Source organism: Coregonus lavaretus, assembly GCF_964263955.1.
Source record: "Coregonus lavaretus genome assembly, chromosome: 4".
NCBI lineage: Eukaryota > Metazoa > Chordata > Actinopteri > Salmoniformes > Salmonidae > Coregonus > Coregonus lavaretus.
Window position 1 is genome coordinate 67484815 of NC_139991.1, and position 72089 is coordinate 67556903.

The window sequence follows — 72089 nt, forward strand, 5'->3', positions numbered from 1 at the left end:
ATGACCTACTAGGACATCCTAAGATGAGGCTGTTTGTAGCTCATGGAGGAACCAATGGAGTTCAAGAGGCCATCTACCACGGAGTCCCCGTTGTGGGCCTACCTCTGTTTTTCGACCAATACGACAACCACCTTCGTCTGCAAACGAGAGGAGGAGCAAAGATTGTGACCATAGCCACGGTAGACAATGACTTCCTCAAGGCCTTACAGGAAGTTCTTCAGGAGCCGTCCTACAGGGAGAACATGCAAAGGCTCTCCAACCTGCACAGGGATCAGCCAATGAACCCCCTGGACCTCGCCATGTTCTGGATCGAGTATGTCATGAGACACAAAGGTACTGCTCACCTACGTACAGAGTCCTAGAGAATGCCCTGGTACTCCTACCACTCTGTGGATGTCATGGCGTTCCTTCTAGCTTCTGTGCTACTGATTCTGCTGACTACTGTTGCGTTCATCAGGTGTTTATGCTTCAGAATGTGTTGTAGATGGAAAATGAAACACGAGTAACTGAAAATAAGTGAAAACGGCATTGATTATGTTTGGGGGGGGCATTTAACCCCAATTGCTCCAGAGACTGCGGTAAATGGCAGACCCTTGCTCTGACCCCAACTCTCCGCAGATGTCTCAGGGGGAGTTGGGATATGCAAAAATAAATGTTCCAGTGAAATAGCTTTTTTCTTTGTTTGATGTTGAGGGCTTGGTTAATATAATTGAATTTAGGGGTCAGTGACGATGCAGGATGTGTGTTTGTATCTGTTTATAAACAAAAGAGCAGCTGCCTTTCCTTTAAAGTTGTGTTGCATCTGATAATGTATTAATCCTGAACAATGGTACCCCCCTGTATATATAGCCTCCCTACTGTTATTTTATTTTACTTCTGCTCTTTTTTCTCAACACTTTTTTTGTTGTTTTATTTTACTTTTTTATTAAAAAATAAATGCACTGTTGGTTAAGGGCTGTAAGTAAGCATTTCACTGTAATGTCTGCACCTGTTGTATTCGGCGCATGTGGCCAATAAAATTGGATTTGATTTGGTGTGTGTATTGATGAGGGGGAAAAAACAATTTAATTCATTTTAGAATAAGGCTGTAACATAACAAAATGTGGAAAAAGTCTGAATACTTTCCGAATGCACTGTATCTAGGACATTGTCTGTTGCTGCTTTTTACACAAATTAGATTGCACAAAAAGGTATTATGTTGCAATATGCAGCGAAATAGGCGTGAGATCCTGCTGACAGGGTCAGGTTAGCTATGGCATTGCCTTTCTTCACAGGAGTCTTAGGTCGATGTGATGCAGCTGAATGGCACACAGTAAGGATATTTTTCCAGACCTATTCACAATCTTGTGTATTTTGTAGATAGACGGGGAGAAGTGTCATGCAATAAAACAAAAGGTCAGGAAGCTCTCTATTATTAATAGAAGATACAAGAGCGTCATTATACGTTTGTCTACATTGAACTGCCTTAATTTGCGTATGATAAAATACTACCTTTGGACCCACAGCTCTGTCTATGAATTTGAGAGTGGGCATTTATAGCAGCATGAGGGATAGTCTGTGTTATGACAAGTTTCTCTGGTATCGAGTACTTCAGGATGTAAGAGAGTAGTTAAACACTTTTGGTGAGCGGGTTTGCTCCTCCCTGTGTGGAGGTATTTTGTATTTGTTTCTTTACTTATCAGTAAAGTACGTTTTCATTGAGTTCTGTGTCCTGCGACTGACTTCGACCCACCGCATTACACTGACACTCGTGACAGATGGAGAGTTGGTTCAGAGTATTTAATATTACAGTACTGGATTCACAATAGCCTATTGTCATCAGTTTATATAGGGCTTTGCAAGCTAATTCCATCCAACAGTGGCCAACCATTATTGAGTGTCACTCCCAACAACAATAGTATCACCCTATTTGGTATAGTGTTGCACCCTAGTCAGTATATTCGATCATGTACTCCTTCTAAGATTAGCACCAGTGGCCCCCAAGCTATCTTGGCAAACCGCAGACCTTCTGGCATCCACCTTGACAGAAATAAATACATGGAATGTCCTCATCCTCCCAATCCTTATGCAGCTCATATGATCAAAGACATTAACAAATACTTTATAAAAAGACGTCATATCAGTCTGTCAGTGCAAGACTTTGGGGATTTTCCCAGGGCACACATGCAGGTAACGGCACTGACAGCCAAGTTGCGTAGGTGGTAGCGGAACTATAAATTCGATGTATATCATTAAGAAGAAATAAGGTTACTTTAGACTTTGTAGTCGTGGTTTGATATGGAGACGTGCGCAAGGAACTGCGAGATTCCTGAAGACACCGTGATTTCAATGGCGCAGCAAGAGACTGTTTTTCTTTTGCTCAAACACTGTCAAGAAATGAAGCGACAGGAGAGTCGCTGGCGTCTTGTCACGTTATTCTTGGTTCTGGGCTATGCAGCTGTATTTTTCTTTACGCAGCGTGTGATCAGAGACTGTATTGAGAAGGTAAGCAATGGGACATCCACATGTTTTTAACGGGGCACACAAATGCCGGAGAGCTTTGGCATTGGATTTAAATGGAACCTTAACTTCTGTGGGTCACCATTAATAGTTAACTTGTCTTTGTTTTTGTAGGATACATTCACAACTGCAGAAAACTCAAGACAGCAAGCTATAGGTATGTAACTATTTCGCTGGTATGATATGTCTTCCATGGTACATTCCTTTGATTTTATGAATGAAGCCTAGAGAGAGGCACGTCTATCAGCAGCTTACAGCAAGCATGCACTGATGGTTTTTTCCCTTTTTCCTACCAGATCGTCAAGGACAGAATCTGAAGCCAAACGCTCACCTGACAAGTAGGTCTTAGTAAAGCGTGTTTTTAATATATTCTGCTATATATATATACAGTGCTATGAAAAAGTATTTGCCCCCTTTCTAATTTTCTCTACTTTTGCATATTTGTGATACTGAATGTTATCAGATCTTCAACCAAAACCTAATATTAGATAAAGGGAACATAAGTGAACAAATAACACAACAATTACATATTTATTTCATAAACAAAGTTATGCAACATCCAATTCCCCTGTGTGAAAAAGTAATTGCCCCCTTACACTCAATAACTGGTTGTGCCACCTTTAGCTGCAATGACTCCAACCAAATGCTTCCTGTAGTTGTTGATCAGTCTCTCACGTCGCTGTAGAGGAATTTTGGCCCAATCTTCCATGCAGAACTGCTTTAACTCAGTGACGTGTGGGTTTTCAAGCATGAACTGCTCGTTTCAAGTCCTACCACAACATCTCAATTGGGATTAGGTCTGGACTTTGACTAGGCCATTCCAAAACTTCCAATTTGTTGCTTTTTAGCAATTTTCATGTAGACTTGTTTTGGATCATTGTCTTGCTGCATGACCCAGCTGCGCTTCAGCTTCAGCTCACAGACCGATGGTCTGACATGCTCCTGTAGAATTCTCTGATACAGAGCAGAATTCATGGTTCTTTCTATTAAGGCAAGTCGTCCAGGTCCTGAGGCAGCAAAGCATCCCCAAACCATTATACCACCACCACCATGCTTGACCTTTGGTATGATGTTCTTACTATGGAATGGAGAGTTTGGTTTTCGCCAGGCATTACTGGAACCATGTCGTCCAAAAAGTTATACTTTTGAATCATCTGTCCATAGAACATTCTTCCAAGAGTCTTGATGATCATCCAGGTGCTTTTTGGCAAACTTGAGTCAACTTTTTAGACGAGATGGGTCCCATTATTTTATATTTCAGATTCTTCAAATAGCCACCCTTTGCCTTGATGACAGCTTTGCACACTCTTGGCATTCTCTCAACCAGCTTCAGCTGGAATGCTTTTCCAACAGTCTAGAACAGGGGTGTCAAACGTCCGGCCCGTGGGCCGGATCAGGCCCGCAAATGGGTTTAATCCGGCCCGCGAGATGATTTTGAAAAAATAAAAATAATAATAATAATAATAATAATAATAATAATTTCGTAAAGTATAAAAATGCGCTGCAATTTTTCAATAAAATAAACTGCTGTTCCAATTGCGTCCACTGGATGGCGCAATAGCAATTGTGTTAAGCAAGCAAACTGTTTATACCGGGGCAGAGCAAGTAGGTCAAGCACGTGCAGCCAATGAGCTACTTTGTTTTGCCCGCAATATTTATTACGGCTTCTACTTTTAACATTATGTGCTTTGGCACCCTCATTGCCCCAATATGTCTCTGTCAAAAAAGAGAAAAGTGGACGCAGAGTGCAGAGTGTTCCAAGAAAAATGGTCATCCTATTTTTTCACGGAATTGAATGGGAAAGCTGTATGTTTGGTGTGTTCAGAGCATGTTGCAGTGCTGAAAGAATATAACCTTCGTCGCCACTATGTGAGTCTTCATGCCGACAAATATGTGTCATGATTTAACTGGATTGAACCCAAATGCAGACAACCACACCAAGCCAGAGAAGGTTTAACAGGTTTATTTACAATGTTCAGGTTTCCAATAATAGGGGAAGAGCAAATCCAGATTACAGGGCGGGTAACAGATCCAGGTCAGGGCAGGTGTGGTACCGTAATGTCCTAGTGTCCGTGGTGAGTCCAAAAGGGAGGTCCGGTAGTGGAAAGCAGGATGGTGGTGGCAGGAGTGAAGCGGAGGCAGGAGTCGGGTTCCAATAATATGGTCGTCTTGACTATGATCTGACGATGAGTGGTAAGTTTGACCGGGTCTTAAAGGCTGAGGTGATTATGGTGAATGAGCTGCAGCTGGAACCCTGACTCCCGCACACCAGACTTCACTCCTGCAATCAAGGACAGACAGAGAGGAGGGGGAGAGCAGAGAGAGAGCTACCTAGCAGCAGTAGGCCTAACAGTACCCCCCCCTCTACGGACGCCACCTGGCGGTCGACAGGGTTTATCGGGATGTAACCTATGAAACTCACGGACCAGAGCAGGATCCACAATGAAGCTCCTGGGCACCCAGGAACGTTCCTCAGGACCATAACCCTCCCAATCCACCAGGTACTGGAAACCACGACCCCGGCGGCGAACATCCAGAAGTCGCCGGACAGTGTAGACCGGACCCCCACCCACGATCCTGGGCGGAGGAGGGGGACGAGAGGGCGGGCACAGAGGGCTAACCGACACAGGCTTAATCTGGGAAACATGAAAGGTGGAATGAACCCGTAGGGAGGCAGGAAGCTGTAGCTTAACCGCGCAGGGGTTAACATTTACATTTACATTTTAGTCATTTAGCAGACGCTCTTATCCAGGACTTACAGTAGACAGTATCTTGAACGGTCCTATAAAACGAGGCGCCATCTTCTTAGACTCCACTTTCAATGGAAGGTCACGTGACTTAAGCCATACCTCTTGACCAGGAGAGTAACCGGGAGCCTGGGACCGGTGACGGTTGGCTTGCCTCTGCATGTACGCCGAAGCTCGGGACAGAGCTACCCTGGCCTTCCTCCAGACCTTGAAGCAGCGGCGCATGTGGGACTGCACCGAGGGTACCGCCAGTTCCCTCTCTTGAGAAGGGAACAGGGGAGGTTGATAACCCAGAGCACACAGAAAGGGAGACAAACCAGAGGAAGCGTTAGTCAAGGTGTTATGAGCATATTCCACCCAGGGGAGCATGGAGCTCCATGACCCAGGGTTAGACCCTGTGACACAGCGGAGAGCGGTCTCCATCTCCTGGTTCGCTCTCTCGGCTTGCCCGTTGGTCTGGGGGTGATATCCAGAGGACAGGCTGGATGTGATGCCCAAAGCTTTACAGAAAGCTTTCCATACCTGGGAGACAAACTGGGGACCCCTGTCAGAGGAGACAATATCCGTGGGTAGACCATGAGAGCGGAACACATGTTCAACCAAAATATCAGCCGTTTCTCTGGCAGTGGGCAGTTTAGGTAGGGCCAAAAAATAAGCGAACTTAGAAAAACGATCAATCACAGTAAGAATGACAGTCTTTCCAGACGAGGGGGGAAGTCCAGTGACAAAATCCATAGCAATGTGCGACCAGGGCCGGCTGGGTATAGGTAGAGGTCGTAGATGACCAGCGCTGGCCTGGGTGGAGTTCTTACTTCGTGCACATACCGTACAAGCAGCAATGAAGGCTCGAGTGTCCGCCTCCATCGTGGGCCACCAGAACTTCCGTCGCACAAAGTCAAGGGTCCGCGAAACTCCAGGGTGACAGGTAAGGGGGGACGAGTGAGCCCACTGAAGTACCTGGGAGCGAGCAGACTCAGGGACAAACAACCGGTTAGGAGGACCCCTCCCAGGGTCAGCTTGATGATGTTGAGCCTGTCTAACAATCCCTTCGATGTCACATGTGATGGCCGCAATACTGCAGGTAGGAGGCAAGATGGGTTCAGGGTTACTACCAGTATCAACAGCCGAATGAACACGAGACAGGGCGTCAGGCTTGACGTTGCGTGACCCAGGACGGTAAGACAGAGAAAAATTGAATCTCCCAAAAAATAGTGCCCACCTGGCTTGACGGGGGTTGAGCTGCTTCGCTGACTGGAGGTAAGCCAGATTCTTATGATCCGTCCAAACGATGAAGGGTTGTTCCGCCCCCTCCAACCAATGTCGCCACTCCTCGAGAGCCAGCTTAACGGCGAGCAGTTCACGATTGCCAACATCATAATTCCTCTCTGCCTGAGAAAGTTTCCTTGAGAGAAAAGCACAGGGATGCAGTTTATTATCTTCAGGAGAACGTTGTGACAACACCGCACCTACCCCAGTGTCGGATGCATCCACCTCCACGACAAACTGGCGGTCGGGGTCCGGCTGCATCAGAATGGGAGCCGAGGCGAAGCGATGTTTCAGTTCTTCGAACGCTGATTCGGCCCCTTCATTCCAAGCGAATGGTCGTGAGATGGAGGTGAGAGCGGTGAGTGGCGCCGCAATGCGGCTGTAGTCCTTGATGAACCTCCTATAGAAGTTCGCAAACCCCAGGAATCGTTGAAGTTGTTTGCGGGTGGAGGGGGCTGGCCAGTCCGTGACAGCAGAGATCTTAGCTGGGTCCATCCGCAACTCCCCCTGAGCTATGATGTAACCCAAAAAAGAGGTCTCAGACACATGAAATTCACATTTCTCCATCTTCACAAACAGTTTGTTCTCCAACAATCTTTGCAACACCTGGCGCACATGCAGTTCATGTTCCTGGGAGGACTCTGAGAAAATCAAGATATCATCCAGATAGACGAAAACAAACCGATTCAACATGTCCCGAAGGACATCATTGACTAGTGCCTGAAAAACAGCAGGGGCATTGGACAATCCAAAAGGCATAACTAGATACTCAAAATGTCCCAAGGGTGTGTTGAAGGCAGTCTTCCATTCATCACCTTTACGAATGCGCACCAGGTGATACGCATTTCGTAGATCCAGTTTGGTAAAGATAGTTGCACCATGAAGGAGGGGAAAAGCAGAATTAATTAATGGCAGAGAATATTTGTTCTTAATGGTGATGTTGTTAAGTCCACGGAAATCAATACAGGGTCTGAGGGTCTTATCCTTCTTAGCAACAAAAAAGAATCCCGCTCCTACAGGTGACGAGGAAGGACGAATAATACCTGCCGCCAAGGAGTCCCGAATGTAGTTCTCCATAGCCTCCGTCTCCGGGCGGGAGAGATTGTACAGGCGACTGCTGGGGAGCGGGGCTCCTGGCTGGAGGTCAATGGCGCAGTCGTAAGGCCGGTGAGGAGGAAGAGAAGTAGCTCTGTGTTTGCAGAAAACGGATGCCAGGTCATGATACACGTCAGGGACAGCAGAAAGATCCATGGACTCCAGTGGAGGTTGAGGCACAGTGCTGGCAGGGGTCTGAGCAGAACACAAACAATTCACATGACAAAATGTGCTCCATGAAACAATTCTACCTGTCACCCAATCAATGTGTGGATTGTGTCTTATGAGCCAGGGGATACCAAGGACCAGGGGGGTCTGTGGGCAGTCGATTATATGGAATTGAATGTTCTCCTGATGATTTCCCGACACTCTGAGACAAACAGGAACAGTCTGATGAGTAATACGGGTCAACAATTGTCCATTAAGACCCTTAGCCTGCAGCGGACAGTCCATAGGAACAGTCTCCAAATCCATTTGTTGAGCCCACTCTCTATCCAAAAAGCACCAGAGTCAACCAGCGCACTAACAGAGAAATTCTGGGACTGCCACTGGAGGGATGCCTGAAGCAGAATGCGGGGAGAAGAGGAAGAATCCGCTGCTCGGCTCACCAAAACTTCTCCCAATAATGGTGAGCCGGCCCTTTTCCCGGACGAACTGGGCAGGAAGGAACGAAATGACCAGCTTCTCCACAATACAGGCAGACCCGAGCCTGAATACGACGTGCACGCTCCTCTGAGGACAACCGTGCACGACCCACCTCCATGGCTTCGGGTTCAGTGCTCCTCGTATCGACTCGGGAAGACACGGCTTTCTCCGTAGGGAAGATGCGGGAAGGAGTTTGTTGACGACAGACAGGTTGCTTGGAACTAACACTCCTCTCCCGGCGGCGCTCCCGAATCCGATTATCCAACCTGATGGTGAGTGAAATAAGATTATCCAGCGTAGGCGATTCATCATATGACAACAATTCATCTTTTAAAGTCTCAGACAAAGCATTGATGAACACTCCTTGTAATGCCTCGTCATTCCAACCACTCACTTGCGCTAAAGTCCGAAACTCCACTGCCATCTCCGCCACACTGCGAGCCCCCTGCCGAAGAGAAAACAACCATTTCGCAGCCTCCTTGCCCCGTACGGGGTGGTCAAAAACCTTCCTCATCTCAGTGGTGAAGGCAACGTAAGCGTTGCAAATGTCCGACTGACTCTCCCAGACCGCGGATCCCCAGGCACGAGCGGAACCGCTAGTAGAGTTGATAAGGTAGGCAATACGGGCTCTTTCTGAGGCGTAGGTGAGGGGCTGTTGTTCAAACACTAACGAGCATTGAGTCAAAAAATCGCCACAGGTTCCCATGTTCCCGTCATAGCGCTCTGGAGCAGGTACAAAAGGCTCTCTGATCTGGGCTGAAGGGGTAGGAAAAACAGGTGGAGCAGGAGAAGGAGCAGTTTGTATGCCATGCCCGAGGGGTGCATTATTAACTTGGGTAGAAAGGGCAGACACTTGATTGGTGAGTAATTGAACCTGATTAAACAGCACCTGACGGTTCTCAGCAATAGTCTTAAACAGGGTATCATGTTGGCCAAGTAAAATGCCCTGATTGGCTATGGCAGTCCGAATTTGAGTGCACTCTGGGGTGGTATCCGAGCTACTGTCTGCTGGGTTCATGTTGGTCAGATCATACTGTCATGATTTAACTGGATTGAACCCAAATGCAGACAACCACACCAAGCCAGAGAAGGTTTAACAGGTTTATTTACAATGTTCAGGTTTCCAATAATAGGGGAAGAGCAAATCCAGATTACAGGGCGGGTAACAGATCCAGGTCAGGGCAGGTGTGGTACCGTAATGTCCTAGTGTCCGTGGTGAGTCCAAAAGGGAGGTCCGGTAGTGGAAAGCAGGATGGTGGTGGCAGGAGTGAAGCGGAGGCAGGAGTCGGGTTCCAATAATATGGTCGTCTTGACTATGATCTGACGATGAGTGGTAAGTTTGACCGGGTCTTAAAGGCTGAGGTGATTATGGTGAATGAGCTGCAGCTGGAACCCTGACTCCCGCACACCAGACTTCACTCCTGCAATCAAGGACAGACAGAGAGGAGGGGGAGAGCAGAGAGAGAGCTACCTAGCAGCAGTAGGCCTAACAATATGACAACTTTCAAGGACATGCGGAGATGAGAGAAGGTGAATGAACTGTTGGCGGGTCTGAAGAAACAGCAGTCTGTGTTTACTCACAGCCGAGACATCAGTGACGCTGCAGTGAAAGCTAGCTACCTCATTGCTAATGAAATCGCAGTGGCTTCAAAACCATTTAGTGAGGGTGAATTTGTAAAAACATGCATGATGAAGGCAGCGGAGATTGTGTGCCCTGAAAAGCGGCAGGCTTTTGCAAATATCAGCCTGACAAGAAACACAGTTGCAGACAGGATTTCCGATAATTCAGTGGATTTGGACAGCCAGTTGAAGCAAAAAGTAAAGTCATTTATTGCGTTTTCGGTTGCAATTGATGAAAGCACGGACATTACAGATGTTGCACAACTGGCCATTTTCATCCGCGGAGTTGATGACACATTGACCGTCACCGAGGAGTTCGTGGAGTTGGTGCCGATGACAGATACAACGACAGCAGCTGATATTTTTACCGCACTCGTCGGCGCGCTGGACAGGGTCGGAGTGGACTGGTCCCGCGCTGTCAGCCTGGCTACAGATGGTGCGCCCTCAATGATCTGGAAAAAAGCAGGCGTTGTGACAAAGTTCAGAGAGAAAGTGCAATCTGCAAATGGAGGACGTGATTTTTTGACTTTTCACTGTATTTTGCACCAGGAGGCTTTGTGTTGCAAGTCATTAAAGATGGATAACGTCATGAAGGTGGTCATCCAAACTGTTAATTTCATCCGATCCAGAAGCCTGAATCACCGTCAGTTTGACAGCCTTCTCAGAGAGAAAGACCACATCTATGGCCTGCCATACCACACTGAGGTAAGATGGTTAAGCCGAGGTGCTGTGCTGAGGCGTTTCTTTGATTTACGAGAAGAAATTGAACAGTTCATGGAAGAAAAGGGCAAACCAGTGTTAGAATTTCATTCCGCAGAATGGATGCAGGACCTTGCATTTATGGTGGATGTTACAGAGCACCTGAATAACTTGAACAAACAGCTGCAAGGGCGCAACAAAGTTGTCACGCAGTATTATGACAGCATACGTTCTTTCAAGTTGAAGCTGTCATTGTGGGAGACGCAACTTGCCGGTGGTGATGCAGCTCACTTCCCCTGTCTGAAAAATGTGTGTGCGACCCAACATGTGGCAGACATGAAGCGGTTCAAAGATAAAATAACGGGACTTTTACGGGAGTTTGAGCAACGCTTTCAGATTTATGTTTATATGTTTTTATGTTGATGTGCTATTGTTTTTAATTGATTTTATTTTATTTGTATATTTAACCTATTCTTGACTCTGTGGTTCTTGCACTTGTTTGGGGAACAGGATTTCATTATTTTTATCTACATTTCTGACTGAGAAATGACACCCTGATATAGTTCTGTGATGTGTGATATACTTCTGTGAATCACTGAGGCATTGTGTGTTTGTGTGTTCTTTGTCCTCAGAACTTTCAAATAACTTGAGGTGTTTTATGATTAATAGTGATGTTGTGCTTTTGGACACTGTCCTCAGGCTCCAGCTTTATGTTTATATGTTTTTATGTTGATGTGCTATTGTTTTTAATTGATTTTATTTTATTTGTATATTTAACCTATTCTTGACTCTGTGGTTCTTGCACTTGTTTGGGGAACAGGATTTCATTATTTTTATCTACATTTCTGACTGAGAAATGACACCCTGATATAGTTCTGTGATCTGTGAAACAGTTCTGTTAATCACTGAGGCATTGTGTGTTTGTGTGTTCTTTGTCCTCAGAACTTTCAAATAACTTGAGGGGTTTTATGATTAATAGTGATGTTGTGCTTTTGGACACTGTCCTCAGGCTCCAGCTTTATGTTTATATGTTTTTATGTTGATGTGCTATTGTTTTTAATTGATTTTATTTTATTTGTATATTTAACCTATTCTTGACTCTGTGGTTCTTGCACTTGTTTGGGGAACAGGATTTCATTATTTTTATCTACATTTCTGCCTGAGAAATGACACCCTGATATAGTTCTGTGATCTGTGAAACAGTTCTGTTAATCACTGAGGCATTGTGTGTTTGTATGTTCTTTGTCCTCAGAAGTTTCAAATAACTTGAGGTGTTTTATGATTAATAGTGATGTTGTGCTTGTACTATTTTGGACACACTGTCCTCAGGCTCCAGCTTTATGTTGTATGTTGATCGTATTAAAACAAAGACAACAATCTGAAGTTGTTGTTTTTAAGTTATATATACCATGATTTTTCCGGTCCGGCCCACTTGGGAATAGATTTTTCTCCATGTGGCCCCTGAGCTAAAATGAGTTTGACACCCCTGGTCTAGAAGGAGCACTTGTTGGCTGCTTTTCCTTCACTCTGCCGTCCGACTCATCCGAAACCATCTCAATTGGGTTGAAGTCGGGGGATTGTGGAGGCCAGGTCATCTGATGCAGCACTCCATCACCCTCCTTCTTGGTAAAATACCTCTTACACAGCCTGGAGGTTTGTTGGGTCATTGTCCAGTTGAAAAACAAATGATAGTCCCACTAAGCCCAAACCCGATGGGATGAGTAAATGGCATATCGCTGCAGAATGATGTGGCAAACAAACAAGTGTGCCTTGAATTCTAAATAAATCACAGACAGTGTCACCAGCAAAGCACCCCACACCATAACACCACCTCCATGATTTACGCTGGGAACTAAACATGCGGAGATCATCCGATCACCCACACCGCGTCTCACAAAGACATGGCGCTTGGAACCAAAAATCTCAAATTTGGACTCCAGACCAAAGGACACATTTCCACCGGTCTAATGTCCATTGCGCGTGTTTCTTGGCCCAAGCAGATCTCTTCTTCTTATTGGTGTCCTTTAGTAGTGGTTTCTTTGCAGCAATTCGACCATGAAGGCCTGATTCACACAGTCCCCTCTGAACAGTTGATGTTGAGATGTGTCTGTGACTTGAACTCTGTGAAGCATTTATTTGGGCTGCAATTTCTGAGGCTGGTAACTCTAATTAACTTATCCTCTGCAGCAGAGGTAACTCTGGGTCTTCCATTCCTGTGGCGGTCCTCAGGACAGCCTGTTTCATCATAGCTCTTGAGGGTTTTTGTGACTGCACTTGAAGAAACTTTCAAAGTTCTTGACATTTTCCGTATTGACTGACCTTCATGTCTAAAAGTAATGATGGACTGTCATTTCTCTTTGCTTATTTAAGCTGTTCTTGCCATAATATGGACTTGGTCTTTTACCAAATAGGGCTATCTTCTGTATACCCCCCCTACCTTGTCACAACACAACTGATTGGCTCAAACACATTAAGAAGGAAATAAATTCCACAAATTAACTTTTAAGAAGGCACACCTGTTAATTGAAATGCATTCCAGGTGACTACCTCATGAAGCTGGATGAGAGAATGCCAAGCGTGTGCAAAGCTGTCATCAAGGCAAAGGGTGGCTATTTGAAGAATCTCAAATATATTTTGATTTGTTTAACACTTATTTAGTTACTACATGATTCCATATGTGTTATTTAATCGTTTTGATGTCTTCACTAAATAATAATAATAATATGCCATTTAGCAGACGCTTTTATCCAAAGCGACTTACAGTCATGCGTGCATACATTTTTGTGTATTATTCTACAATGTAGAAAATAATAAAAATAAAGAAAAACCCTTGAATGACTAGGGTGTCCAAACGTTTGACTGGTAGTTTGTATATATACACTACCGTTCAAAAGTTTGGGGTCACTTAGAAATGTCCTTGTTTTTCGAAAGAAAAGCAATTTTTTTGTCCATTAAAATAACATCAAATTGATCAGAAATACATTGTTCATGTTGTAAATGGCTATGGTAGCTGGAAACAGCAGATTTGTTTTATGGAATAGCTACGTTGGCGTACAGAGGCCCATTATCAGCAACCATCAGTCCTGTGTTCCAATGGCACGTTGTGTTTGCTAATCCAAGTTTATCATTTTACAAGGCTAATTGATCATTAGAAAACCCTTTTGCAATTATGTTAGCACAGCTGAAAACTGTTGTGCTGATTAAAGAAGAAATAAAACTGGCCTTCTTGAGACTAGTTGAGTATCTGGAGCATATATCTCAGACTGCCCATCTTTTATTTGTATTGACCAGTCTGAGATATGGCTTTTTCTTTGCAGCTCTGCCTAGAAGGTCAGCATCCCGGAGTCGCCTGTCCACTGTTGACGTTGAGACTGGTGTTTTGCGGGTACTATTTAATTAAGCTGCCAGTTGAGGACCTGTGAAGCGTCTGTTTCTCAAACTAGACACTCTAATGTATTTGTCCTCTTGCTCAGTTGTGCACCGGGGCCTCCCACTCCTCTTTCTATTCTGGTTAGAGCCAGTTTGCGCTGTTCTGTGAAGGGAGTAGTACACAGCGTTGTACGAGATCTTCAGTTCCTTGGCAATGTCTCGCATGGAATAGCCTTTATTTCTCAGAACAAGAATAGACTGATGAGTTTCAGAAGAAAGTTATTTGTTTCTGGCCATTTTGAGCCTGTAATCGAACCTACAATTGCTAATGCTCCAGATACTCAACTTGTCTCAGGAAGGCCAGTTTAATTGCTTCTTTAATCAGCACAACAGTTTTCAGCAAAAGTGTTTTCTAATGATCAATTAGCCTTTTAAAATGATGAACTTGGATAGGCAAACACAACGTGCCTTTGGAACACAGGACTGATGGTTGCTGATAATGGGCCTCTGTACGCCTATGTAGATATTCCATAAAAAATCAGCCGTTTCCAGCTACAATAGCCATATACAACATGAACAATGTCTACACTGTATTTCTGATCAATTTGATGTTATTTTAATGGCCAACATTTTTTTGAACGGTAGTGTGTGTGTGTGTATATATACACACACTACCGTTCAAAAGTTTGGTGTTATTCACATGCCTAATCAAACTTCCTGCTTAGTTTGCTAATAGGCTATAGTGTGCACACTGTGAGTCTGTGGTAATATTGTGTGAGTGCAGCTGTCAGGAATGTTGGATTTTTGTATTTTGAATATCAAGTGGATATATTTCCAGAATCACGATCATTTATATATTACCTCTGATCCTCTCCATCTTCTCCTACCTCCAGCATCATCAAGCTGCAACTCCGTGCCTAAAGACTACATCCAATGGGAACACCAGGACACTGGCTTGGTGCACATGCAGAATTTCACCTATGACGAGAGCAAGCAAGCTCTGGTTGTCCCTCAGGGAGGCCGATACTTTGTCTATGTGGGGTCAACTTTCGAATGCCGGATAAGGACAAGGTATCTGGCGAGGTCCATTTTCTTAGCCTGAAAGTCCTGAAATACTCCATTAGCTATGAAAATAATTGGCCTATCATGGAAGTCAAGGATAGCATACCAGATGATAGGAGAGGAGAGAGAAGGACAATGTACACAGGACAGGTGGTCACTCTGGAGGAAGGGGATCTCCTGATGGTGTCCATTGATGAAGACAATTATGAACTGATTGACTGTTCAGCAGAGACCACCATGTATATTGGTGCTTTTCTCCTCTAGACAAGGAGAACGTGTCTGTACCAAAAATATGCAGTCTTTGTGGATTTTTTGTTATTCAATTCCATGCTTACTTTTAGTAAGATTAGTGCACGTTTCAAGGCACATTTTTACATCCTTGTGGATACAATACACCTGTAACATGCAGGTATTAGTTAAGGCTTTCCTTCTGACAAAAATGACCTTGTTAATTTCTTTGTAAATCTATTCATACAATGATTTCATAATATGTACTGTTCCTTTCCTGATCAAGATTAATGAAATTGTTGTTCAATAATTGTTGTTAAATTAAATAACATGATGTTAGAGTGGGGGTCAATTCCTAACTTGAGATGCATGCACAACTCAAACTTTTGCCTAATTCTTTAACGCATGAGTTTTGTGCAAGAGTCCAGGTAGGATTTGACCCTTGGGCTACAGCCATACAGAAACATATGAAAATGCATGGGCATTCATCATTGTATTTCTTTGTCCCTCAAAACTCAAGTCAATTATTTATAGACGAGTTGCTTACGCACACAGGTTGATATACTGTGCGTTTTTCACTTAACAATGGATTACTCCCATAGAAACCCATTTGCTCAATTCGCATTTTTCTAACACAAAATCTCTGTGTGGCTGTAGCCCTAGGGAGAGGTATTAAACTCCCTTTACTGTATGTTATTCTGTCTGGAGGCACCACTTCATAGGTTTTATGTTATTCTGTCTGGAGGCACCACTTCATAGGTTTTATGTTATTCTGTCTGGAGGCACCACTTCATAGGTTTTATGTTATTCTGTCTGGAGGCACCACTTCATAGGTTTTATGTTATTCTGTCTGGAGGCACCACTTCATAGGTTTTATGTTATTCTGTCTGGAGGCACCACTTCATAGATTTTATGTTATTCTGTCTGGAGGCACCACTTCATAGGTTTTATGTTATTCTGTCTGGAGGCACCACTTCATAGGTTTTATGTTATTCTGTTTGGAGGCACCATTTCATAGATGTTATGTTAAAACTGCTCCTAAAAGGGATAGTTCACCCAAATTACAAAATTGCATATTGGTTTCCTTCCCCTGTAGGCAGTCTTACCTTGTCCATAGACTGCTTACAGGGTAAGGACACCAACATGTAATTATGTCATTTGGGTTAACTATTCCTTTAAATATGTTACCAAGTAAACTTTTTATATTGACCTTTCTGTGAATAAAGTAATTCATTTCTGAAAAAACGAACAGGATATCTACTTTGGGATTCTTCCTTGAATGTAAAGAGAAACCTGAGGTAAAGCAGTGAAAGTTGGATCGATGACAACTGAACTATCCCTGTGCGTGGGATCCTAAGGGTGAATCCTGGCCTGAAAAAGTAGTGTCCTCATCCCTGGAAGTTTTCAATTTCTTAGTCATTGGATGTGGTTACAGTGTGTGTAATGGAAAGATGTTTCTACACTGCAGTTAAATGGATTACTCTTTCACCTCTGATCTTAAACATAATTAATGACTCCATATGGTTTACCTAACTACTGGTCTCCCCACACTGCTGAGGGGTATATTTCAAAGCATGATCAACGAGTTAGCCAGCTAACTTTGATAAGCAACCATAAATAATTATAGATTTTCTGGTTCATTAAAACAGCTAAACTTCGGTATGTGTTTTTGTTTGTTAAAACAATTAGACTATGCCCATTTCAATCTTATCGTTCAAAATAAATTAAAGTTATATCCGAATATTTAGGCAAGTTAGCTGGCGAACTCCTTGATTCTGCTTTGTAGTATACCCCTCTGGTCTCCTCTTCATGATAATCTCCTCATATACTTCCTGAGCTCTAAAACGGGTAATCTGCGTTTGCTACATCCATTTTTTGACATTTAAATTAGTTATATATACACCCATTGAGTCTTGTAGAATATAACGGTTGCGTGTTCGAATCTCATCACGGACAACTTTAGCATTTTAGCTAATTAGCAACTACTTACTACTTTTGGTTACTTTGCAACTACTTAGCATATTAGCTTCCCCTAACCCTAACCTTAACCCTTTAACCTAACTCCTGAGCCTAAACTTAACCCTAACCTAGCTAACATTAGCCACAACCAATTGGAATTCGTAACATATCATACGCTTTGCAAATTCGTAACATATCATACGAAATGGATGATGGACATCCACAAATTAATACATACCTTACGAAACGTAACATATCATACTAATTGGAGTGTCCCTGATTTACATTTACTATGTTATGTCTACCCCTGAGTCCAGGTTGTGGTGGTAGGTTTTTACAGTACCCAAAACCAACTGAGATTGTATTTGACCGTGGGAAAAGAGCTACTGAGTTTAACTGAATTGTATGTTATTATTTAGAATTCTTTTTTTCAGCTGGTTTGATTAAAATGAAAAGCTTGTTCTGTTTAGTAGCTTCCTTGCTGTTTAGTTTGCTGTAGGGATGCCTTTAGGGTCATTCCAAATGCAAAAAATGACAGTTTTGACTTTAAGGAGAATAACAGGAAAGTGCTAGGATTTGATCCCATGCCATTCTTGGCAATGTGTGCTTAGGGGACTGCAGCACTACCACTGAGCCACATTACCACACAACCCCTTTTCATTTTAACAACATTTAATGTGTAGAGAAATGGTTCATGTGAATGTGATTTTTGGACCTGTAGAAAGCAGACTAACAACTTTCTGCAATGACACATGCAACTCAATGCCGTGAACGACAGTTGGCTTAAGATCTCAGGGAAGGTGTGATGTCACTGATGTACTCTAGCCAACATGCTATTGTTTCACCTCCACTACATGAACCATCCTTTGACGACCTATTCCTCTGAACCCCAGTAGCCGGGCAGGGTCTGGTGATGAGTATTAAAACTGTCACCTGTGATAAAGCAAAGGGCACTATGGTAGATGGCATCCAAAAGTTTAAGAGTAGTGGTTGCTGCATTCTGGTAAATTGTGTCACCATAGTCAAGAACTGGCAGGAAATTTGACTGTACAATCTGCTTCCTGCTGTTTAGGGAGAGGCAAGATCTATAAAAAAAAAAAAAAAGCTTTTTAACTAGCTCATCAGTATGTTTTTTAAAAGTTAAATCCTTGTCAATCTAAAAGCCCAGATATTAATAGGCTGGAACCCGATCGATTGGAGAACCATTCAATGAATAAATATGTAGTCCATCAATTTTTTTTAGAGAATTCGGGAACAACATATATTCAGTCTTGCCCACATTAAGTATGCGTTTTAATTCAACCAGGGCATTTTGTAATGCGACAAAGTCAGATCGCAGCTCTAACAACGCCTGGTCTACAGTTGTGGCAATGGCATACATAACACTATTGTCTGCATACAAATTAATATAACAAGTTAACAGATAGACCAATATTATTTATATAAATAGTAAATAAAACAGGTCCTAATACCGAAGCCTGTAGTACACCTTTAGTAATATCCAGGAATCTAGACTTAACACCATCAGAAATCACACATTGTGTCCAGTCTAACAGATAATTTTCAAACCACTTGCAAGAAGCTTAATCCAGGACTATTTCAGTCAACCTTTCAATGACAGTGTAATGGTCAACAGTGTCAAAGGCCTTGGGAAGGTCTATAAATAAGGCAGCACAATGATTTTTATGATCTAAGCAATTTAACACAATCTAAAACTAGATGGTAACTTTACAATTAAAGTTGTGGGGCTTGCTAAAGCTCTTGAAAATTATTTTTGTGGTAGTGGAAGAAGTTTAAAAAGTTGTACTTTAATTATATTATTTGAATAGTGAAATCATTTCAAATTTCCATCGATAGTCAGTCGTTTTGGTCAGTAGTAGTGATCAGTAGTTATGTGGTTCAGTCGTTGTGGTCAGTAGTTGTGTGGTCAGTAGTTGTGTAGTTGTGGTCAGTAGTTGTGTAGTTGTGGTCAGTAGTTGTTTGGTTGTGGTCAGTAGGTTAGTTCAGTAGGTTAGGTCAGTTGTAGTCAGTGGTTGTGATCAGTAGTTGTGGTCAGTAGTTGTGGTTCAGTAGTTTTGTGGTCAGTAGTTGTGGTTCAGTAGTTGTGTAGTTGTGGTCAGTAGTTGTGTGGTTGTGGTCAGTAATTGTGGTCAGTAGTTGTGGCCAGGTGGTTGTGGTGGTCAGTAGTTGTGGTGATTAGATGTGTGGTCAGCAGTTGTGTTGTCAGAAGTTGTGTGGTTGTGTTTACCAGATGTGGTCAGCAGTTGTGTGGTTGTGGTCAGAAGTTGTGTGGTTGTGGTCAGTGGTTTGTGGTCAGTAGTTGAGTGGTCAGAAGTTGTGTGTTTGTGGTCAGTAGTTGTGTGGTTTTGGTCAGAAGTTGTGTGGTTGTGGTCAGTAGTTGTGTGGTCAGTAGTTGTGGTCAGTAGTTGTGTGGTTCAGTAGTTGTGTGGTCAATATTTGTGTGGTTGTGGTCAGACGTTGTGGTCAGTAGTTATGGTCAGTAGTTGTGTGGTCAGTGGTTGTGGTCAGTAGTTGAGGTCAGTAGTTGTGTGGTTGTGGTCAGTAGTTGTGTGGTCAGAAGTTGTGGCCAGTAGTTGTGTGGTTGTGGTCTGTAGTTGTGTGGTTCAGTAGTTGTGTGGTCAATATTTGTGTGATTGTGGTCAGGAGTTGTGGTCAGTAGTTGTGTGGTCAGTAGTTGTGTGGTTGTGGTCAGTAGTTGTGGTCAGGTGGTTGTGGTCAGTAGTTGTGTGGTCAATATTTGTGTGGTTGTGGTCAGTAGTTGTGTGGTCAGTGGTTGTGGTCAGTAGTTGAGGTCAGTAGTTGTGTGGTTGTGGTCAGTAGTTGTGTGGTCAGAAGTTGTGGTCAGTAGTTGTGTGGTTGTGGTCAGTAGTTGTGGTGGTCAGTAGTTATGGTGATTAGATGTGGTCAGTAGATGTTTATTTTATTTATGTAGTTCTGTCCTTGAGCTGTTCTTGTCTATTAATGTTCTATATTATGTCATGTTTTGTGTGGACCCCAGGAAGAGTAGCTGCTGCTTTTGCAACAGCTAATGGGGATCCTAATAAAATACCCCCAAAAATACCAAACACAATCGAAAACAAGTGTAGCAGCTGAAACGGTGCTTTGTCCAGGTCTAAAACCGTATTGGTACACATTAAGAATAGAGTGAGAAGTTAAAAAGTTCTTAGTTGACAGTTGGCCAGGGATTCTAAAACTGGTTCCATTGTAACAGAATGCATTATTTTCTGCCCTGAGCGGGGATCGAACTAGCAACTTTCTACACAACACACAACTCATAGTCAATCGTCTTAGTCAACAGAGAAAGTCTGCCACTCTGTGATTGTCACCAATCTACTCAGGGGTGGAAAAAATTTGACATTCCCATGAAAAATCCTTGAATTCAGCACATTTTTACATGTCTCTAACAATTCCAATAATAAAAAATAAAAACATATGAAAGGGGAATGGGATTTCAATATACTATAGATTGGTAAAGAGGTCACATCTTTTTCTTGAGGTGTGACAATTTAAAACTAGAGAGAAAAATGGGAAGCATTTTACATTTTAGTCATTTAGCAGACGCTCTTATCCAGAGCGACTTACAGAAGCAATTAGGGTTAAGTGCCTTGCTCAAGGGCACATCGGCAGATTTTTCACCTAGTTGGCTCGGGGATTAGAACCAGCGACCTTTCGGTTACTGGCACAACGCTCTTACCCACTAAGCTACCTGCCGCCCGACTACTTACAGTTCACAGTTAACAATATGTTAGCTTACATCTACTTGTGGAAGTATTTTCAAGCGAACAATTTTGCATGAAAATGTATGGACATCTTCCCGTCAACCAAAGGTGGTTTTCCATCAGACTGGACTGGAAATTATGTAATATTTTGGTTGTAATCTGTTCATCATTAACTGATCTGGTTGCAAGCATAGCGATGTCTGTAACACATTAACTACTGCCATCGTCTTTTCTCACTCCACAGTATTCCACAAAGAAGCAAGGGAATGCAAGGAAGTTCTTGTTTGCACATTCTCTTGCTTGCACAACAGTTGGCAGGACTAGCCCAGACCAGAGTAATGTGGGGGCGAAGTGAAATTGCTCTGACCTTTTTGGAATCTGGACAAAAGAGGGCGGTGTGTTTATGACGAACAGTTCGAGTGAGAGGGATTCTCTCTGAGGTATGACACACGGTTCTGAAAGAGAAATCCAGTGGTTTTGAGTGATGCAAAGAGAGGAAACCTGCCAGACAAAATAGCCAATGATGCACTGCTGATATGTGGGTGTTATGATGGCTGATTATATTACATGCATATAAAAACAATCAGACCGATACTTTACAGGCTGCCAGTGTAGTGCAGATAAAAATGGAGTGATGTACTCGTGCCTTCTAGTGTTGGTTAAAATGTGGGCTGCAGTTGTTGGTTTTTAATAGTGGAGTCTGTCTCTGAACAACTGGAAAGAAGGGCATTGCAGTAGTCTAATCTATTAAACAAATGCATGGACCAATTCTTCTGGTGTCTAATTCTGAAAATGTTCCTGAGATTAAAGTACACTGTTTTGGACATGGTTTTTCATGTGGTTGTCGAACACTAGGCCCGGGTCAAAGGTAACAACAAGGTTTTTAACAACCATTTTGGTGTAATGAGGAAACCATACATTTTGAGAGTAAGGTCTGACACTTTCTTTGTGAGTTTCCTATGGCCAATTAGCATCATTTCTGTCTAGTCAGAGTTTAAAATCAAGAAGTTGGTTGCCATACAGTGTTTAACATCTGTGATCCACGTGTCAAGGCAGGCTGACTGTAAAGTAAAATCTTGTTCAAAAGATAAATACAATTGGGTATCATCAGTATAGCAATGAAAGTGCATGTTGTGCTTACGGATTACATTACCAAGGCCGGGGTAGCATGTATCAGGAAAATAAAAGGGCTTCTATCAACCTTGGAACGTTCCGATGATTTGTTACCCAGCTGAACTAATTAATAGCACTCATAGAGGTATGATTTAAACCAGTTAAGAACCTGTCTTCGTAGACCAACCAAGCCTTCTGGTCTCTTAATAAGAATAGTATGATCAATAGTGTAAAAGGGAGAACTTCGTTCTAAAAGAACGAGAATAGAGACATGACCACGGTCTTAGGACAGCAGTAGGTCATTTAATACCTTGACAAGTGCAGTCTCAGTGCTGTGACATGGTCTAAAACCAGACTGGAAGGTTTCAAAGATACTGTTTGAATTTTAAAATGATGTTAGCTCCTGGGCTACATGCTTCTCTAGTATGTTGGAAAGGAAGGGGATTGAGGTTTGGTTTCTTTGAACGTGGTTTAATTACAGCCAATTTAAAGAACTCAGGAACTATATTTCCGATTGGAGAGATGTGTTTATAATATTGAGCATTGGTTGACCTGACCTATTACCTAGATCTAAATCTATTATCAGGACTAATAAATTATATAACCAGCTTTGTAGGTACAGTGGGGAAAAAAAGTATTTAGTCAGCCACCAATTGTGCAAGTTCTCCCACTTAAAAAGATGAGAGAGGCCTGTAATTTTCATCATAGGTACACGTCAACTATGACAGACAAATTGAGGAAAGAAAATCCAGAAAATCACATTGTAGGATTTTTTATGAATTTATTTGCAAATTATGGTGGAAAATAAGTATTTGGTCACCTACAAACAAGCAAGATTTCTGGCTCTCACAGACCTGTAACTTCTTCTTTAAGAGGCTCCTCTGTCCTCCACTCGTTACCTGTATTAATGGCACCTGTTTGAACTTGTTATCAGTATAAAAGACACCTGTCCACAACCTCAAACAGTCACACTCCAAACTCCACTATGGCCAAGACCAAAGAGCTGTCAAAGGACACCAGAAACAAAATTGTAGACCTGCACCAGGCTGGGAAGACTGAATCTGCAATAGGTGTCAAACACACCGCCCGGGCAAACGAAGGAGTGGCTTCGTAAGAAGCATTTCAAGGTCCTGGAGTGGCCTAGCCAGTCTCCAGATCTCAACCCCATAGAAAATCTTTGGAGGGAGTTGAAAGTCCGTGTTGCCCAGCGACAGCCACAAAACATCACTGCTCTAGAGGAGATCTGCATGGAGGAATGGGCCAAAATACCAGCAACAGTGTGTGAAAACCTTGTGAAGACTTACAGAAAACGTTTGACCTGTGTCATTGCCAACAAAGGGTATATAACAAAGTATTGAGAAACTTTTGTTATTGACCAAATACTTATTTTCCACCATAATTTGCAAATACATTCATTAAAAATCCTACAATGTGATTTTCTGGATTTGTTTTTCTCATTTTGTCTGTCATAGTTGACGTGTACCTATGATGAAAATTACAGGCCTCTCTCATCTTTTTAAGTGGGAGAACTTGCACAATTGGTGGCTGACTAAATGCTTTTTTCCCCCACTGTATAGGGTCAAGTTGGCAAGTGGTGAGCTTGGAGCACATGATACGTTTAACCATGTCATCATAAACCAAGGGTGTAAAACAATCCAGAGTAGCTGTGGTCTCCTCATAATCCTGTAGGGTTTGTAGCGTATCAAGCAGATTAATTGAGATTTTCTCTGATTGTAGTAATTTGGTCATTGAAAAACATATAATCATTAGAGGTGAGGTTAGAAAAATACATATTGGCAGGCTGGGACCTGCTTCTTTGTGAGGCTGGCTATGTTTCTGAAGATACATCTTGGGTTGTTTTCATCAATTAATTTAGAGAAATAAGACGCACGTACAGAGGCTTTCAACTTGAACCAGAGAAACTACACCTCACAGAAACACGTGGTTTATCGTTTGGCTGTTGCTAAGAATTCAATTTTAAATAAGAACATACATATTTTTAGATGATGCGTCATTGTGTTTCTATTGTCAGGTAACAGTGAGTGGGTGCTGTACTTCAACAACTCAAAATAAAGGTGGTTAGAATCCAGTAGAATTTCTCTTCTGAGATATTTTTGTAGCAAGACAAATGAACTTAGGGTCACCCCTCAACTCAAACTTCAGTTGATATTCAAGTTCAACTACTCAATAATAAAATGTATGTAAGTTCTTTAAACTTGTAATTTTTTTTACTGCATTTAATTACATGTTTTTTTCTGCTCGTAGTGGTGCAAGCAAAAGCCACCCCATTTGGAGAATGACCCTTAGAATCCAAAAAGCGAGTGGTCTCAACCCCCCTGGAAAAACGAAAGTGTGATAATAATCAATCAGTGTGTTTGCTCAAAATCTCTGAGCTCATATTTCCCCTTAACATGCGTTCAGAATGTGAATTTTAAAAAGAGCTTTGTCAGACCATTTGGTAAGTAATAGTCACTTTGTACCACATGGTCTGAATCTTCGACTAACTGGACAGGTACTTGATATAATTATGCAAAACAGGTCTGTCTCTTTAACAGAATGACAAGGTCCTGACTGACTGGGGAAGAACTTTGAACTTACTAGAACGAGATAAGAAGCAAACACACAAGCTCAGACTCAGTTCATACATAAGGATTCATTCAAGTTCACAGAAGTTCATTCATACGGATTTCTTTTCGAACATTGGCGGATTTGTCGGTGAGTAAATCTGAGGTTTTCTTCTATGGACTGAAGTGTTTCTGTGTGACATTTAATGCCCGGTGACCCTCTATCCAAAAATTATCAATATTCAACCACAATACTAGAGGCCACTCTAGTCCCGGGATTCAATACAATCAGTGGTAGATCAGCTTTATATGACATTTAAAGCTAATTTCTGATTTATGCAGCATGTACCGTGAATACAGTCTACACAAACGTGGGAACATTGCCTTTAAAAAGGTGCATAGCAGACAAAACGCGATCAGATTGAATCCCGGCCTAGGTCTTATAAAAAGGCCAAATAAGGGAAGCTTTTAATTATGTCATAAAGCTACAATCCACATTTGGTGACATAGCACCTCTGTTTGCCCAAGTGCCTTTACCAGCAGCGTGGTAAAAAACAATTGCAGTACATATTCTGCTGTTCTATCGGGCTTGCAATGATGTCAGAGGGGAAAATAAAAGTGTTCCTCATTTAAAGTAACTTCTTTGTTGTTGTAATATCCCAAACAAACATGGCCGTTTCACCAAATACAGATTCTAGCTTTAAATATAAATGTGATGACAATGTTTTCCTTCTCCTTCAGAAGGATGGCGTACCATCTTTGGAGCATTTTCTCAAGTCTTCTTCTGACACGCTTCATGGTGTCTTTGCCAGCTTGCCACAGTGGGAAGGTTCTGGTCTTTCCTCTGGAAGGAAGCCATTGGCTTCACATGGACATTCTGATCAAGGCCCTTCATGCTCAAGGACACTCTGTGACCGTGGTACGAACAAACAAAAGCTGGTACATTAAAGAGGAGTCTTCATATTACAGCTCTATTACAGTACATGTCACTGATGGAGTAGACGAGGGCTTTGTGAAGCCAATTCTCAACAAAGTCCTCGATATAGAAAGAGGTAAAAGTTCGGTTTTAAATTTCTTCAGTTTGCAGGTGGAGGCCTTGTCATTCATGTCTAAAGTTCCTAAGATGATGGCTGAAATGGTGACCAATATGATTGAAGACAAGGATTTAATGAAGAACCTAAAGGAAACCCAGTATGACCTTGTCTTGACTGACCCGGCATGGGGAGCAGGTGTTCTGATGGCCCACTATCTTCAGCTACCCCTTGTCTACAACGTCCGCTGGGTCACATTTGGAGAGGGACATCAGGTCATCGCACCATCCCCCATGTCTTACGTTCCAATGACTGGATCTGGGCTGACGGACAAAATGACTTTCACAGAGAGAGTGAAGAATATGCTTATTAAATTGCTTGGACAAGTTCAGGACAGGTTCCTAGTGCGACCCTATTACCAAGCGGTTTGTGATGAGTATTTCCAACCGGGTGTGGACTTTAATGAGTTAATGCAGGGGGCTGACTTGTGGCTCATGAGAGTTGACTTTGTGTTTGAGTTCCCCCGTCCCACCATGCCTAACGTTATCTACATGGGAGGGTTTCAGTGCAAACCGGCCAAGCCCCTTCCCCAAGACCTGGAGGACTTTATTCAGAGTTCAGGAGAACATGGTGCCATTATCATGTCTTTGGGGACTTTCGTCAAGGAACTCCCGAGTGACATAACAGACGAGATAGCATCTGCTTTTGCCCAATTGCCTCAGAAGATCATCTGGAGGCACATTGGGGACAGGCCAGCGACTCTGGGCAACAACACCTTACTAGTTGACTGGATGCCGCAGAATGACCTACTAGGACATCCTAAGATGAGGCTGTTTGTAGCTCATGGAGGAACCAATGGAGTTCAAGAGGCCATCTACCACGGAGTCCCCGTTGTGGGCCTACCTCTGTTTTTCGACCAATACGACAACCTCCTTCGTCTGCAAACGAGAGGAGGAGCAAAGATTGTGACCATAGCCACGGTAGACAATGACTTCCTCAAGGCCTTACAGGAAGTTCTTCAGGAGCCGTCCTACAGGGAGAACATGCAAAGGCTCTCCAACCTGCACAGGGATCAGCCAATGAACCCCCTGGACCTCGCCATGTTCTGGATCGAGTATGTCATGAGACACAAAGGTACTGCTCACCTACGTACAGAGTCCTACAGAATGCCCTGGTACTCCTACCACTCTGTGGATGTCATGGCGTTCCTTCTAGCTTCTGTGCTACTGATTCTGCTGACTACTGTTGCGTTCATCAGGTGTTTATGCTTCAGAATGTGTTGTAGATGGAAAATGAAACACGAGTAACTGAAAATAAGTGAAAACGGCATTGATTATGTTTGGGGGGGGCATTTAACCCCAATTGCTCCAGAGACTGCGGTAAATGGCAGACCCTTGCTCTGACCCCAACTCTCCGCAGATGTCTCAGGGGGAGTTGGGATATGCAAAAATAAATGTTCCAGTGAAATAGCTTTTTTCTTTGTTTGATGTTGAGGGTTTGGTTAATATAATTGAATTTAGGGGTCAGTGACGATGCAGGATGTGTGTTTGTATCTGTTTATAAACAAAAGAGCAGCTGCCTTTCCTTTAAAGTTGTGTTGCATCTGATAATGTATTCATCCTGAACAATGGTACCCCCCTGTATATATAGCCTCCCTACTGTTATTTTATTTTACTTCTGCTCTTTTTTCTCAACACTTTTTTTGTTGTTTTATTTTACTTTTTTATGAAAAAATAAATGCACTGTTGGTTAAGGGCTGTAAGTAAGCATTTCACTGTAATGTCTGCACCTGTTGTATTCGGCACATGTGGCCAATAAAATTGGATTTGATTTGGTGTGTGTATTGATGAGGGGGAAAAAACAATTTAATTCATTTTAGAATAAGGCTGTAACATAACAAAATGTGGAAAAAGTCTGAATATTTTCCGAATGCACTGTATCTAGGACATTGTCTGTTGCTGCTTTTTACACAAATTAGATTGCACAAAAAGGTATTATGTTGCAATATGCAGCGAAATAGGCGTGAGATCCTGCTGACAGGGTCAGGTTAGCTATGGCATTGCCTTTCTTCACAGGAGTCTTAGGTCGATGTGATGCAGCTGAATGGCACACAGTAAGGATATTTTTCCAGACCTATTCACAATCTTGTGTATTTTGTAGATAGACGGGGAGAAGTGTCATGCAATAAAACAAAAGGTCAGGAAGCTCTCTATTATTAATAGAAGATACAAGAGCGTCATTATACGTTTGTCTACATTGAACTGCCTTAATTTGCGTATGATAAAATTCTACCTTTGGACCCACAGCTCTGTCTATGAATTTGAGAGTGGGCATTTATAGCAGCATGAGGGATAGTCTGTGTTATGACAAGTTTCTCTGGTATTGAGTACTTCAGGATGTAAGAGAGTAGTTAAACACTTTTGGTGAGCGGGTTTGCTTCTCCCTGTGTGGAGGTATTTTGTATTTGTTTCTTTACTTATCAGTAAAGTACGTTTTCATTGAGTTCTGTGTCCTGCGACTGACTTCGACCCATCGCATTACACTGACACTCGTGACAGATGGAGAGTTGGTTCAGAGTATTTAATATTACAGTACTGGATTCACAATAGCCTATTGTCATCAGTTTATATACGGCTTTGCAAGCTAATTCCATCCAACAGTGGCCAACCATTATTGAGTGTCACTCCCAACAACAATAGTATCACCCTATATGGTATAGTGTTGCACCCTAGTCAGTATATTCGATCATGTACTCCTTCTAAGATTAGCACCAGTGGCCCCCTAGCTATCTTGGCAAACCGCAGACCTTCTGGCATCCACCTTGACAGAAATAAATACATGGAATGTCCTCATCCTCCCAATCCTTATGCAGCTCATAAGATCAAAGACATTAACAAATACTTTATAAAAAGACGTCATATCAGTCTGTCAGTGCAAGACTTTGGGGATTTTCCCAGGGCACACATGCAGGTAACGGCACTGACAGCCAAGTTGCGTAGGTGGTAGCGGAACTATAAATTCGATGTATATCATTAAGAAGAAATAAGGTTACTTTAGACTTTGTAGTCGTGGTTTGATATGGAGACGTGCGCAAGGAACCGCGAGATTCCTGAAGACACCGTGATTTCAATGGCACAGCAAGAGACTGTTTTTCTTTTGCTCAAACACTGTCAAGAAATGAAGCGACAGGAGAGTCGCTGGCGTCTTGTCACGTTATTCTTGGTTCTGGGCTATGCAGCTGTATTTTTCTTTACGCAGCGTGTGATCAGAGACTGTATTGAGAAGGTAAGCAATGGGACATCCACATGTTTTTAACGGGGCACACAAATGCCGGAGAGCTTTGGCATTGGATTTAAATGGAACCTTAACTTCTGTGGGTCACCATTAATAGTTAACTTGTCTTTGTTTTTGTAGGATACATTCACAACTGCAGAAAACTCAAGACAGCAAGCTATAGGTATGTAACTATTTCGCTGGTATGATATGTCTTCCATGGTACATTCCTTTGATTTTATGAATGAAGCCTAGAGAGAGGCACGTCTATCAGCAGCTTACAGCAAGCATGCACTGATGTTTTTTTCCCTTTTTCCTACCAGATCGTCAAGGACAGAATCTGAAGCCAAACGCTCACCTGACAAGTAGGTCTTAGTAAAGCGTGTTTTTAATATATTCTGCTATATATATATACAGTGCTATGAAAAATTATTTGCCCCCTTTCTAATTTTCTCTACTTTTGCATATTTGTGATACTGAATGTTATCAGATCTTCAACCAAAACCTAATATTAGATAAAGGGAACATAAGTGAACAAATAACACAACAATTACATATTTATTTCATAAACAAAGTTATGCAACATCCAATTCCCCTGTGTGAAAAAGTAATTGCCCCCTTACACTCAATAACTGGTTGTGCCACCTTTAGCTGCAATGACTCCAACCAAATGCTTCCTGTAGTTGTTGATCAGTCTCTCACGTCGCTGTAGAGGAATTTTGGCCCACTCTTCCATGCAGAACTGCTTTAACTCAGTGACGTGTGGGTTTTCAAGCATGAACTGCTCGTTTCAAGTCCTACCACAACATCTCAATTGGGATTAGGTCTGGAATTTGACTAGGCCATTCCAAAACTTCCAATTTGTTGCTTTTTAGCAATTTTCATGTAGACTTGATTGTGTTTTGGATCATTGTCTTGCTGCATGACCCAGCTGCGCTTCAGCTTCAGCTCACAGACCGATGGTCTGACATGCTCCTGTAGAATTCTCTGATACAGAGCAGAATTCATAGTTCTTTCTATTAAGGCAAGTCGTCCAGGTCCTGAGGCAGCAAAGCATCCCCAAACCATTATACCACCACCACCATGCTTGACCTTTGGTATGATGTTCTTACTATGGAATGGAGAGTTTGGTTTTCGCCAGGCATTACTGGAACCATGTCGTCCAAAAAGTTATACTTTTGAATCATCTGTCCATAGAACATTCTTCCAAGAGTCTTGATGATCATCCAGGTGCTTTTTGGCAAACTTGAGTCAACTTTTTAGACGAGATAGGTCCCATTATTTTATATTTCAGATTCTTCAAATAGCCACCCTTTGCCTTGATGACAGCTTTGCACACTCTTGGCATTCTCTCAACCAGCTTCAGCTGGAATGCTTTTCCAACAGTCTAGAACAGGGGTGTCAAACGTCCGGCCCGCGGGCCGGATCAGGCCTGCAAATGGGTTTAATCCGGCCCGCGAGATGATTTTGAAAAAAAAAAAATAATAATAATAATAATAATAATAATACTTTCGTAAAGTATAAAAATGCGCTGCAATTTTTCAATAAAATAAACTGCTGTTCCAATTGCGTCCACTGGATGGCGCAATAGCAATTGTGTTAAGCAAGCAAACTGTTTATACCGGGGCAGAGCAAGTAGGTCAAGCACGTGCAGCCAATGAGCTACTTTGTTTTGCCCGCGATATTTATTACGGCTTCTACTTTTAACATTATGTGCTTTGGCACCCTCATTGCCCCAATATGTCTCTGTCAAAAAAGAGAAAAGTGGACGCAGAGTGCAGAGTGTTCCAAGAAAAATGGTCATCCTATTTTTTCACGGAATTGAATGGGAAAGCTGTATGTTTGGTGTGTTCAGAGCATGTTGCAGTGCTGAAATAATATAACCTTCGTCGCCACTATGTGAGTCTTCATGCCGACAAATATGACAACTTTCAAGGACAGCGGAGATGAGAGAAGGTGAATGAACTGTTGGCGGGTCTGAAGAAACAGCAGTCTGTGTTTACTCACAGCCGAGACATCAGTGACGCTGCAGTGAAAGCTAGCTACCTCATTGCTAATGAAATCGCAGTGGCTTCAAAACCATTTAGTGAGGGTGAATTTGTAAAAACATGCATGATGAAGGCAGCGGAGATTGTGTGCCCTGAAAAGCGGCAGGCTTTTGCAAATATCAGCCTGACAAGAAACACAGTTGCAGACAGGATTTCCGATCTTTCAGTGGATTTGGACAGCCAGTTGAAGCAAAAAGTAAAGTCATTTATTGCGTTTTCGGTTGCAATTGATGAAAGCACGGACATTACAGATGTTGCACAACTGGCCATTTTCATCCGCGGAGTTGATGACACATTGACCGTCACCGAGGAGTTCGTGGAGTTGGTGCCGATGACAGATACAACGACAGCAGCTGATATTTTTACCGCACTCGTCGGCGCGCTGGACAGGGTCGGAGTGGACTGGTCCCGCGCTGTCAGCCTGGCTACAGATGGTGCGCCCTCAATGATCTGTAAAAAAGCAGGCGTTGTGACAAAGTTCAGAGAGAAAGTGCAATCTGCAAACGGAGGACGTGATTTTTTGACTTTTCACTGTATTTTGCACCAGGAGGCTTTGTGTTGCAAGTCATTAAAGATGGATAACGTCATGAAGGTGGTCATCCAAACTGTTAATTTCATCCGATCCAGAAGCCTGAATCACCGTCAGTTTGACAGCCTTCTCAGAGAGAAAGACCACATCTATGGCCTGCCATACCACACTGAGGTAAGATGGTTAAGCCGAGGTGCTGTGCTGAGGCGTTTCTTTGATTTACGAGAAGAAATTGAACAGTTCATGGAAGAAAAGGGCAAACCAGTGTTAGAATTTCATTCCGCAGAATGGATGCAGGACCTTGCATTTATGGTGGATGTTACAGAGCACCTGAATAACTTGAACAAACAGCTGCAAGGGCGCAACAAAGTTGTCACGCAGTATTATGACAGCATACGTTCTTTCAAGTTGAAGCTGTCATTGTGGGAGACGCAACTTGCCGGTGGTGATGCAGCTCACTTCCCCTGTCTGAAAAATGTGTGCGCGACCCAACATGTGGCAGACATGAAGCGGTTCAAAGATAAAATAACGGGACTGTTACGGGAGTTTGAGCAACGCTTTCAGATTTATGTTTATATGTTTTTATGTTGATGTGCTATTGTTTTTAATTGATTTTATTTTATTTGTATATTTAACCTATTCTTGACTCTGTGGTTCTTGCACTTGTTTGGGGAACAGGATTTCATTATTTTTATCTACATTTCTGACTGAGAAATGACACCCTGATATAGTTCTGTGATGTGTGATATACTTCTGTGAATCACTGAGGCATTGTGTGTTTGTGTGTTCTTTGTCCTCAGAACTTTCAAATAACTTGAGGTGTTTTATGATTAATAGTGATGTTGTGCTTTTGGACACTGTCCTCAGGCTCCAGCTTTATGTTTATATGTTTTTATGTTGATGTGCTATTGTTTTTAATTGATTTTATTTTATTTGTATATTTAACCTATTCTTGACTCTGTGGTTCTTGCACTTGTTTGGGGAACAGGATTTCAGTACTAGCTGCCACCGTTCGATGTTTCATGTTTGTTTGGTTTTGTCTGTTTGTACACCTGTCCCTTGTTAGTGTTTGATTTGGTTGCCTATTTAGTTTTCATGTGTGGGGGCAGGTGTTAGGTGGTATTGTTTATTGTCAAGCTGTTGCTCTTTTTGGATTACTCTCGTGTTTGTTGTTTTCCGAGAGTCCGCACTGTGTGCGCTATCTTCATTTTACGCACTGTGTGTGTTGTGCGTAATTTGTATTTTGCCTCCCGGTTGGGTTGGCTGTTCGCCTGTTTGGTGCTGCATTTTGTTAACTAAAGTCTGTTGACGAACGCCCGTGTTTCCTGCGCTTGATTTCCTCACCGCATCTACACTCAGCAACTGACAGAATACCACATCACATCATGGAGTCAGCAGGAGCACCCGCGCCGACAGAGGTCATGGAGGACCGTCTTCGTGGACAGGAGGACCGGATTAACCAGATCGGTCACGCCTTGGATCGGGTGATGAACACTCTCCACCGATGGGAAAGCAGCGAGGTACCCACGCCCCCACCTACCGGACCATCCCCATCGGTCAGTCCTCCTGTCCACATTCCGGAACCCAGTGGGATTCGGCTCTCGCTCCCGAGGGCGTACGACGGCTCCGCTGCCGGGTGTCAAGGGTTCCTGCAACAGGTGGAGCTCTACCTCGCCACCGTACACCCGGCGCCCTCGGGACACGAGAGCGTCTCCGCCCTCATCTCCTGTCTCACCGGCAAGGCGTTGGAGTGGGCCAACGCCGAATGAAGGAGAATGGACGCCGCTACCATCACCTATGCGGAGTTCTCCCGCCGCTTCCGGGCCGTGTTCGACCATCCACCAGAAGGGAAGGCGGCGGGGGAGCGTCTGTTCTTCCTCCGACAGGGGATGAGGAGCGCACAGGATTTTGCCCTGGAGTTCCGGACTCTAGCGGCAGATGCAGGGTGGAATGAGCGGGCCCTCATAGACCACTTCCGTTGTAGCCTCCGGGAGGACGTCCAAAGAGAGTTGGCGTGCAGCGATACCATGTTGACGTTTGACCAACTAGTCGACATGGCCATTCGGTTGGACACCCTGCTCGCCACCCGTGGACGTCCCGGATGGGGGTCGCCCATTTCACCCTCCAGCACCTCCGAGCCGAGCCCTATGGAGCTCGGAGGTGCTGGCGCTAGAGAAAGGAGGAGTAGGAACCCGAGGGGGGCCGTCCCCTGCACCAACTGTGGCCGTGGAGGGCACACCGCGGCTAGGTGTTGGGGAAGGGCCCCCGGTGGAGGTGAAGGCAGGCCACGCATTGGGGAGTCCTCCCAGGTGAGTAGGCGCCCTACTTACCCAGAGCTTTCTGTCGTTCACATAACCTTGCCTGTTTGTTTTCCACAGGTAGCACCTCGTTCCCAGCATAAGGCGCTAGTCGATTCAGGCGCAGCTGGGAACTTTGTAGATCGCCAGTTCTGTGTAGAATTAGGGATTCCTCTCCTTCCCGTTGATAAGCCTTTCCCTGTACATGCCCTAGATAGCCGTCCGTTAGGATCTGGGTTGATTAGGGAGGTCACAGCGCCCCTTAAGATGGAGGCGCAGGGGGGTCATGAGGAGATGATTCAGCTCTATCTGATTGACTCTCCTGCGTATCCGGTGGTGCTGGGGCTTCCCTGGTTGATTACCCATGACCCTACTATTTCGTGGCGAGAGAAGGCTCTTAAAGGGTGGTCTGCTCAGTGTGAGGGGCTGTGTCTGGGTGTTTCCATAGGGGCGACCTCGGTGGAAAGTCCGAATCTAATGCCTGCACTGCATATTCCCCCCGAGTATGAGGATTTGACACTGGTGTTTAGTAAGACTAGGGCGGCGCAGCTGCCGCCTCATAGACAGGGGGATTGTGCGATAGATCTCCAGTTAGGAGCAGCCCTCCCGCGGAGCCATGTGTATCCTTTGTCTCAAGAGGAGAGGAAGGCGATGGAAACTTACATCGCCGAGTCTCTGAGACAGGGATACATACGGGCCTCCACTTCACCCGCTTCCTCGAGCTTCTTTTTTGTGAAGAAAAAGGATGGAGGTCTGCGCCCGTGTATTGATTACCGCAGTCTCAATCAGATTACGGTGAAGTACAGCTATCCACTTCCTCTGATTGCGACTATGACGGAATCATTACACGGTGCTCAGATCTTCACAAAATTGGATCTCAGGAGCGCATATAACTTGGTGCGCATTAGAGAGGGCGATGAATGGAAGACAGCGTTTAGCACGACCTCCGGTCATTACGAGTATCTCGTCATGCCATATGGGTTAATGAATGCTCCCTCAGTCTTCCAATCCTTCGTCGATGAGATTTTCCGGGACATGCAGGGGCAGGGAGTAGTCGTGTACATAGACGATATTCTGGTGTACAGTTCTACCCGAGCAGAGCATGTAGCCCTGGTGCGCCGAGTGTTGAGGAGGCTGTTGGAGCATGACCTATATGTCAAGGCAGAGAAATGTCTGTTCTTTCAGAAGTCGGTCTCCTTTTTGGGTTATCAGTTGTCTGCGTCAGGGGTGAAGATGGAGGTTGACCGGGTGTCAGCTGTGCGTAATTGGCAAACCCCAACCACTGTGAAAGAGGTGCAACAGTTCTTGGGTTTTGCGAATTACTACCGGAGGTTTATCCGGGGTTTTGGACAGGTGGCAGCTCCCATAACGTCTCTGTTGAAGGGGGGTCCGGTGTGCTTGCGGTGGTCAGCTGAGGCGGACAGGGCTTTTGGGAGACTGAAGGACCTGTTTACCTCGGCGCCGGTGTTGGCGCATCCGGATCCCGCTTTACCATTCCAGGTAGAGGTAGACGCGTCCGAGGCCGGTATTGGGGCCGTTCTCTCACAACGGTCTGGCACACCACCTAAACTCCGCCCCTGTGCTTTTTATTCTAAGAAGCTCAGTCCGGCGGAGCGGAATTATGACGTAGGGGACAGGGAGCTGTTAGCCGTGGTACAGGCCCTAAAGGTGTGGAGGCATTGGCTTGAGGGGGCTCAACACCCTTTCCTCATTTTGACTGACCACCGTAACCTGGAATACATCCGGGCAGCTAGGAGACTGAATCCTCGCCAGGCCCGCTGGACTATGTTTCTAGCCCGGTTTGTGTTTAAAATCACTTACATCCCTGGGTCCCAGAACGGGAAGGCAGATGCCCTGTCTCGGCGGTATGACACGGAGGAGAGGTCCGTTGAGCCCACTCCCATACTACCAAAGTCTTGTCTGGTTGCACCGGTGGTATGGGAGGTCGATGCAGAGATCGAGCGGGCGTTACGCACCGACCCAAGTCCTCCACAGTGTCCAGTGGGTCGGACGTACGTTCCGCTCGAGGTACGCGATCGCCTCATTTATTGGGCTCATACGTCCCCCTCCTCTGGACATCCAGGTATCGGCCGGACAGTTCACTGCCTTAGCACTAAGTACTGGTGGCCAACGTTAGCCAGGGATGTGAGGATTTATGTCTCCTCCTGTTCGGTGTGTGCCCAGTGTAAGGCGCCCAGACATTTGCCCAGGGGTAAGCTACAACCCCTGCCCGTTCCACAACGACCCTGGTCCCACCTCTCGGTGGATTCTGTTACAGACCTTCCCCCCTCACAGGGGAATACTACCATCCTGGTCGTTGTGGATCGGCTCTCGAAGGCCTGTCGTCTCCTTCCCATGCCGGGTCTCCCTACTGCCCTACAGACCGCTGAGGCTCTGTTTACCCATGTCTTCCGGCATTACGGGGTACCCGAGGATATAGTGTCTGATCGAGGCCCCCAGTTCACCTCCAGAGTGTGGAGAGCGTTTATGGAACGGTTGGGGGTTTCGGTGAGCCTTACCTCGGGTTACCACCCGGAGAGTAATGGGCAGGTTGAACGTGTCAACCAGGATGTGGGTAGGTTTCTGAGATCTTATTGCCAGGGCCGGCCGGAGGAGTGGGCGAGATACGTTCCGTGGGCCGAGATGGCACAGAACTCTCTCCGCCACTCCTCCACCCAACTAACCCCTTTCCAGTGTGTGTTAGGGTACCAGCCGGTTCTGGCACCTTGGCACGAGAGCCAGATCGAGGCCCCTGCGGTGGATGAGTGGGTGCGGCGCTCGGAGGAGACATGGAACGCTGCCCACGTTCATCTGCAGCGGGCCATCCGTCGGCATAAGACGAGCGCCGATCTCCACCGCAGTGAGGGGCCTGTGTACGCACCTGGAGATCGAGTCTGGCTCTCGACCAGAAACCTGCCCCTCCGCCTGCCCTGCCGGAAGCTGGGTCGGCGGTTTGTGGGGCCATTCAAAGTCCTGAGGAGGTTGAACGAGGTGTGTTACAGGTTAGAACTGCCTATTGATTACAGGAATATTAACCCCTCGTTCCATGTGTCTCTCCTCAGGCCGGTGGTAGCTGGTCCACTCCAGGACTATGAGATAGAAGAGACTCCTCCGCCCCCGTTGGACATCGAGGGGGCTCCGGCGTACACTGTAAGGTCCATCCTTGATTCGAGACGCCGGATGGGGGGTCTCCAATATCTCGTGGAGTGGGAGGGGTACGGCCCGGAGGAGCGGTGCTGGGTGCCGAGGAGGGACATATTAGACCTGTCCCTGCTGACCGAGTTCCATCGGGGTCATCCTACGCGCCCTGCTCCGCGTCGTCCTGGTCGTTCCCGAGGCCGGGATCGGCGCACGGCTGGAGCCGCGCATCAAGGGGGGGGTACTGTCACGGTTTCGGCCGAGGCTGCTCCTCCTCCTTGTTCGGGCAGGCTTCGGCGGTCGTCGTCCCCGGAGTACTAGCTGCCACCGTTCGATGTTTCATGTTTGTTTGGTTTTGTCTGTTTGTACACCTGTCCCTTGTTAGTGTTTGATTTGGTTGCCTATTTAGTTTTCGTGTGTGGGGGCAGGTGTTAGGTGGTATTGTTTATTGTCAAGCTGTTGCTCTTTTTGGATTACTCTCGTGTTTGTTGTTTTCCGAGAGTCCGCACTGTGTGCGCTATCTTCATTTTACGCACTGTGTGTGTTGTGCGTAATTTGTATTTTGCCTCCCGGTTGGGTTGGCTGTTCGCCTGTTTGGTGCTGCATTTTGTTAACTAAAGTCTGTTGACGAACGCCCGTGTTTCCTGCGCTTGATTTCCTCACCGCATCTACACTCAGCTACTGACAATAAACTTGATGTGTTTTATGATTAATAGTGATGTTGTGCTTGTACTATTTTGGACACACTGTCCTCAGGCTCCAGCTTTATGTTGTATGTTGATCGTATTAAAACAAAGAAAACAATCTGAAGTTGTTGTTTTTAAGTTATATATACCATGATTTTTCCGGTCCGGCCCACTTGGGAATAGATTTTCCTCCATGTGGCCCCTGAGCTAAAATGAGTTTGACACCCCTGGTCTAGAAGGAGCACTTGTTGGCTGCTTTTCCTTCACTCTGCCGTCCGACTCATCCCAAACCATCTCAATTGGGTTGAAGTCGGGGGATTGTGGAGGCCAGGTCATCTGATGCAGCACTCCATCACCCTCCTTCTTGGTAAAATACCCCTTACACAGCCTGGAGGTTTGTTGGGTCATTGTCCAGTTGAAAAACAAATGATAGTCCCACTAAGCCCAAACCCGATGGGATGAGTAAATGGCATATCGCTGCAGAATGCTGTGGCAAACAAACAAGTGTGCCTTGAATTCTAAATAAATCACAGACAGTGTCACCAGCAAAGCACCCCACACCATAACACCACCTCCATGATTTACGCTGGGAACTAAACATGCGGAGATCATCCGATCACCCACACCGCGTCTCACAAAGACATGGAGCTTGGAACCAAAAATCTCAAATTTGGACTCCAGACCAAAGGACACATTTCCACCGGTCTAATGTCCATTGCGCGTGTTTCTTGGCCCAAGCAGATCTCTTCTTCTTATTGGTGTCCTTTAGTAGTGGTTTCTTTGCAGCAATTCGACCATGAAGGCCTGATTCACACAGTCCCCTCTGAACAGTTGATGTTGAGATGTGTCTGTGACTTGAACTCTGTGAAGCATTTATTTGGGCTGCAATTTCTGAGGCTGGTAACTCTAATTAACTTATCCTCTGCAGCAGAGGTAACTCTGGGTCTTCCATTCCTGTGGCGGTCCTCAGGACAGCCTGTTTCATCATAGCTCTTGAGGGTTTTTGTGACTGCACTTGAAGAAACTTTCAAAGTTCTTGACATTTTCCGTATTGACTGACCTTCATGTCTAAAAGTAATGATGGACTGTCATTTCTCTTTGCTTATTTAAGCTGTTCTTGCCATAATATGGACTTGGTCTTTTACCAAATAGGGCTATCTTCTGTATACCCCCCCTACCTTGTCACAACACAACTGATTGGCTCAAACACATTAAGAAGGAAATAAATTCCACAAATTAACTTTTAAGAAGGCACACCTGTTAATTGAAATGCATTCCAGGTGACTACCTCATGAAGCTGGATGAGAGAATGCCAAGCGTGTGCAAAGCTGTCATCAAGGCAAAGGGTGGCTATTTGAAGAATCTCAAATATATTTTGATTTGTTTAACACTTATTTAGTTACTACATGATTCCATATGTGTTATTTAATCGTTTTGATGTCTTCACTATTATTCTACAATGTAGAAAATAATAAAAATAAAGAAAAACCCTTGAATGAGTAGGGTGTCCAAACTTTTGACTGGTAGTTTGTATATATACACTACCGTTCAAAAGTTTGGGGTCACTTAGAAATGTCCTTGTTTTTCGAAAGAAAAGCAATTTTTTTGTCCATAAAAATAACATCAAATTGATCAGAAATACATTGTTCATGTTGTAAATGGCTATGGTAGCTGGAAACAGCAGATTTGTTTTATGGAATAGATACGTTGGCGTACAGAGGCCCATTATCAGCAACCATCAGTCCTGTGTTCCAATGGCACGTTGTGTTTGCTAATCCAAGTTTATCATTTTACAAGGCTAATTGATCATTAGAAAACCCTTTTGCAATTATGTTAGCACAGCTGAAAACTGTTGTGCTGATTAAAGAAGAAATAAAACTGGCCTTCTTGAGACTAGTTGAGTATCTGGAGCATATATCTCAGACTGCCCATCTTTTATTTGTATTGACCAGTCTGAGATATGGCTTTTTCTTTGCAGCTCTGCCTAGAAGGTCAGCATCCCGGAGTCGCCTGTCCACTGTTGACGTTGAGACTGGTGTTTTGCGGGTACTATTTAATTAAGCTGCCAGTTGAGGACCTGTGAAGCGTCTGTTTCTCAAACTAGACACTCTAATGTATTTGTCCTCTTGCTCAGTTGTGCACCGGGGCCTCCCACTCCTCTTTCTATTCTGGTTAGAGCCAGTTTGCGCTGTTCTGTGAAGGGAGTAGTACACAGCGTTGTACGAGATCTTCAGTTCCTTGGCAATGTCTCGCATGGAATAGCCTTTATTTCTCAGAACAAGAATAGACTGATGAGTTTCAGAAGAAAGTTATTTGTTTCTGGCCATTTTGAGCCTGTAATCGAACCTACAATTGCTAATGCTCCAGATACTCAACTTGTCTCAGGAAGGCCAGTTTAATTGCTTCTTTAATCAGCACAACAGTTTTCAGCAAAAGTGTTTTCTAATGATCAATTAGCCTTTTAAAATGATGAACTTGGATAGGCAAACACAACGTGCCTTTGGAACACAGGACTGATGGTTGCTGATAATGGGCCTCTGTACGCCTATGTAGATATTCCATAAAAAATCAGCCGTTTCCAGCTACAATAGCCATATACAACATGAACAATGTCTACACTGTATTTCTGATCAATTTGATGTTATTTTAATGGCCAACATTTTTTTGAACGGTAGTGTGTGTGTGTGTATATATACACACACTACCGTTCAAAAGTTTGGTGTTATTCACATGCCTAATCAAACTTCCTGCTTAGTTTGCTAATAGGCTATAGTGTGCACACTGTGAGTCTGTGGTAATATTGTGTGAGTGCAGCTGTCAGGAATGTTGGATTTTTGTATTTTGAATATCAAGTGGATATATTTCCAGAATCACGATCATTTATATATTACCTCTGATCCTCTCCATCTTCTCCTACCTCCAGCATCATCAAGCTGCAACTCCGTGCCTAAAGACTACATCCAATGGGAACACCAGGACACTGGCTTGGTGCACATGCAGAATTTCACCTATGACGAGAGCAAGCAAGCTCTGGTTGTCCCTCAGGGAGGCCGATACTTTGTCTATGTGGGGTCAACTTTCGAATGCCGGATAAGGACAAGGTATCTGGCGAGGTCCATTTTCTTAGCCTGAAAGTCCTGAAATACTCCATTAGCTATGAAAATAATTGGCCTATCATGGAAGTCAAGGATAGCATACCAGATGATAGGAGAGGAGAGAGAAGGACAATGTACACAGGACAGGTGGTCACTCTGGAGGAAGGGGATCTCCTGATGGTGTCCATTGATGAAGACAATTATGAACTGATTGACTGTTCAGCAGAGACCACCATGTATATTGGTGCTTTTCTCCTCTAGACAAGGAGAACGTGTCTGTACCAAAAATATGCAGTCTTTGTGGATTTTTTGTTATTCAATTCCATGCTTACTTTTAGTAAGACCAGTGCACGTTTCAAGGCACATTTTTACACCCTTGTGGATACAATACACCTGTAACATGCAGGTATTAGTTAAGGCTTTCCTTCTGACAAAAATGACCTTGTTAATTTCTTTGTAAATCTATTCATACAATGATTTCATAATATGTACTGTTCCTTTCCTGATCAAGATTAATGAAATTGTTGTTCAATAATTGTTGTTAAATTAAATAACATGATGTTAGAGTGGGGGTCAATTCCTAACTTGAGATGCATGCACAACTCAAACTTTTGCCTAATTCTTTAACGCATGAGTTTTGTGCAAGAGTCCAGGTAGGATTTGACCCTTGGGCTACAGCCATACAGAAACATATGAAAATGCATGGGCATTCATCATTGTATTTCTTTGTCCCTCAAAACTCAAGTCAATTATTTATAGACGAGTTGCTTACGCACACAGGTTGATATACTGTGCGTTTTTCACTTAACAATGGATTACTCCCATAGAAACCCATTTGCTCAATTCGCATTTTTCTAACACAAAATCTCTGTGTGGCTGTAGCCCTAGGGAGAGGTATTAAACTCCCTTTACTGTATGTTATTCTGTCTGGAGGCACCACTTCATAGGTTTTATGTTATTCTGTCTGGAGGCACCACTTCATAGGTTTTATGTTATTCTGTCTGGAGGCACCACTTCATAGGTTTTATGTTATTCTGTCTGGAGGCACCACTTCATAGGTTTTATGTTATTCTGTCTGGAGGCACCACTTCATAGGTTTTATGTTATTCTGTCTGGAGGCACCACTTCATAGGTTTTATGTTATTCTGTCTGGAGGCACCACTTCATAGGTTTTATGTTATTCTGTCTGGAGGCACCACTTCATAGATTTTATGTTATTCTGTCTGGAGGCACCACTTCATAGGTTTTATGTTATTCTTTCTGGAGGCACCACTTCATAGATTTTATGTTATTCTGTCTGGAGGCACCACTTCATAGGTTTTATGTTATTCTTTCTGGAGGCACCACTTCATAGATTTTATGTTATTCTGTCTGGAGGCACCACTTCATAGGTTTTATGTTATTCTTTCTGGAGGCACCACTTCATAGGTTTTATGTTATTCTGTCTGGAGGCACCATTTCATAGATGTTATGTTAAAACTGCTCCTCAAAGGGATAGTTCACCCAAATTACAAAATTGCATATTGGTTTCCTTCCCCTGTAGGCAGTCTTACCTTGTCCATAGACTGCTTACAGGGTAAGGACACCAACATGTAATTATGTAATTTGGGTTAATATTCCTTTAAATATGTTACCAAGTAAACTTTTTATATTGACCTTTCTGTGAATAAAGTAATTCATTTCTGAAAAAACGAACAGGATATCTACTTTGGGATTCTTCCTTGAATGTAAAGAGAAACCTGAGGTAAAGCAGTGAAAGTTGGATCGATGACAACTGAACTATCCCTGTGCGTGGGATCCTAAGGGTGAATCCTGGCCTGAAAAAGTAGTGTCCTCATCCCTGGAAGTTTTCAATTTCTTAGTCATTGGATGTGGTTACAGTGTGTGTAATGCAGTCCTTCTCAAATAGTGGGGCGCGCCCCCCTGGGGGGGCTCGGAGCGATGCCGGGGGGGCGCGTGTGACCCTGGGGAACATGCTTTTTTTTGCCGCAGGGAGTAGGTTTTTTTTGCACCGAACAAAAGCACAGAGTAGGAGATATGAAGTGCAGATAACAAACCCTTAAGAGACGCCATGGAAACATATCTAACAGGGATGAAAAGAAAGGCGGAGAGAGACGGAGATAATGAGTCAAACATAAGTCTCCCGAAAGCTAAGACGAGGAAATATGACGAAGCGTATGTAGCGCTTGGCTTCACTGTGACTACGGTGGGAGAAGAGGAAAGACCGGTATGTTTACTGTGTCTAAAAATGTTGGCAGCGGACAGCATGAAGCCAAATAAATTAAGGCGTCACTTAAATACATTACACCCCAATCACGCTGATAAGCCGCTTGAGTTTTTTCCAGCGAAAACATGCCGAATATTGCCAACAATCGTCCCGCTTTGTGAATGCTACTTCAGGAAACCAGCGAGCACTGTTAGCATCATATAAGGTGGCGTACCAAATTGCTCAGTGCAAAAAAAAACACTCCATAGCAGAGGAGCTGATACTGCCTGCAGCATTAGACATGGTCTCTGTCATGCTGGATGACGCAAGTGCTGCAAAAATAAAAACTATGACACTGTCGCCAGACGTATAAATGACATTGCTAACGATCTTAAAGAACAGCTGGTAGATAAACTCAAAGACAAACGTGCCTTTTGCCATTAATCCTGACTTCCTCATTTTGCTAAAAAAAAATCAGCACAAATGGTTTTATTCATTTTTGTTTTATAGGTCAGTGTTTCATATATTGGGCTCCTGCGTTCATGTTGCTGATCAATTTGAATTTATTATTATTTATTGATTATATTTTATTTTATTTTTCAGTATCAAATGGTCAAAAAATTTTTACAGTTTAAATAAGGCAAATTTCAGGCAAATTGATGCACTTTAAGTCTTTTCTGTTACAGACAAAAAAACAATGTTAATAAAGTTATTCTTTGTTGTAAGTTGATCTATATTTCTTTATTTTATTTTTATTTTCTTTAATGTTAATAAGGATACAATGTTATGCAGAGGTGTACTTAGAACAATTTCATAGACAAATGATACTATTTCCAGTTGCGGCGGAGAGTTGGGGGGCGCGAAATGTTTACTTCTTCCTAGGGGGGGCGCAACAGAAAATAATTGAGAAGCACTGGTGTAATGGAAAGATGTTTCTACACTGCAGTTAAATGGAATACTCTTTCACCTCTGATCTTAAACATAATTAATGACTCCATATGGTTTACCTAACTACTGGTCTCCCCACACTGCTGAGGGGTATATTTCAAAGCATGATCAACGAGTTAGCCAGCTAACTTTGATAAGCAACCAGAAATAATTATAGATTTTCTGGTTCATTAAAACAGCTAAACTTCGGTATGTGTTTTTGTTTGTTGAAACAATTAGACTATGCCCATTTCAAGCTTATCGTTCAAAAGAAATTAAAGTTATATCCGAATATTTAGGCAAGTTAGCTGGCGAACTCCTTGATTCTGCTTTGTAGTATACCCCTCTGGTCTCCTCTTCATGATAATCTCCTCATATACTTCCTGAGCTCTAAAACGGGAAATCTGCGTTTGCTACATCCATTTTTTGACTTTTAAATTAGTTATATATACACCCATTGAGTCTTGTAGAATATAACGGTTGCGTGTTCGAATCTCATCACGGACAACTTTAGCATTTTAGCTAATTAGCAACTACTTACTACTTTTGGTTACTTTGCAACTACTTAGCATATTAGCTTCCCCTAACCCTAACCTTAACCCTTTAACCTAACTCCTGAGCCTAAACTTAACCCTAACCTAGCTAACATTAGCCACAACCAATTGGAATTCGTAACATATCATACGCTTTGTAAATTCGTAACATATCATACGAAATGGATGATGGACATCCACAAATTAATACATACCTTACGAAACGTAACATATCATACTAATTGGAGTGTCCCTGATTTACATTTACTATGTTATGTCTACCCCTGAGTCCAGGTTGTGGTGGTAGGTTTTTACAGTACCCAAAACCAACTGAGATTGTATTTGACCGTGGGAAAAGAGCTACTGAGTTTAACTGAATTGTATGTTATTATTTAGATTTTTTTTTTTCAGCTGGTGTGATTAAAATGAAAAGCTTGTTCTGTTTAGTAGCTTCCTTGCTGTTTAGTTTGCTGTAGGGATGCCTTTAGGGTCATTCCAAATGCAAAAAATGACAGTTTTGACTTTAAGGAGAATAACAGGAAAGTGCTAGGATTTGATCCCATGCCATTCTTGGCAATGTGTGCTTAGGGGACTGCAGCACTACCACTGAGCCACATTACCACACAACCCCTTTTCATTTTAACAACATTTAATGTGTAGAGAAATGGTTCATGTGAATGTGATTTTTGGACCTGTAGAAAGCCAGACTAACAACTTTCTGCAATGACACATGCAACTCAATGCCGTGAACGACAGTTGGCTTAAGATCTCAGGGAAGGTGTGATGTCACTGATGTACTCTAGCCAACATGCTATTGTTTCACCTCCACTACATGAACCACCCTTTGACGACCTATTCCTCTGAACCCCAGCAGCCGGGCAGGGTCTGGTGATGAGTATTAAAACTGTCACCTGTGATAAAGCAAAGGGCACTATGGTAGATGGCATCCAAAAGTTTAAGAGTAATGGTTGCTGCATTCTGGTCAATTGTGTCACCATAGTCAAGAACTGGCAGGATATTTGACTGTACAATCTGCTTCCTGCTGTTTAGGGAGAGGCAAGATCTATAAAAAAAAAAAAAAAAGCTTTTTAACTAGCTCATCAGTATGTTTTTTAAAAGTTAAATCCTTGTCAATCTAAAAGCCCAGATATTAATAGGCTGGAACCCGATCGATTGGAGAACCATTCAATGAATAAATATGTAGTCCATCAATTTTTTTTTAGAGAATTCGAGAACAACATATATTCAGTCTTGCCCACATTAAGTATGCGTTTTAATTCAACCAGGGCATTTTGTAATGCGACAAAGTCAGATCGCAGCTCTAACAACGCCTGGTCTACAGTTGTGGCAATGGCATACATAACACTATTGTCTGCATACAAATTAATATAACAAGTTAACAGATAGACCAATATTATTTATATAAATAGTAAATAAAACAGGTCCTAATACCGAAGCCTGTAGTACACCTTTAGTAATATCCAGGAATCTAGACTTAACACCATCAGAAATCACACATTGTGTCCAGTCTAACAGATAATTTTCAAACCACTTGCAAGAAGCTTAATCCAGGACTATTTCAGTCAACCTTTCAATGACAGTGTAATGGTCAACAGTGTCAAAGGCCTTGGGAAGGTCTATAAATAAGGCAGCACAATGATTTTTATGATCTAAGCAATTTAACACAATCTAAAACTAGATGGTAACTTTACAAGTAAAGTTGTGGGGCTTGCTAAAGCTCTTGAAAATTATTTTTGTGGTAGTGGAAGAAGTTTAAAAAGTTGTACTTTAATTATATTATTTGAATAGTGAAATCATTTCAAATTTCCATCGATAGTCAGTCGTTTTGGTCAGTAGTAGTGATCAGTAGTTATGTGGTTCAGTCGTTGTGGTCAGTAGTTGTGTGGTCAGTAGTTGTGTAGTTGTGGTCAGTAGTTGTGTAGTTGTGGTCAGTAGTTGTTTGGTTGTGGTCAGTAGGTTAGTTCAGTAGGTTAGGTCAGTGGTTGTATGGTCAGTTGTAGTCAGTGGTTGTGATCAGTAGTTGTGGTCAGTAGTTGTGGTTCAGTAGTTTTGTGGTCAGTAGTTGTGGTTCAGTAGTTGTGTAGTTGTGGTCAGTAGTTGTGTGGTTGTGGTCAGTAATTGTGGTCAGTAGTTGTGGCCAGGTGGTTGTGGTGGTCAGTAGTTGTGGTGATTAGATGTGTGGTCAGCAGTTGTGTTGTCAGAAGTTGTGTGGTTGTGTTTACCAGATGTGGTCAGCAGTTGTGTGGTTGTGGTCAGAAGTTGTGTGGTTGTGGTCAGTGGTTTGTGGTCAGTAGTTGAGTGGTCAGAAGTTGTGTGTTTGTGGTCAGTAGTTGTGTGGTTTTGGTCAGAAGTTGTGTGGTTGTGGTCAGTAGTTGTGTGGTCAGTAGTTGTGGTCAGTAGTTGTGTGGTTCAGTAGTTGTGTGGTCAATATTTGTGTGGTTGTGGTCAGACGTTGTGGTCAGTAGTTATGGTCAGTAGTTGTGTGGTCAGTGGTTGTGGTCAGTAGTTGAGGTCAGTAGTTGTGTGGTTGTGGTCAGTAGTTGTGTGGTCAGAAGTTGTGGCCAGTAGTTGTGTGGTTGTGGTCTGTAGTTGTGTGGTTCAGTAGTTGTGTGGTCAATATTTGTGTGATTGTGGTCAGGAGTTGTGGTCAGTAGTTGTGTGGTCAGTAGTTGTGTGGTTGTGGTCAGTAGTTGTGGTCAGGTGGTTGTGGTCAGTAGTTGTGTGGTCAATATTTGTGTGGTTGTGGTCAGTAGTTGTGTGGTCATGTCACGGTTTCGGCCGAGGCGGCCCCTCCTCCTTGTTCGGGCAGGTTTCGGCGGTCGTCGTCTCCGGAGTACTAGCTGCCACCGTTCTATGTTTCTTGTTTGATTGGTTTTGTCTGTTTGTCACACCTGTTTTGTGTTATGTCTCATTAAGCACCCTATTTAGTTCCTTGTTGTTAGTTTAGGTGTTGTGTGTAATTGTTCCTTGTCGTGTTGCTGCGCTACCTGTTTTGGTGCGCTATTTTGTAGCTTACCTCCTTGTTTGTTTTAAGGAGAAGTTTACGCACATGTTTAGTGCGCCCGTTTGTTTACGCCTGTGCGCGCTTTTCTCGCCTCCGGGCTGTTTTTGGATTATATTTTGTGTGATCTACTAAAGTCTTTGTTGGACTTAACTTCTGCGTCCTGCGCCTGATTCCACACCACACCTACCTACAGCAACTCTTGACAGGTCAGTGGTTGTGGTCAGTAGTTGAGGTCAGTAGTTGTGTGGTTGTGGTCAGTAGTTGTGTGGTCAGAAGTTGTGGTCAGTAGTTGTGGTGGTCAGTAGTTATGGTGATTAGATGTGGTCAGTAGATGTTTATTTTATTTATGTAGTTCTGTCCTTGAGCTGTTCTTGTCTATTAACGTTCTATATTATGTCATGTTTTGTGTGGACCCCAGGAAGAGTAGCTGCTGCTTTTGCAACAGCTAATGGGGATCCTAATAAAATACCCCCAAAAATACCAAACACAATCGAAAACAAGTGTAGCAGCTGAAACGGTGCTTTGTCCAGGTCTAAAACCGTATTGGTACACATTAAGAATAGAGTGAGAAGTTAAAAAGTTCTTAGTTGACAGTTGGCCAGGGATTCTAAAACTGGTTCCATTGTAACAGAATGCATTATTTTCTGCCCTGAGCGGGGATCGAACTAGCAACATTCTACACAACACACAACTCATAGTCAATCGTCTTAGTCAACAGAGAAAGTCTGCCACTCTGTGATTGTCACCAATCTACTCAGGGGTGGAAAAAATTTGACATTCCCAAGAAAAATCCTTGAATTCAGCACATTTTTACATGTCTCTAACAATTCCAATAATAAAAAATAAAAACATATGAAAGGGGAATGGGATTTCAATATACTATAGATTGGTAAAGAGGTCACATCTTTTTCTTGAGGTGTGACAATTTAAAACTAGAGAGAAAAATGGGAAACGACTACTTACAGTTCACAGTTAACAATATGTTAGCTTACATCTACTTGTGGAAGTATTTTCAAGCGAACAATTTTGCATGAAAATGTATGGACATCTTCCCGTCAACCAAAGGTGTTTTTCCATCAGACTGGACTGGAAATTATGTAATATTTTGGTTGTAATCTGTTCATCATTAACTGATCTGGTTGCAAGCATAGCGATGTCTGTAACACATTAACTACTGCCATCGTCTTTTCTCACTCCCCAGTATTCCACAAAGAAGCAAGGGAATGCAAGGAAGTTCTTGTTTGCACATTATCTTGCTTGCACAACAGTTGGCAGGACTAGCCCAGACCAGAGTAATGTGGGGGCGAAGTGAAATTGCTCTGACCTTTTTGGAATCTGGACAAAAGAGGGCGGTGTGTTTATGACGAACAGTTCGAGTGAGAGGGATTCTCTCTGAGGTATGACACACGGTTCTGAAAGAGAAATCCAGTGGTTTTGAGTGATGCAAAGAGAGGAAACCTGCCAGACAAAATAGCCAATGATGCACTGCTGATATGTGGGTGTTATGATGGCTGATTATATTACATGCATATAAAAACAGTCAGACCGATACTTTACAGGCTGCCAGTGTAGTGCAGATAAAAATGGAGTGATGTACTCGTGCCTTCTAGTGTTGGTTAAAATGTGGGCTGCAGTTGTTGGTTTTTAATAGTGGAGTCTGTCTCTGAACAACTGGAAAGAAGGGCATTGCAGTAGTCTAATCTATTAAACAAATGCATGGACCAATTCTTCTGGTGTCTAATTCTGAAAATGTTCCTGAGATTAAAGTACACTGTTTTGGACATGGTTTTTCATGTGGTTGTCGAACGTTAGGCCCGGGTCAAAGGTAACACCAAGGTTTTTAACAACCATTTTAGTGTAATGAGGAAACCATACATTTTGAGAGTAAGGTCTGACACTTTCTTTGTGAGTTTCCTATGGCCAATTAGCATCATTTTTGTCTAGTCAGAGTTTAAAATCAAGAAGTTGGTTGCCATACAGTGTTTAACATCTGTGATCCACGTGTCAAGGCAGGCTGACTGTAAAGTAAAATCTTGTTCAAAAGATAAATACAATTGGGTATCATCAGTATAGCAATGAAAGTGCATGTTGTGCTTACGGATTACATTACCAAGGCCGGGGTAGCATGTATCAGGAAAATAAAAGGGCTTCTATCAACCTTGGAACGTTCCGATGATTTGTTACCCAGCTGAACATGACCACGGTCTTAGGACAGCAGTAGGTCATTTAATACCTTGACAAGTGCAGTCTCAGTGCTGTGACATGGTCTAAAACCAGACTGGAAGGTTTCAAAGATACTGTTTGAATTTTAAAATGATGTTAGCTCCTGGGCTACATGCTTCTCTAGTATGTTGGAAAGGAAGGGGATTGAGGTTTGGTTTCTTTGAACGTGGTTTAATTACAGCCAATTTAAAGAACTCAGGAACTATATTTCCGATTGGAGAGATGTGTTTATAATATTGAGCATTGGTTGACCTGACCTATTACCTAGATCTATTATCAGGACTAATAAATTATATAACCAGCTTTGTAGGTACAGTGGGGAAAAAAAGTATTTAGTCAGCCACCAATTGTGCAAGTTCTCCCACTTAAAAAGATGAGAGAGGCCTGTAATTTTCATCATAGGTACACGTCAACTATGACAGACAAATTGAGGAAAGAAAATCCAGAAAATCACATTGTAGGATTTTTTATGAATTTATTTGCAAATTATGGTGGAAAATAAGTATTTGGTCAATAACAAAAGTTTCTCAATACTTTGTTATATACCCTTGTTGAAGTACAGTGGGTGCTGTACTTCAACAACTCAAAATAAAGGTGGTTAGAATCCAGTAGAATTTCTCTTCTGAGATATTTTTGTAGCAAGACAAATGAACATAGGGTCACCCCTCAACTCAAACTTCAGTTGATATTCAAGTTAAACTACTCAATAATAAAATGTATGTAAGTTCTTTAAACTTGTAATTTTTTTTACTGCATTTAATTACATGTTTTTTTCTGCTCGTAGTGGTGCAAGCAAAAGCCACCCCATTTGGAGAATGACCCTTAGAATCCAAAAAGCGAGTGGTCTCAACCCCCCTGGAAAAACGAAAGTGTGATAATAATCAATCAGTGTGTTTGCTCAAAATCTCTGAGCTCATATTTCCCCTTAACATGCGTTCGGAATGTGAATTTTAAAAAGAGCTTTGTCAGACCATTTGGTAAGTAATAGTCACTTTGTACCACATGGTCTGAATCTTCGACTAACTGGACAGGTACTTGATATAATTATGCAAAACAGGTCTGTCTCTTTAACAGAATGACAAGGTCCTGACTGACTGGGGAAGAACTTTGAACTTACTAGAACGAGATAAGAAGCAAACACACAAGCTCAGACTCAGTTCATACATAAGGATTCATTCAAGTTCACAGAAGTTCATTCATACGGATTTCTTTTCGAACATTGGCGGATTTGTCGGTGAGTAAATCTGAGGTTTTCTTCTATGGACTGAAGTGTTTCTGTGTGACATTTAATGCCCGGTGACCCTCTATCCAAAAATTATCAATATTCAACCACAATACTAGAGGCCACTCTAGTCCCGGGATTCAATACAATCAGTGGTAGATCAGCTTTATATGACATTTAAAGCTAATTTCTGATTGAGACGATTTATGCAGCATGTACCGTGAATACAGTCTACACAAACGTGGGAACATTGCCTTTAAAAAGGTGCATAGCAGACAAAACGCAATCAGATTGAATCCCGGCCTAGGTCTTATAAAAAGGCCAAATAAGGGAAGCTTTTAATTATGTCATAAAGCTACAATCCACATTTGGTGACATAGTACCTCTGTTTGCCCAAGTGCCTTTACCAGCAGCGTGGTAAAAAAACAATTGCAGTACATATTCTGCTGTTCTATCGGGCTTGCAATGATGTCAGAGGGGAAAATAAAAGTGTTCCTCATTTAAAGTAACTTCTTTGTTGTTGTAATATCCCAAACAAACATGGCCGTTTCACCAAATACAGATTCTAGCTTTAAATATAAATGTGATGACAATGTTTTCCTTCTCCTTCAGAAGGATGGCGTACCATCTTTGGAGCATTTTCTCAAGTCTTCTTGTGACATGCTTCATGGTGTCTTTGCCAGCTTGCCACAGTGGGAAGGTTCTGGTCTTTCCTCTGGAAGGAAGCCATTGGCTTCACATGGACATTCTGATCAAGGCCCTTCATGCTCAAGGACACTCTGTGACCGTGGTACGAACAAACAAAAGCTGGTACATTAAAGAGGAGTCTTCATATTACAGCTCTATTACAGTACATGTCACTGATGGAGTAGACGAGGGCTTTGTGAAGCCAATTCTCAACAAAGTCCTCGATATAGAAAGAGGTAAAAGTTTGGTTTTAAATTTCTTCAGTTTGCAGGTGGAGGCCTTGTCATTCATGTCTAAAGTTCCTAAGATGATGGCTGAAATGGTGACCAATATGATTGAAGACAAGGATTTAATGAAGAACCTAAAGGAAACCCAGTATGACCTTGTCTTTGTTTGATGTTGAGGGCTTGGTTAATATAATTGAATTTAGGGGTCAGTGACGATGCAGGATGTGTGTTTGTATCTGTTTATAAACAAAAGAGCAGCTGCCTTTCCTTTAAAGTTGTGTTGCATCTGATAATGTATTAATCCTGAACAATGGTACCCCCCTGTATATATAGCCTCCCTACTGTTATTTTATTTTACTTCTGCTCTTTTTTCTCAACACTTATTTTGTTGTTTTATTTTACTTTTTTATTAAAAAATAAATGCACTGTTGGTTAAGGGCTGTAAGTAAGCATTTCACTGTAATGTCTGCACCTGTTGTATTCGGCGCATGTGGCCAATACAATTTGATTTGATTTGGTGTGTGTATTGATGAGGGGGAAAAAACAATTTAATTCATTTTAGAATAAGGCTGTAACATAACAAAATGTGGAAAAAGTCTGAATACTTTCCGAATGCACTGTATCTAGGACATTGTCTGTTGCTGCTTTTTACACAAATTAGATTGCACAAAAAGGTATTATGTTGCAATATGCAGCGAAATAGGCGTGAGATCCTGCTGACAGGGTCAGGTTAGCTATGGCATTGCCTTTCTTCACAGGAGTCTTAGGTCGATGTGATGCAGCTGAATGGCACACAGTAAGGATATTTTTCCAGACCTATTCACAATCTTGTGTATTTTGTAGATAGACGGGGAGAAGTGTCATGCAATAAAACAAAAGGTCAGGAAGCTCTCTATTATTAATAGAAGATACAAGAGCGTCATTATACGTTTGTCTACATTGAACTGCCTTAATTTGCGTATGATAAAATACTACCTTTGGACCCACAGCTCTGTCTATGAATTTGAGAGTGGGCATTTATAGCAGCATGAGGGATAGTCTGTGTTATGACAAGTTTCTCTGGTATCGAGTACTTCAGGATGTAAGAGAGTAATTAAACACTTTTGGTGAGCGGGTTTGCTCCTCCCTGTGTGGAGGTATTTTGTATTTGTTTCTTTACTTATCAGTAAAGTACGTTTTCATTGAGTTCTGTGTCCTGCGACTGACTTCGACCCACCGCATTACACTGACACTCGTGACAGATGGAGAGTTGGTTCAGAGTATTTAATATTACAGTACTGGATTCACAATAGCCTATTGTCATCAGTTTATATAGGGCTTTGCAAGCTAATTCCATCCAACAGTGGCCAACCATTATTGAGTGTCACTCCCAACAACAATAGTATCACCCTATTTGGTATAGTGTTGCACCCTAGTCAGTATATTCGATCATGTACTCCTTCTAAGATTAGCACCAGTGGCCCCCAAGCTATCTTGGCAAACCGCAGACCTTCTGGCATCCACCTTGACAGAAATAAATACATGGAATGTCCTTATCCTCCCAATCCTTATGCAGCTCATATGATCAAAGACATTAACAAATACTTTATAAAAAGACGTCATATCAGTCTGTCAGTGCAAGACTTTGGGGATTTTCCCAGGGCACACATGCAGGTAACGGCACTGACAGCCAAGTTGCGTAGGTGGTAGCGGAACTATAAATTCGATGTATATCATTAAGAAGAAATAAGGTTACTTTAGACTTTGTAGTCGTGGTTTGATATGGAGACGTGCGCAAGGAACCGCGAGATTCCTGAAGACACCGTGATTTCAATGGCGCAGCAAGAGACTGTTTTTCTTTTGCTCAAACACTGTCAAGAAATGAAGCGACAGGAGAGTCGCTGGCGTCTTGTCACGTTATTCTTGGTTCTGGGCTGTGCAGCTGTATTTTTCTTTACGCAGCGTGTGATCAGAGACTGTATTGAGAAGGTAAGCAATGGGACATCCACATGTTTTTAACGGGGCACACAAATGCCGGAGAGCTTTGGCATTGGATTTAAATGGAACCTTAACTTCTGTGGGTCACCATTAATAGTTAACTTGTCTTTGTTTTTGTAGGATACATTCACAACTGCAGAAAACTCAAGACAGCAAGCTATAGGTATGTAACTATTTCGCTGGTATGATATGTCTTCCATGGTACATTCCTTTGATTTTATGAATGAAGCCTAGAGAGAGGCACGTCTATCAGCAGCTTACAGCAAGCATGCACTGATGGTTTTTTCCCTTTTTCCTACCAGATCGTCAAGGACAGAATCCGAAGCCAAACGCTCACCTGACAAGTAGGTCTTAGTAAAGCGTGTTTTTAATATATTCTGCTATATATATATACAGTGCTATGAAAAAGTATTTGCCCCCTTTCTAATTTTCTCTACTTTTGCATATTTGTGATACTGAATGTTATCAGATCTTCAACCAAAACCTAATATTAGATAAAGGGAACATAAGTGAACAAATAACACAACAATTACATATTTATTTCATAAACAAAGTTATGCAACATCCAATTCCCCTGTGTGAAAAAGTAATTGCCCCCTTACACTCAATAACTGGTTGTGCCACCTTTAGCTGCAATGACTCCAACCAAATGCTTCCTGTAGTTGTTGATCAGTCTCTCACGTCGCTGTAGAGGAATTTTGGCCCAATCTTCCATGCAGAACTGCTTTAACTCAGTGACGTGTGGGTTTTCAAGCATGAACTGCTCGTTTCAAGTCCTACCACAACATCTCAATTGGGATTAGGTCTGGACTTTGACTAGGCCATTCCAAAACTTCCAATTTGTTGCTTTTTAGCAATTTTCATGTAGATTTGATTGTGTTTTGGATCATTGTCTTGCTGCATGACCCAGCTGCGCTTCAGCTTCAGCTCACAGACCGATGGTCTGACATGCTCCTGTAGAATTCTCTGATACAGAGCAGAATTCATGGTTCTTTCTATTAAGGCAAGTCGTCCAGGTCCTGAGGCAGCAAAGCATCCCCAAACCATTATACCACCACCACCATGCTTGACCTTTGGTATGATGTTCTTACTATGGAATGGAGAGTTTGGTTTTCGCCAGGCATTACTGGAACCATGTCGTCCAAAAAGTTATACTTTTGAATCATCTGTCCATAGAACATTCTTCCAAGAGTCTTGATGATCATCCAGGTGCTTTTTGGCAAACTTGAGTCAACTTTTTAGACAAGATGGGTCCCATTATTTTGTATTTCAGATTCTTCAAATAGCCACCCTTTGCCTTGATGACAGCTTTGCACACTCTTGGCATTCTCTCAACCAGCTTCAGCTGGAATGCTTTTCCAACAGTCTAGAACAGGGGTGTCAAACGTCCGGCCCGTGGGCCGGATCAGGCCCGCAAATGGGTTTAATCCGGCCCGCGAGATGATTTTGAAAAAATAAAAAAAATAATAATAATAATAATAATAATACTTTCGTTAAGTATAAAAATGCGCTGCAATTTTTCAATAAAATAAACTGCTGTTCCAATTGCGTCCACTGGATGGCGCAATAGCAATTGTGTTAAGCAAGCAAACTGTTTATACCGGGGCAGAGCAAGTAGGTCAAGCACGTGCAGCCAATGAGCTACTTTGTTTTGCCCGCGATATTTATTACGGCTTCTACTTTTAACATTATGTGCTTTGGCACCCTCATTGCCCCAATATGTCTCTGTCAAAAAAGAGAAAAGTGGACGCAGAGTGCAGAGTGTTCCAAGAAAAATGGTCATCCTATTTTTTCACGGAATTGAATGGGAAAGCTGTATGTTTGGTGTGTTCAGAGCATGTTGCAGTGCTGAAAGAATATAACCTTCGTCGCCACTATGTGAGTCTTCATGCCGACAAATATGTGTCATGATTTAACTGGATTGAACCCAAATGCAGACAACCACACCAAGCCAGAGAAGGTTTAACAGGTTTATTTACAATGTTCAGGTTTCCAATAATAGGGGAAGAGCAAATCCAGATTACAGGGCGGGTAACAGATCCAGGTCAGGGCAGGTGTGGTACCGTAATGTCCTAGTGTCCGTGGTGAGTCCAAAAGGGAGGTCCGGTAGTGGAAAGCAGGATGGTGGTGGCAGGAGTGAAGCGGAGGCAGGAGTCGGGTTCCAATAATATGGTCGTCTTGACTATGATCTGACGATGAGTGGTAAGTTTGACCGGGTCTTAAAGGCTGAGGTGATTATGGTGAATGAGCTGCAGCTGGAACCCTGACTCCCGCACACCAGACTTCACTCCTGCAATCAAGGACAGACAGAGAGGAGGGGGAGAGCAGAGAGAGAGCTACCTAGCAGCAGTAGGCCTATCAATATGACAACTTTCAAGGACAGCGGAGATGAGAGAAGGTGAATGAACTGTTGGCGGGTCTGAAGAAACAGCAGTCTGTGTTTACTCACAGCCGAGACATCAGTGACGCTGCAGTGAAAGCTAGCTACCTCATTGCTAATGAAATCGCAGTGGCTTCAAAACCATTTAGTGAGGGTGAATTTGTAAAAACATGCATGATGAAGGCAGCGGAGATTGTGTGCCCTGAAAAGCGGCAGGCTTTTGCAAATATCAGCCTGACAAGAAACACAGTTGCAGACAGGATTTCCGATCTTTCAGTGGATTTGGACAGCCAGTTGAAGCAAAAAGTAAAGTCATTTATTGCGTTTTCGGTTGCAATTGATGAAAGCACGGACATTACAGATGTTGCACAACTGGCCATTTTCATCCGCGGAGTTGATGACACATTGACCGTCACCGAGGAGTTCGTGGAGTTGGTGCCGATGACAGATACAACGACAGCAGCTGATATTTTTACCGCACTCGTCGGCGCGCTGGACAGGGTCGGAGTGGACTGGTCCCGCGCTGTCAGCCTGGCTACAGATGGTGCGCCCTCAATGATCGGGAAAAAAGCAGGCGTTGTGACAAAGTTCAGAGAGAAAGTGCAATCTGCAAATGGAGGACGTGATTTTTTGACTTTTCACTGTATTTTGCACCAGGAGGCTTTGTGTTGCAAGTCATTAAAGATGGATAACATCATGAAGGTGGTCATCCAAACTGTTAATTTCATCTGATCCAGAAGCCTGAATCACCGTCAGTTTGACAGCCTTCTCAGAGAGAAAGACCACATCTATGGCCTGCCATACCACACTGAGGTAAGATGGTTAAGCCGAGGTGCTGTGCTGAGGCGTTTCTTTGATTTACGAGAAGAAATTGAACAGTTCATGGAAGAAAAGGGCAAACCAGTGTTAGAATTTCATTCCGCAGAATGGATGCAGGACCTTGCATTTATGGTGGATGTTACAGAGCACCTGAATAACTTGAACAAACAGCTGCAAGGGCGCAACAAAGTTGTCACGCAGTATTATGACAGCATACGTTCTTTCAAGTTGAAGCTGTCATTGTGGGAGACGCAACTTGCCGGTGGTGATGCAGCTCACTTCCCCTGTCTGAAAAATGTGTGCGCGACCCAACATGTGGCAGACATGAAGCGGTTCAAAGATAAAATAACGGGACTTTTACGGGAGTTTGAGCAACGCGTTCAGATTTATGTTTATATGTTTTTATGTTGATGTGCTATTGTTTTTAATTGATTTTATTTTATTTGTATATTTAACCTATTCTTGACTCTGTGGTTCTTGCACTTGTTTGGGGAACAGGATTTCATTATTTTTATCTACATTTCTGACTGAGAAATGACACCCTGATATAGTTCTGTGATGTGTGATATACTTCTGTGAATCACTGAGGCATTGTGTGTTTGTGTGTTCTTTGTCCTCAGAACTTTCAAATAACTTGAGGTGTTTTATGATTAATAGTGATGTTGTGCTTTTGGACACTGTCCTCAGGCTCCAGCTTTATGTTTATATGTTTTTATGTTGATGTGCTATTGTTTTTAATTGATTTTATTTTATTTGTATATTTAACCTATTCTTGACTCTATGGTTCTTGCACTTGTTTGGGGAACAGGATTTCATTATTTTTATCTACATTTCTGCCTGAGAAATGACACCCTGATATAGTTCTGTGATCTGTGAAACAGTTCTGTTAATCACTGAGGCATTGTGTGTTTGTGTGTTCTTTGTCCTCAGAACTTTCAAATAACTTGAGGTGTTTTATGATTAATAGTGATGTTGTGCTTGTACTATTTTGGACACACTGTCCTCAGGCTCCAGCTTTATGTTGTATGTTGATCGTATTAAAACAAAGACAACAATCTGAAGTTGTTGTTTTTAAGTTATATATACCATGATTTTTCCGGTCCGGCCCACTTGGGAATAGATTTTTCTCCATGTGGCCCCTGAGTTAAAATGAGTTTGACACCCCTGGTCTAGAAGGAGCACTTGTTGGCTGCTTTTCCTTCACTCTGCCGTCCGACTCATCCGAAACCATCTCAATTGGGTTGAAGTCGGGGGATTGTGGAGGCCAGGTCATCTGATGCAGCACTCCATCACCCTCCTTCTTGGTAAAATACCTCTTACACAGCCTGGAGGTTTGTTGGGTCATTGTCCAGTTGAAAAACAAATGATAGTCCCACTAAGCCCAAACCCGATGGGATGAGTAAATGGCATATCGCTGCAGAATGATGTGGCAAACAAACAAGTGTGCCTTGAATTCTAAATAAATCACAGACAGTGTCACCAGCAAAGCACCCCACACCATAACACCACCTCCATGATTTACGCTGGGAACTAAACATGCAGAGATCATCCGATCACCCACACCGCGTCTCACAAAGACATGGCGCTTGGAACCAAAAATCTCAAATTTGGACTCCAGACCAAAGGACACATTTCCACCGGTCTAATGTCCATTGCGCGTGTTTCTTGGCCCAAGCAGATCTCTTCTTCTTATTGGTGTCCTTTAGTAGTGGTTTCTTTGCAGCAATTCGACCATGAAGGCCTGATTCACACAGTCCCCTCTGAACAGTTGATGTTGAGATGTGTCTGTGACTTGAACTCTGTGAAGCATTTATTTGGGCTGCAATTTCTGAGGCTGGTAACTTTAATTAACTTATTCTCTGCAGCAGAGGTAACTCTGGGTCTTCCATTCCTGTGGCGGTCCTCAGGACAGCCTGTTTCATCATAGCTCTTGATGGTTTTTGTGACTGCACTTGAAGAAACTTTCAAAGTTCTTGACATTTTCCGTATTGACTGACCTTCATGTCTAAAAGTAATGATGGACTGTCGTTTCTCTTTGCTTATTTGAGCTGTTCTTGCCATAATATGGACTTGGACTTTTGCCAAATAGGGCTATCTTCTGTATACCCCCCCTACCTTGTCACAACACAACTGATTGGCTCAAACACATTAAGAAGGAAATAAATTCCACAAATTAACTTTTAAGAAGGCACACCTGTTAATTGAAATGCATTCCAGGTGACTACCTCATGAAGCTGGATGAGAGAATGCCAAGCGTGTGCAAAGCTGTCATCAAGGCAAAGGGTGGCTATTTGAAGAATCTCAAATATATTTTGATTTGTTTAACACTTATTTAGTTACTACATGATTCTTGACTCTGTGGTTCTTGCATATGTGTTATTTAATCGTTTTGATGTCTTCACTATTATTCTACAATGTAGAAAATAATAAAAATAAAGAAAAACCCTTGAATGAGTAGGGTGTCCAAACTTTTGACTGGTAGTTTGTATATATACACTACCGTTCAAAAGTTTGGGGTCACTTAGAAATGTCCTTGTTTTTCGAAAGAAAAGCAATTTTTTTGTCCATTAAAATAACATCAAATTGATCAGAAATACATTGTTCATGTTGTAAATGGCTATGGTAGCTGGAAACAGCAGATTTGTTTTATGGAATAGATACGTTGGCGTACAGAGGCCCATTATCAGCAACCATCAGTCCTGTGTTCCAATGGCACGTTGTGTTTGCTAATCCAAGTTTATCATTTTACAAGGCTAATTGATCATTAGAAAACCCTTTTGCAATTATGTTAGCACAGCTGAAAACTGTTGTGCTGATTAAAGAAGAAATAAAACTGGCCTTCTTGAGACTAGTTGAGTATCTGGAGCATATATCTCAGACTGCCCATCTTTTATTTGTATTGACCAGTCTGAGATATGGCTTTTTCTTTGCAGCTCTGCCTAGAAGGTCAGCATCCCGGAGTCGCCTGTCCACTGTTGACGTTGAGACTGGTGTTTTGCGGGTACTATTTAATTAAGCTGCCAGTTGAGGACCTGTGAAGCGTCTGTTTCTCAAACTAGACACTCTAATGTATTTGTCCTCTTGCTCAGTTGTGCACCGGGGCCTCCCACTCCTCTTTCTATTCTGGTTAGAGCCAGTTTGCGCTGTTCTGTGAAGGGAGTAGTACACAGCGTTGTACGAGATCTTCAGTTCCTTGGCAATGTCTCGCATGGAATAGCCTTTATTTCTCAGAACAAGAATAGACTGATGAGTTTCAGAAGAAAGTTATTTGTTTCTGGCCATTTTGAGCCTGTAATCGAACCTACAATTGCTAATGCTCCAGATACTCAACTAGTCTCAGGAAGGCCAGTTTAATTGCTTCTTTAATCAGCACAACAGTTTTCAGCAAAAGTGTTTTCTAATGATCAATTAGCCTTTTAAAATGATGAACTTGGATAGGCAAACACAACGTGCCTTTGGAACACAGGACTGATGGTTGCTGATAATGGGCCTCTGTACGCCTATGTAGATATTCTACACTGTATTTCTGATCAATTTGATGTTATTTTAATGGCCAACATTTTTTTGAACGGTAGTGTGTGTGTGTGTGTGTGTATATATACACACACTACCGTTCAAAAGTTTGGTGTTATTCACATGCCTAATCAAACTTCCTGCTTAGTTTGCTAATAGGCTATAGTGTGCACACTGTGAGTCTGTGGTAATATTGTGTGAGTGCAGCTGTCAGGAATGTTGGATTTTTGTATTTTGAATATCAAGTGGATATATTTCCAGAATCACGATCATTTATATATTACCTCTGATCCTCTCCATCTTCTCCTACCTCCAGCATCATCAAGCTGCAACTCCGTGCCTAAAGACTACATCCAATGGGAACACCAGGACACTGGCTTGGTGCACATGCAGAATTTCACCTATGACGAGAGCAAGCAAGCTCTGGTTGTCCCTCAGGAAGGCCGATACTTTGTCTATGTGGGGGTCAACTTTCGAATGCCAGATAAGGACAAGGTATCTGGCGAGGTCCATTTTCTTAGCCTGAAAGTCCTGAAATACTCCATTAGCTATGAAAATAATTGGCCTATCATGGAAGTCAAGGATAGCATACCAGATGATAGGAGAGGAGAGAGAAGGACAATGTACACAGGACAGGTGGTCACCCTGGAGGAAGGGGATCTCCTGATGGTGTCCATTGATGAAGACAATTATGGACTGATTGACTGTTCAGCAGAGACCACCATGTATATTGGTGCTTTTCTCCTCTAGACAAGGAGAACGTGTCTGTACCAAAAATATGCAGTCTTTGTGGATTTTTTGTTATTCAATTCCATGCTTACTTTTAGTAAGACCAGTGCACGTTTCAAGGCACATTTTTAAATCCTTGTGGATACAATACACCTGTAACATGCAGGTATTAGTTAAGGCTTTCCTTCTGACAAAAATGACCTTGTTAATTTCTTTGTAAATCTATTCATACAATGATTTCATAATATGTACTGTTCCTTTCCTGATCAAGATTAATTAAATTGTTGTTCAATAATTGTTGTTAAATTAAATAACATGATGTTAGAGTGGGGGTCAATTCCTAACTTGAGATGCATGCACAACTCAAACTTTTGCCTAATTCTTTAACGCATTAGTTTTGTGCAAGAGTCCAGGTAGGATTTGACCCTTGGGCTACAGCCATACAGGAACATATGAAAATGCATGGGCATTCATCATTGTATTTCTTTGTCCCTCAAAACTCAAGTCAATTATTTATAGACGAGTTGCTTACGCACACAGGTTGATATACTGTGCGTTTTTCACTTAACAATGGATTACTCCCATAGAAACCCATTTGCTCAATTCGCATTTTTCTAACACAAAATCTCTGTGTGGCTGTAGACCTAGGGAGAGGTATTAAACTCCCTTTACTGTATGTTATTCTGTCTGGAGGCACCACTTCATAGGTTTTATGTTATTCTGTCTGGAGGCACCACTTCATAGGTTTTATGTTATTCTGTCTGGAGGCACCACTTCATAGGTTTTATGTTATTCTGTCTGGAGGCACCACTTCATAGGTTTTATGTTATTCTGTCTGGAGGCACCACTTCATAGGTTTTATGTTATTCTGTCTGGAGGCACCACTTCATAGGTTTTATGTTATTCTGTCTGGAGGCACCACTTCATAGGTTTTATGTTATTCTGTCTGGAGGCACCACTTCATAGGTTTTATGTTATTCTGTCTGGAGGCACCACTTCATAGATTTTATGTTATTCTGTCTGGAGGCACCACTTCATAGGTTTTATGTTATTCTGTCTGGAGGCACCACTTCATAGGTTTTATGTTATTCTGTCTGGAGGCACCACTTCATAGGTTTTATGTTATTCTGTTTGGAGGCACCATTTCATAGATGTTATGTTAAAACTGCTCCTAAAAGGGATAGTTCACCCAAACTACAAAATTGCATATTGGTTTCCTTCCCCTGTAGGCAGTCTTACCTTGTCCATAGACTGCTTACAGGGTAAGGACACCAACATGTAATTATGTAATTTGGGTTAACTATTCCTTTAAATATGTTACCAAGTAAACGTTTTATATTGACCTTTCTGTGAATAAAGTAATTCATTTCTGAAAAAACGAACAGGATATCTACTTTGGGATTCTTCCTTGAATGTAAAGAGAAACCTGAGGTAAAGCAGTGAAAGTTGGATCGATGACAACTGAACTATCCCTGTGCGTGGGATCCTAAGGGTGAATCCTGGCCTGAAAAAGTAGTGTCCTCATCCCTGGAAGTTTTCAATTTCTTAGTCATTGGATGTGGTTACAGTGTGTGTAATGGAAAGATGTTTCTACACTGCAGTTAAATGGATTACTCTTTCACCTCTGATCTTAAACATAATTAATCACTCCATATGGTTTACCTAACTACGGGTCTCCCCACACTGCTGAGGTGTATATTTCAAAGCATGATAAACGAGTTAGCCAGCTAACTTTGATAAGCAACCAGAAATAATTATAGATTTTCTGGTTCATTAAAACAGCTAAACTTCGGTATGTGTTTTTGTTTGTTAAAACAATTAGACTATGCCCATTTCAATCTTATCGTTCAAAAGAAATTAAAGTTATATCCGAATATTTAGGCAAGTTAGCTGGCGAACTCCTTGATTCTGCTTTGTAGTATACCCCTCTGGTCTCCTCTTCATGATAATCTCCTCATATACTTCCTGAGCTCTAAAACGGGTAATCTGCGTTTGCTACATCCATTTTTTGACTTTTAAATTAGTTATATATACACCCATTGAGTCTTGTAGAATATAACGGTTGCGTGTTCGAATCTCATCACGGACAACTTTAGCATTTTAGCTAATTAGCAACTACTTACTACTTTTGGTTACTTTGCAACTACTTAGCATATTAGCTTCCCCTAACCCTAACCTTAACCCTTTAACCTAACTCCTAAGCCTAACCTTAACCCTAACCTAGCTAACATTAGCCACAACCAATTGGAATTCGTAACATATCATACGCTTTGCAAATTCGTAACATATCATACGAAATGGATGATGGACATCCACAAATTAATACATACCTTACGAAACGTAACATATCATACTAATTGGAGTGTCCCTGATTTACATTTACTATGTTATGTCTACCCCTGAGTCCAGGTTGTGGTGGTAGGTTTTTACAGTACCCAAAGCAACTGAGATTGTATTTGACCATGGGGAAAAGAGCTACTGAGTTTAACTGAATTGTATGTTATTGCACTGTGAAACATTTTATCAATATTTCTGATCAGTGGTGTTGAATACTAGGAGGAAAAAGGTTAGTATCACATTTTTAAAAGATAGGTCTACTATGGTAATTGGGTATAGAAAACAGAAGTCAATCGTTGGACTGTTTCGTAAGGAAAATGTCCACACATGGCAACTTGATGTATTTCATGTTTTGTACGGTGACAGCTCCTGAGACACAAGCAAATAACCGATTTCCTCCACCTACTGATCACAGCACCAATGGCAAGAAAAAGTGTTTACATGGTGTTTTTATGTGGGCGTGAATGTAGCCTATATGTTGTGTCAATGAATAACTTCCATTACTTTGTGGTTAAAAGGTGAGTGTGTGGGTGACAGATACGTGTTTCAAAAGCTGCCTAGTACCAGGAATGTGTTTATTTTACAACTGCTATGTTAGGTTAGGGAATGTGACGCAATAGCCAAAGGCGTCTTCCTGATTTACTTGCAAATAGGGAAGAAGATGCATGCTATTTGATTTAGATTTTTTTTTTCAGCTGGTGTGATTAAAATGAAAAGCTTGTTCTGTTTAGTAGCTTCCTTGCTGTTTAGTTTGCTGTAGGGATGCCTTTAGGGTCATTCCAAATGCAAAAAATGACAGTTTTGACTTTAAGGAGAATAACAGGACAGTGCTAGGATTTGATCCCATGCCATTCTTGGCAATGTGTGCTTAGGGGACTGCAGCCCTTCCACTGAGCCACATTACCACACAACCCCTTTTCATTTTAACAACATTTAATGTGTAGAGAAATGGTTCATGTGAATGTGATTTTTGGACCTGTAGAAAGCCAGACTAACAACTTTCTGCAATGACACATGCAACTCAATGCCGTGAACGACAGTTGGCTTAAGATCTCAGGGAAGGTGTGATGTCACTGATGTACTCTAGCCAACATGCTATTGTTTCACCTCCACTACATGAACCACCCTTTGACGACCTATTCCTCTGAACCCCAGCAGCCGGGCAGGGTCTGGTGATGAGTATTAAAACTGTCACCTGTGATAAAGCAAAGGGCGCTATGGTAGATGGCATCCAAAAGTTTAAGAGTAGTGGTTGCTGCATTCTGGTCAATTGTGTCACCATAGTCAAGAACTGGCAGGAAATTTGACTGTACAATCTGCTTCCTGCTGTTTAGGGAGAGGCAAGATCTATTTTTAAAAAATAAGCTTTTTAACTAGCTCATCAGTATGTTTTTTTAAAAGTTAAATCCTTGTCAATCTAAAAGCCCAGATATTAATAGGCTGGAACTCGATCGATTGGAGAACCATTCAATGAATAAATATGTAGTCCATCCATTTTTTTTAGAGAATTCGAGAACAACATATATTCAGTCTTGCCCACATTAAGTATACGTTTTAATTAAACCAGAGCATTTTGTAATGTGACAAAGTCAGATCGCAGCTCTAACAATGCCTGGTCTACAGCTGTGGCAATGTGTCACGGATTCAGCTGATGCTTCTCCTCCTCCTTGCTCGGGCAGGCTTCGGCGTTCGTCGTCCCCGGAGTACTAGCTGCTGCCGATCTATGGTTCGGTGTTTGTCTTGTTTGGTCTTTATTGTTTACACCTGTTTCCCATTATGTTTTATTGTGTTCCCTTTATAACCCTCTGTTTCTCATTGTGTATTGTGCGTAATTGTTTTGGTCTTTTCGGCAGTTGCCCTTGTGTGCGGGTTGTATTGTTCCTCTCTGTATGAGGTTGCCTTTTGTACTTTGGATTTGCACTGTATCCAGTGAAGTATCTGCCAGTAGCTCGGTGTCCTGCTCTTGACTTCGCCTACCGCATACATGTCGCTTTGACAGAATTACGCACCATAAGACATGGAGTCAGCAGGAGCGGCGGTGCCAGCTGGATCTATGGAAGAGCGCGTAGAACAACAAGCGGCCATGATCCAGGCTCTCGGCACTGCCATGGAACGGGTGGTGAGCACCATGGAGCGATGGGAAAAGAGTAGGTTTGCCTACACCTCCTCCGACGATACCACCATCAGCTATGCCCATCACTTCACCTCCGGGGTCCAGTGGGATTCGGCTCTCGCCCCCGAGGGCTTATGATGGCACAGCTGCCGGGTGTCAGGGTTTCCTGCTCCAGGTGGAGCTACTGTCAACTATGCAGAGTTCACCCGCCGCTTCAGGGCAGTATTCGATCATCCACCAGAGGGTAAAGCGGCGGGTGAGCGTCTATTCCACCTCCGACAGGGGAAGAGGAGCGCGCAGGAGTTCGCACTGGACTTCCGGACGCTGGCTGCCAACGCGGGATGGAATGAGAGGGCCCTCATCGACCACTACAGATGTAGCCTGAGGGAGGACGTGCGTCGGGAAGTAGCCTGCAGGGACACCAACCTAAACTTCGATCAACTGGTGGACATGTCGATTCGCCTGGACACCCTGTTGGCTACCCACGGATGTCCGGACTCGGGCCGTCCATTCCATCCCCCAGCACTTCCGAGCCGACCCCTATGGAGCTCGGAGGTGCTGGTACTAGGAGAGAGACCAGGAGAGAGGCCGTCCCCTGCACCAACTGTGGCCGCAGAGGACACACTGCTGGTCGGTGCTGGGGAGGGTCTCCTCGGAATCGAGGCAGTAGGCCGCGCACTGATGAGTCATTCCAGGTGAGTAGGCGCCCAACTCACCTAGAGCTCCCTGTTGCGCATATGTGTATTAAAGTTGTGTTTCCCGAGGTTTCTCCTCATTCCCAGCATAAGGCGCTAGTCGATTCAGGCGCAGCTAGGAATTTTATCGATCGCCAGTTCACCCATAAATTAGGGATTCCTATTGTTCCAGTGGATGTGCCCTTCCCTATCCATGCCCTAGATAGCCGCCCTTTGGGGTCTGGGTTGATTAGGGAGGTCACGGCGCCTCTCAGGATGAAAATGCAGGAGGGCCATGAGGAGATAATTTGTTTGTATTTGATTGACTCTCCTGCGTTTCCCGTGGTGTTGGGGCTTCCCTGGTTGACGTCTCATGACCCCAACATTTCATGGCAACAGAGGGCTCTCAAGGGATGGTCTGATCAGTGTGTCGGGAGGTGTGTGGGTGTTTCCGTAGGGGCCACGACGGTGGAAAGTCCGAACCAAGTTCCCACCATGCACATTCCACCTGAATATGCCGATTTGGCTCTCGCCTTCTGTAAAAAGAAGGCGACTCAATTACCACCCCATCGACAGGGGGATTGTGCGATAAACCTCCAAGTAGGCGCTGCGCTTCCCCGTAGTCATGTGTATCCTCTGTCTCAGGAGGAGACGGCGGCTATGGAAACATATGTCGCCAAATCGCTGAGACAGGGATACATACAGCGTCCTCAAGTTTCTTTTTTGTGAAGAAGAAAGATGGGGGTTTACGCCCGTGTATTGACTACCGTGGTCTCAATCAGATCACCATCAAATACAGCTATCCTCTCCCTCTGATTGCTAGTATGACGGAGTCATTACACGGGGCGCGATTCTTCACAAAATTGGATCTCAGGAGCGCGTACAACCTGGTGCGCATTAGGGAGGGAGATGAGTGGAAGACAGCATTCAGTACCACCTCGGGTCACTATGAGTACCTCATCATTCCATACGGTTTAATGAATGCTCCTTCAGTCTTCCAATCGTTTGTGGATGAGAATTTCCGGGACTTGCATGGACAGGGTGTAGTGGTGTATATTGATGACATTCTAATATACTCCGCTACCCGAGCAGAGCATGTGTCCCTGGTTCGTCGGGTGCTTGGTAGACTGTTGGAGCATGACCTGTATGCAAAGGCGGAGAAATGTCTGTTCTTCCAGGAGTCCATCTCCTTCCTGGGACACCGGTTGTCCGCGTCAGGGGTGGAGATGGAGATTGACCGCGTTTCAGCCGTGCGCAATTGGCAGACTCCCTCCACGGTGAAGGAGGTGCAGCGGTTCTTGGGTTTTGCCAATTACTACCGGAGGTTTATCCGGGGCTTTGGGCAGGTAGCAGCTCCCATTACCTCCCTGCTAAAGGGGGTCCGGTGCGTCTGCAGTGGTCGGCTGAGGCGGACAGGGCTTTTAGACATCTGAAGGACCTGTTTACCTCTGCTCCAGTGCTGGCACATCCGGATGCCTCTTTGGCGTTCCAAGTTGAGGTGGATGCGTCCGAGGCTGGGATCGGTGCTGTACTGACTCAGCGCTCGGGTACGCCACCTGAACTCCGCCCCTGTGCTTTCTTTTCTAAGAAGCTCAGTCCGGCGGAGCGCAATTATGATGTGGGGGACAGGGAGCTGTTAGCTGTGGTGCAAGCCCTGAAGGTGTGGAGGCATTGGCTTGAGGGGGCTAAACACCCTTTTCTCATTTTGACTGACCATCGTAACCTGGAGTACATCCGGGCGGCGAGGAGGCTGAACCCTCGCCAGGCTAGGTGGGCTATGTTTTTCACCCGATTTGTATTTACGCTCACCTATAGACCAGGGTCACATAACGCTAAGGCAGACGCCCTGTCCCGACTATATGACACAGAGGAGAGGTCCATTGAGCCTACTCCCATACTTCCGGAGTCTTGTCTGGTGGCACCGGTGGTATGGGAGGTTGATGCGGACATCGAGCGGGCGTTACGTACCGATCCTACTCCCCCACAGTGTCCAGAGGGTCGGAAGTACGTGCCACTCGAGGTTCGTGATCGATTAATATATTGGGCTCACATGTCACCTTCCTCTGGTCATCCTGGTATTGGTCGGACAGTGCACTGCCTTAGTGGAAAGTACTGGTGGCCCACTTTAGCTAAGGACGTGAGGGTTTATGTTTCCTCCTGCTCGGTGTGCGCCCTGTGTAAGGCGTCTAGACACCTACCCAGAGGGAAATTACAACCCCTACCCGTTCCACAACGACCGTGGTCTCACCTCTTGGTGGATTTTGTCACGGACCTTCCCCCCTCCCATGGGAACACGACGATCTTGGTCGTTGTGGATCGGTTTTCAAAGGCCTGCCATCTCATTCCATGCCAGGTCTCCCTACAGCCCTACAAACTGCTGACGCCCTGTTTACACACGTCTTCCGGCACTACGGGGTACCTGAGTATATAGTGTCTGATCGGGGTCCCCAGTTCACCTCTAGAGTCTGGAGGGCGTTTATGGAACGCCTGGGGGTCTCGATTAGCCTTACCTCAGGTTTTCACCCCGCGAGTAATGGGCAGGTGGAGAGAGTGAACCAGGATGTGGGTAGGTTTCTGAGGTCCTATTGCCAGGACCAGCAGGGGGAGTGGTCGGGATATATCCCCTGGGCAGAGATAGCCCAAAACTCACTCCGCCACTCCTCAACTAACCTTACGCCTTTTCAGTGTGTGCTAGGTTATCAGCCGGTCCTGGCACCTTGGCATCAGAGCCAGATCGAAGCCCCTGCGGTGGACGAGTGGTTTCGGCGCTCGGAAGAAACCTGGAACGCTGCGCATGTCCATCTACAGCGGGCGATCAGGCGGCAAAAGGCGAGCGCCGATCACCACCGCAGTGAGGCTCCGGTGTATGCACCGGGAGATCGGGTCTGGCTCTCGACCCGAAACCTGCCCCTTCGACTGCCCTGCCGGAAGCTGGGTCAGCGGTTTGTGGGGCCATTTAAAGTCCTGAGGAGATTGAACGAGGTATGTTATAGGTTACAACTGCCCATTAATTACCGCATTAACCCCTCGTTCCATGTGTCTCTCCTCAGGCCGGTAGTAGCTGGTCCACTCCAGGAGAGTGAGGTACGAGAGGCTCCTCCGCCCCCGTTGGACATCGAGGGGGCTCCGGCGTACTCAGTCCGTTCCATTTTGGATTCGAGGCGTCAGATGGGGGGCCTGCAGTATCTTGTGGAGTGGGAGGGGTACGGTCCGGAGGAACGGTGCTGGGTCCCTAGGAGGGACATCCTAGATCCCTCCATGTTGAGGGATTTCCACCGGAGTCATCCGACTCGCCCTGCTCCACGTCCTCCTGGCCGTCCCCGAGGCCGGGGTCGGCGCACGGCTGGGGCCGCGCGTCAAGGGGGGGGGGGTACTGTCACGGATTCAGCCGAGGCTGCTCCTCCTCCTTGCTCGGGCAGGCTTCAGCGTTCGTCGTCCCCGGAGTACTAGCTGCTGCCGATCTATGTTTCGGTGTTTGTCTTGTTTGGTCTTTGTTGTTTACACCTGTTTCCCATTATGTTTTATTGTATTCCCTTTATAACCCTCTGTTTCTCATTGTGTATTGTGCGTAATTGTTTTGGTCTTTTCGGCAGTTGCCCATGTGTGCGGGTTGTATTGTTCCTCTCTGTATGAGGTTGCCTTTTGTACTTTGGATTTGCACTGTATCCAGTAAAGTATCTGCCAGTAGCTCGGTGTCCTGCTCTTGACTTCGCCTATCGCATACACGTCACTTTGACACAATGGCATACATAACACTATTGCCTGCATACAAATTAATATAACAAGTTAACAGATAGACCAATATTATTTATATAAATAGTAAATAAAACAGGTCCTAATACCGAAGCCTGTAGTACACCTTTAGTAATATCCAGGAATCTAGACTTAACACCATCAGAAATCATACATTGTGTCCTGTCTAACATATCATTTTCAAACAACTTGCAAGAAGCTTAATCCAGGACTATTTCAGTCAACCTTTCAATGACAGTGTGATATTCAGCAGTGTCAAAGGCCTTGGGATTGTCTATAAATAAGGCAGCACAATGATTTTTATGATCTAAGCAATTTAACACAATCTAAAACTAGATGGTAACTTTACAAGTAAAGTTGTTGGGCGTGTGTGGTGGAAATATTTAACTCAAAAGTATTTCTCAAAAAACTTGTGAATTCAAATTAGACTTTATTAAAGCGTAACAAAGCCGAGCTGCTCCATGGAACAACTGTTTGCCCTGACCCGGAGCTCTCCGTTTTATACAGACACATATGCATAGTCTTGCTTATACAACCTACACAGTTACTCCATTATATGTACATGATTAACATGCTTCGGTGTCACATGTTATTTACTTACAAGGGCTACGTGCGTTTCTATAAATGGGGCCTCTGTCTCTTGTCTCATTATATTGGTGACGTGACTCAAGAAATGATATACATACGCACCTTGAAGAACAATCACACTCTGTATTGACTATATTCACTATCCAGGCATGCATCTGGAGTACAAAGTATCAATTATGTTCATTCTGTTTTATCCTTATCACTTCATAACACATTATAAAACATATCAATTAATACTTAAACATGATTTAAGCATGTCATCCGTAAACCATTCTCAACCACATATATTTAAGCATTTACCAACAGCCATCCTCCCTGGCCCTTGAGATTATGTGCATGTGGCTATGTGTCAGGTCATAAGCACAAACAAGTGATAACACCAGTTCCATTGTTACTCCAATCTCCACACAGCTACCATGAGAAGTTCTATCTCCATCACATGTCATTGACATACCCAGATCAGCTGCAGGGAGTTATCAGAAACACAGCGTTTGCACTAAAGAAATGTCTCTGCTCTGTTTTAACCCTTTAATTGGTTCTTAATCCATAAGCATTTAAGGCATATAGGTGTTTCATTCTACAACATATGAACTAGAAAATCATCCATACTTGCTAAAGCTCTTGAAAATTATTTTTGTGGTAGTGGAAGAAGTTTAAAAAGTTGCACTTACATTTACATTTACATTTTAGTCATTTAGCAGACGCTCTTAACCAGAGCGACTTACAGGAGCAATTAGGGTTAAGTGCCTTGCTCAAGGGCACATTAACGTCATTTAGCAGACGCTCTTAGCCAGAGCGACTCACAAATTGGTGCGTTCACCCTATAGCCAGTGGGATAACCACTTTACAATTTGGGGGGGGGGGGGGGGGGGGGGGGGGGTTAGAAGGAATACTTTAGCCTATCCCAGGTATTCCTTAAAGAGGTGGGGTTTCAAATGTCTCCGGAAGGTGGTGAGTGACTCCGCTGTCCTGGCGTCGTGAGGGAGCTTGTTCCACCATTGGGGTGCCAGAGCAGCGAACAGTTTTGACTGGGCTGAGGGGGAGCTGTGCTTCCGCAGAGGAAGGGGAGCCAGCAGGCCAGAGGTGGATGAACGCAATGTCCTCGTTTGGGTGTAGGGACTGATCAGAGCCTGAAGGTACAGGGGTGCCGTTCCCCTCACTGCTCCAAAGGCAAGCACCATGGTCTTGTAGCGGATGCGAGCTTCAATTGGAAGCCAGTGGAGTGTGCGGAGGAGGGGGGTGACGTGAGAGAACTTGGGAAGGTTGAACACCAGACGGGCTGCGGCATTCTGGATGAGTTGTAGGGGTTTAATGGCACAGGCAGGGAGCCCAGCCAACAGCGAGTTGCAGTAGTCCAGACGGGAGATGACAAGTGCCTGGACCAGGACCTGCGCCGCTTCCTGTGTAAGGCAGGGTCGCACTCTCCGAATGTTGTAGAGCATGAACCTGCAGG

At 43.4% G+C, this 72089-nt stretch overlaps 3 protein-coding genes and 1 long non-coding RNA gene across 4 annotated transcripts in view; all 4 read left to right on the forward strand.

The window, feature by feature from the left end:
* Positions 1–1701, forward strand: part of LOC311128171 (UDP-glucuronosyltransferase 2B20-like) — a 3525-nt gene extending 1824 nt beyond the window's left edge. The window contains exon 2 of the mRNA XM_084160162.1: positions 1–1701. This exon is cut by the window's left edge and continues 1091 nt beyond it. Coding sequence (XP_084016288.1) covers positions 1–362 — 362 coding nt within the window. The 3' untranslated portion in view covers positions 363–1701.
* Positions 1702–24623: 22922 nt separating this feature from the next.
* LOC311128520 (UDP-glucuronosyltransferase 2B31-like) lies at positions 24624–28139 on the forward strand. Its single transcript, XM_084160713.1, has 2 exons — positions 24624–24757; positions 25348–28139. The coding sequence occupies exon 2, from the start codon at positions 25352–25354 to the stop codon at positions 26942–26944; it is 1593 nt and encodes a 530-aa protein (XP_084016839.1). The 5' UTR covers positions 24624–24757; positions 25348–25351; the 3' UTR covers positions 26945–28139.
* Positions 28140–28273: 134 nt separating this feature from the next.
* LOC311128400 lies at positions 28274–42440 on the forward strand. Its single transcript, XR_014613207.1, has 3 exons — positions 28274–29094; positions 29234–29275; positions 40532–42440. It is a non-coding gene; the product is annotated as an uncharacterized lncRNA (long non-coding RNA).
* Positions 42441–50717: 8277 nt separating this feature from the next.
* Positions 50718–62553, forward strand: LOC311128261 (lymphotoxin-alpha-like). The gene is made up of 5 exons (XM_084160313.1): positions 50718–50851; positions 51452–53721; positions 53851–53893; positions 54033–54074; positions 60759–62553. Exons 2-5 carry the CDS (start codon positions 53515–53517, stop codon positions 61190–61192), a joined length of 726 nt encoding a protein of 241 aa, XP_084016439.1. The 5' UTR covers positions 50718–50851; positions 51452–53514; the 3' UTR covers positions 61193–62553.
* Positions 62554–72089: the final 9536 nt, after the last annotated feature.

What these genes read in the sequence shown, in the direction of transcription:
- LOC311128520 (XM_084160713.1), top strand. Translation starts at nt 25,352, where the DNA reads ATGGCGTACCATCTTTGGAGCATTTTCTCAAGTCTTCTTCTGACACGC.
- LOC311128261 (XM_084160313.1), top strand. Translation starts at nt 53,515, where the DNA reads ATGGAGACGTGCGCAAGGAACCGCGAGATTCCTGAAGACACCGTGATT. An exon ending in TCAGAGACTGTATTGAGAAG is followed by an intron (nt 53,722 to 53,850) that starts GTAAGCAATGGG and finishes TTGTTTTTGTAG; the next exon opens with GATACATTCACAACTGCAGA. An exon ending in GCCAAACGCTCACCTGACAA is followed by an intron (nt 54,075 to 60,758) that starts GTAGGTCTTAGT and finishes TCCTACCTCCAG; the next exon opens with CATCATCAAGCTGCAACTCC.